General features: G+C 45.0%; 3 protein-coding genes across 5 annotated transcripts; 1 reads left to right on the top strand and 2 right to left on the bottom strand.

Moving 5' to 3' along the window:
* The first annotated feature begins 2,575 nt into the window (after positions 1-2,575).
* Positions 2,576-4,227, top strand: NKX2-5 (NK2 homeobox 5). The gene is given in 3 exon segments (XM_086621710.1): positions 2,576-2,794; positions 2,796-2,871; positions 3,620-4,227. Coding segments are annotated over 3 exon segments (903 nt in total).
* Positions 4,228-28,344: 24,117 nt separating this feature from the next.
* On the bottom strand, positions 28,345-33,332 carry BNIP1 (BCL2 interacting protein 1). The gene is made up of 6 exons (XM_086621587.1): positions 33,249-33,332; positions 33,029-33,121; positions 32,676-32,767; positions 32,119-32,220; positions 31,261-31,379; positions 28,345-29,196 (listed from the first exon to the last, which is right to left on the bottom strand). Exons 1-6 carry the CDS (start codon positions 33,330-33,332, stop codon positions 29,000-29,002), a joined length of 687 nt encoding a protein of 228 aa, XP_086477713.1. The 3' UTR covers positions 28,345-28,999.
* Positions 33,333-39,089: 5,757 nt separating this feature from the next.
* CREBRF (CREB3 regulatory factor) lies at positions 39,090-60,652 on the bottom strand. Of its 3 annotated transcripts, XM_086621773.1 has the most exons (10): positions 60,589-60,652; positions 51,192-51,369; positions 50,076-50,201; positions 48,125-49,208; positions 47,506-47,607; positions 43,653-43,847; positions 41,532-41,721; positions 41,011-41,084; positions 40,485-40,607; positions 39,090-40,244 (listed from the first exon to the last, which is right to left on the bottom strand). In XM_086621773.1, the coding sequence occupies exons 2-10, from the start codon at positions 51,198-51,200 to the stop codon at positions 40,129-40,131; spliced, it is 2,019 nt and encodes a 672-aa protein (XP_086477899.1). In that variant the 5' UTR covers positions 51,201-51,369; positions 60,589-60,652; the 3' UTR covers positions 39,090-40,128. The 3 variants fall into 3 exon arrangements, with proteins under 3 accessions (XP_086477899.1, XP_086477900.1, XP_086477901.1); XM_086621774.1 differs by lacking the exon at positions 47,506-47,607; XM_086621775.1 differs by lacking the exons at positions 39,090-40,244; positions 41,011-41,084 and having other exon boundaries at positions 40,581-40,607.
* Between the last annotated feature and the right edge of the window lie 296 nt (positions 60,653-60,948).

Here is a 60,948-nt window from a genome sequence, read left to right on the forward strand (position 1 = left end):
CGGAGATAACGCTGTCTGTCTCCAATGAATGTCTCCCCGACGCATTAATGACATTCCAAATGATAGCTCCGGCTTATCGTTCAATTAATCACTTCCACCCTCTGCAGCCGGGCCCACATCGATCGGGAGCCGCCGTGTGACTGGGGGTCTGGAGGAAACCCGTCAATCCTCAATCCGTAGCAGTTTGTCGGCCGGCAGCTCTCCTCCCGCTGCACCCAGAGCCCGCCGGCGGGGCCGCCCCGCTGGGGATGCGCTCCGGGCCCGGGGTCGGACCCCCACCGGGTCGGGGCCGCCTTCCCCTCGGGGTTCACCGGGCAGAGGGGGACCTCCGAGGCAGGCACTGCCTTGCCAGCTCCGGGCTTGACCTGAGAAGGGCGTTTTGGACCCGGGATGGAGGAAGAAACGCCGGACCTTGTTTCTCCTGTCCTGAGGGAGGTGGGTGCTCCCAAGTCAGGGGAACCTGCGGCCGCGGGTCTGGATTTGGGGAAGGAACGGGATCACTTCGTTATTTTAGTATTTATCTAACTCATCCAGATTAGTTTTTAATAAAAAGAAGGCAACGAGGTTAGAAAGACTGCTGGGCGGTGCAGAGAGCAAGGGGTACCGCAGACACCCGGCACAGTCCCACCGTAGGCCCCTCTCCTGAACCGGGCAGCCGAGGCTGTCTCTGCCTTCCCTGGGCACTTCAACCCTTCTCCTGCAACCGAGGGAAAATTCCATCCGAGCTTCCTCGGGAACCGGCTTCCCAGGGAAGTCCGCAGGAAGCGCAGCCGCCACGAGTGAGGTGGCCGCTTGGCCACCCCCCTCCTCTCATTAAACAGCAACATTTCAGGTCTACCTCGTACACGCTAATCGCTCCAACTGTCATCGCAAGATCCGGATCTGGTTCGCGGACAAACCGCTCCCAGGACACCAGCAGCCGGCTGCAGCCAGGGGCTGCGAGCGCCGGGGCTGCTGCTACAGCGTCCCGCAGAGAACGGGGCGAAAGTCACAGCATCGCCCGCAAAAGATCCCTAATTAAATTCTCCAGAAGGCAGCCCCAAGGGTGCCGAGACGCAAAACCCCGGGGGAGAGTGGGAGGGAGGACAGCAGCGGGGACGTCCAGGAAGAAGCAGCCCAGACTGCAGCCGCGGGCAGGTGCCCGCGTTTTCACCCGCCTGGGAGGTTTTCCTCCGTCTGCGGGAGAAGGAAGGATTTGGAAAACTCGCCCTGCGACCCCCCCAGCCTCCCCGGGCAGGGCCTGGCCGAGGGACTCCCCAACTCACCGCTTCCCCGCGGGGCTTCTCCGCTCGGCTCCCCGGCCCCTGCCTGATCTCCCACCGCCCTCGGCCGCGCCGGGGCTCAGCGGGGACGAGCCACCCCCGTGCCTCCCGGAGCCGGGCGGTCCGCACCGAAGAAGTCGCTAAAGCAGATTTTGGGTTTTGGGTGGCTGTTTTGTTTTTTTTTTCTCTCCTCCCCGCCCTCGAAGCCAGAAAGCGCCGTAACGCCCCTGCTCAACCTGCGACTTTGCCGCTAAAGTTTATTTTAGCGGCTCCAAGCGCGTTAAATTGATGAGCTCCCACTTCTGTCCCGTGAACCCAGGGGCCTGCGGGCCGCCGTGCGCCCGCCCGGGCTACGAGGACCCGGCCAGCACCGAGGCTCGCCCCCGGCCGCAGCCCAGCGGCCAGTTGCTTTGACTTGCTCTTCTCTTGCTCCCAGGACCCTGTAGATTTTGCAACGCCTTCAACTCGAGGTTGTTTGTGGGGTTTTTGGTTTGTTGCTGAGTTTTGGATTTTTTTTTTCCCCAGAAAGTGCTGGGGTTTTTTGTTGTTGTTCGAAAGCTTTACAATCAGGCAGGATGAAAACTCAACTGGCGTTTCCCTCTCCAAAGCCAGGCAGGGGCTGTTTCGGGGCTCCCTCCTATCAGCTGGATTTTGCGGGCGTTGTGCTGTTTCAGAATATCTGTATAAACCTGAAGCGCGGATTTCCCCTTGAGCGCGCTTCACACAACAGTGAACTCCCGTTTTCTAGTTCCTGCGATCGGATATTGCAGAATACTGAAAACGAAACCTCCGTTCCCTCGGTTAAAAAAAAAAAAAAAAAAGAAAGAAAGAAATCAGCACATATTTGGTTGATGGTTTCCTCCCGGCCTGTTTATTTAATCTGACTGTATGATAGATGGCATCAGATAGTGGCTTTGTACACATTAGGCCATTCTGGATTTTTTTTTTTTTTTTAATGGATCAACAAACTGAGCGGGGAAAAGCTGGATAAATACAGTGCCGCCCCTTTAAATGAGTGGGGATGTTTTTGAGATGTATTACTATATTAGGTGACATGGAACTTTGCATCTCTCATACCATCACTGCAATGTTGGCCAATAGAAAGCTAAAGTCACCCAAAAAACTGCCTAGTCCCTCCTTCCTTTCCCTTATGGTCTGGTCCTACCTGCCTCCAGTGCACAAGTCAAGGCTACTCGCGGGAATGCTATGTGCCCCCTCCGTGAGCCCACGCTCCACCACTATTCCAGGTTGGCTGCTCCTCACCTCCTTTTCCATGACCCTGGGCTCCGGCCGCTGCCCCACTCTCCTCTGCAATGTTTCCTAGCCCTGTGACAACGACACCCTTCTCGGTCAAGGATATTTTGAACCTGGAACAGCATCAGAGCGGCCTGGCCTCCATGGAGCTCTCCTCGCTGTCCTCCCCGTCCTGCATGTTGGCCACCTTCAAGCAGGAGGCGTACAGCGCCGAGCCCCCGGCCCTGCCCGACCTGCGGGAGGAGCTGCCCGAGCCGCTCCCGGCCAAAACCGCCACCCGCCTTCCCCGGCTCCTACTACGTTAAAAGCTACGTGGAGATGGACTCGGCCAAGGACGCCAAGGCGGACAAGAAAGGTAAAGCCAGCCAGAAACGGCGGTGCTGGCCGGTGGCCTCCGAGCTGAGGAAGAGGGAGGGCAGGGGGAAGGTGACCCCCAGCCCGGGCTGGGCGCTCTCCAGGGGCGGCGGGGGAAGAGTGCAGGAGCCATCGCGCCCGGCCTCGGATCCCGCCTGCTACCCGGCCTCGGGGCCCGGGGGAGGAAGAGCGCGGGGAGTGAAAGCGCCTTCGTCCCCTCCCAGGCCCTGCCGTGCAGGAGAGGGACAGACCCACCGCGGAGCGCGTCCCACTGACCCCGGCCCGGCAGACCCCCGCGGCTCCCCCGAGCGGGGCCGGGCCCGCGGCCTCGCCGGCTGCCCAACGGGACGAGCAGAGCTGCGGGATGGTACGCGAGGCCTCGAGCGTGCCCAGAAATCAGGCGACACATCCAATGGCTAATTCGCCCGGCTGAGCGTACGCCCAGTCGAGTGGGGCTCAGCACAGGGGCCACAGGCGATAAGTCCAGGCTGTAGCGCAGGCGGTCGCGACTCAAATCAGTGCACGGAGCATCCTTGTTTTCAAACAAACAAACAAACAAACAAACAAAATTGCTAAAGAGGAACTTCGAGAGCGGCGCTGCGCCGGTCCTGCTGCCGCAGGAGCGGGTCGCCGCGGCGGCCTGTGGGGCCGGGGCCGAGGGGCTCGCTCACGGTGCACTCGGTTTATCGAACATTGTTTTATTTTTTTTTCCCTCCCCTTTTTTCCTTTACCTGTTTATTTTGCTGCAGAACTGTGTTCTCTGCACAAGAGCCTGGAGCAGGAGAAAAGAGACCTGGAAGATCCCGAGCGCCCCAGGCAGAGGAAGAGGAGGAAACCTCGCGTCCTCTTTTCTCAAGCCCAAGTCTACGAACTGGAGAGAAGGTTCAAGCAGCAGAAATACCTCTCGGCTCCCGAGAGAGACCATCTAGCGAACGTCCTAAAGCTCACCTCCACCCAGGTGAAAATTTGGTTCCAGAATCGAAGGTATAAATGCAAAAGGCAGAGACAGGATCAGACCCTCGAAATGGTGGGCATCCCTCCTCCACGGCGGATAGCGGTGCCGGTGCTGGTACGCGATGGGAAGCCCTGCCTGGGGGAGTCTTCTCCCTACAGTTCGCCGTACAATGTGAGCATTAACCCTTATAGCTACAACGCCTACCCCGCGTACACTAACTACAACAGCCCCGCCTGTAACGCCAACTACAACTGCAACTACCCGTCCATGCAGACCATGCAGCCCTCGGCGGCCGGCAACAACTTCATGAACTTCAGCGTAGGGGACTTGAATTCGGTGCAGACACCCATCCCGCAGGGGAACGCGGGGATCTCCACGTTGCACGGGATCCGAGCCTGGTAGAGCCGCCCCCGCCCCCTCCCCTCCGCGGACCACGGCCAGCGGCGAGACCCCGGGGCCGGGCACGGAAGGGCTTCGGCCGCGCCTGCGAGTCGATCTCGGGACATTTGAGGCTGCGGGGGGATGAGGACAGTTCAGTGTAGCATCCCGGCAGAGTTCACGAGCGTGGCGGCCATTTCCACCGGGGAGGTCTTCGGTATTTCGTGCGATGGCCGCGCTCCGTGCGGGGCCTCGGCGCTGCCTGCAGCTCCCAACCCGTTCGCCCGGCGCCGGCCCCTCCCGCTCCCCATTCCACCGGGGTCTTCGCCCCGGTAATTCCCCTCCTTCCTTCCTACAAAGCAGCCGGTCATTTTTGCTTGACTTGTTCCCAACAACAGCGAGCCAAGCCCTGTAACTTTTTTTTTTTCTAATTTTAAATTTTTACTCTATACTAATAATTACTGAGATCCACATCTAATTTTTGCACTTCTCGTACGGTCCCCGCTGTCCGGCCAGTTCAGCATCTCACCAGGCCCCAGGTCTCCCCTTGCGAGGCGGCTAACGCTAGCCCCGGCTGCGCCCCGCAGGCGCCCGGGGCCGGACCGGGAGCGGGGCCGGCGGCGGCTCTCGCCAGCGCACGGATGAGGACGAACCCCCCTACCCCACCCCGGCCGAGGAATATAGACACTCGGACCTGCCAGGTCCTGTAGGGTTATGCACTAAAACGTGAGTTAGTATCGAAATGCACTGTCCGCCCCTCGCCCCGCCGCCCGTTCGTACGTGTTTCCCTGTGCTGTACAAGCTGATGGAGATCAGCGAATGGTCATTAAAGAGAGTGGCTTAACCTTGCGCGTCCCTGGCGTTCCTTATGCGGACCGGACCCCCCAGCATCGCCCGGCGACGGCAGCCCACGCCGCGGGGGCGGTGGATGCGGAGCCGTCCGCCCCGGGGGCTCTCACCAGCGTCCCGCTGCCTCCTCCTCCGCTCCTGGGAGCCTTTCCCTGCCTGTCTCCCCCCGACTCTCCGCTTTGTGTAGCCCTACTCCCATAACTTCAGAAATTCCCGTTTTACCGCCTGCAAACGGTGCTTGCATTTTAAGGTCTTTCGAAAATTGTTTAAAAGCTGCTTTTTGAGACCACAGCCCGGGCAGGGCCGTTGTGCACCGGCCGTGTCCCGTCTCCGCCCCGGGCTGGCGTCGGGGCCGGCCCCGTTGCCTCTCGTCGCCCCGAGCCCCCGGGAGCCCCTCACCGCCGGGAGCGAGCGGCTGGTTTCTTCCCTGCACAGAAAGGCAATGCCGGGGGTACAGACACCCCAAGGCACAAACCAAGGGCATCGGGCTCTGCCGGAGCGAAACTGACCCCAGCGCACCCGCGGGACATTTCTGCAGCCCCTCCGCACCCTGTCTCCACGGAACGATGGGCAAAGGACCCCTCGTCTGTCCCCAAACTGGCCAGGGGCAGCGAGCAGGGCTCCCCACCGCCCGGCTCCCTGCCTCTCCTCTGCCTCAGCCCCAGCCCCTCGGCCGCTTTTACAGTAGTCGCTATCAAATGTCAATTATTGGGAGTGAGAAACAACAAACATTGTAACTCGGCGCAGTCAAAACATCCTCTGAGTGTCTGAGATTGTCCGGCCCAGTGATAAGGCGATTAGGGGAACCTGCAACCTCTCCTGCCACGGCCATATCGGCCCCATCAGTAAACAGGGATGGAGACAGGGTGGCTGTGGCCCTGGGACATTGGATGAAAGGCTGCCGGTGAATGGAAGCCTCCTGCAGCCTCTATCCCTCCTTCCCAAGGGGACCAGCCTCACACCCCCAAGGTAGGATTGCACAGATAGGAGCTCCGGCCTCCTTCCTATCTCTGCAAATGGAAGAGGAGCCCTGGGTGCTGCTCACAAAGCCCCTAATGAAAGGTGGAGTGTAGACACCCATCCGGGGCTCAGGGCTGGGCAAAGAGTGGCCTTCTGCCACCTCCCGAGGGGAGTCTGCCCCAGGGCCACTTGTCACAAAGAGGCAGAGGGACTTCAGGTCTGTTACAACAAAGGGGACCAGAGCCCCACCAGCCTGAAGCACAGACACACAGCTGCCTGCCCCTAAGTGCACAGGAGCTGGGGCCAGTCCCACAGCTGTGCAGCCCGGGAAGAGGCAAAGGCTACTTCTCCTCATCTGAAACTTCTTTGATCCTGGGATCTTCTTCCCACACAGGCTTTGCATTGGAAAGGCTCGCAGACTTCAGCAGGTGGTAGAGAAGCAGCAGGTTAGCCAGAAAACACTCCGCTCTGAGAGACTCAAGGGTGTCTACCTTCCTGAGCACCCCAGGCAAAGAGCATGGGAAGGGGCAGGAGAAAGCTGGGATTAAACTGCCACTGCTGGATGCCATGGGGGAGCTGCAGTTCTGTGCCTTAGTTTGCCTGCTCTGTAAAATGGGCACAATGCTGCCATTCCGCACTGTGATGCTGGTGTCACTGGCAGTCAGATTGTGCCATTGCAGAGCTCGGCCAGGATCAGAGCTCACAGGGAGCCCTCAGGAGACAGGACAAGTCCTGAGTTAACATGAGAGAATGCAGTAAGATTAGCTAAAACATGAGTTACTACTTTCAGAAGCTGCCTCTGAGTAAAGTCCTTTATTAAGTGGTCTTATCAAGATGGACTACGTTGAGACTCCAAGAAAAGCCATGGGAGAACGTAAATCGACACATCAACACAGCACTCCTCTCACTTCCACATATGCGGAACATCCTTTCCCTTCCTTAGATACCTTAATTTCTGCGAAGCTGTTTATTTTCCTCCCATAATATCTCAGAGCTACAGCTATCAAGAAATCCGACTTTCCAGTGGGATTTGGCCTGCTGTTGTTCTGCAGAAGCTGTTCTGGGCACTGGCTTTGGGTATGATTTCCAGGACTACACTGTGCTCATTTTTGAGAGGGATGGATGTACTACAGCCCTTATCCGCACCTCTACTCACATGCTCCCCTCCTCCCCACGCTTCCCCATTCCTGCGGGAATTGCATCACGAGCAGATGCAGGGCAGGATAAGACAGGGGCTTGGAACAGCAGCCAGAGCCTTGGACCCAGTTCAGAAAGCGATTTAGGCAAAGGACACAACTGCAGCTGGCGGAGGCTGAGCGCAGTGCAGCAGCCTGGCTCTGGCAGAGGCACCAGCAGCCACAGAGCCAGGCACAGTTACAGACCTTTCATTAACTGGATTATGGGAAAGTGCAAGAGAGAGATACAGTAGGTGTTAACCCCCAGCACACTGATTCTGGCCAAGACGGACTCACTGTCTTCACATGCAGAAACATCCCATTGCTTCTAGTCCTGCTCTTCCAGGTCTGCCTCACCTCCGGCTGCAGCTCCACAGCAAGAACAGCCTCTGCAGCCAGTACAGCCAACAGGGTCAGGCCGCGGTAAAAGGTCTCCCCAGGACTCCTGAAGGCACTGAGGCTGTTGGCACACACCGCAGCACGGTGATGTGCTCTCCTGAGTCCAGTCCTCTCAAACACTTAGAAAAACTGAATGCATCAAACGTGACACGTTTCTCTGCCTGAGCCTGAAGTGTTTCACATCTGTAGAGCACTATGAAAAACCTGTGCTTAGAAAACATTATTCCAGAGGAAAGCACAGGATGCTGGCATTTCCCCAGGGAACCTGATATCAGAGATCATCTCAGTGTTTAGGGGAATGCTAAGGGGTGTAGGAAGGAGGTTTTAATAAGATTTGCACTTGGATTTGATCTCACTGTCCTTTCCTCAGCTTTTTTTTTGGATTGCACAGCCTGGTGCTCACATTCATTCCTCTGTTTCAGACCGGCTTTTTCACAAGAATTCAGTGCCCCAACTCCACCTGAAAGTAACAGGAACAAGTGCAGCTCAGCACCACGTGTCATCTTCAGACAAACTGCATATGGTAGGTTTATACAAACTATTTGGAATTCTTGCAATTTGTACAGGAAAAAGTTGTCAGCTGTAAGGGACTGATAGCAAATCCCTCGCCTTTAGCAGTTTTCTAGGAACTGAAGTAATTGTTTTTCCCAAGTAACACCTCTGCAGTTCTTAAAGCGCACCCGTGGCTAGAATTTTATTTCTTAATTTCAAGGAGTTTTTGCATAGAAAGTTACTCTCTGGAGTCAGAAAACAAGGAGATATGGTCCTGGCAGGAATTAGCTAAATGTTTCGATGTTCCTGAGAAGCCCAGCAGGAAAACAACTGATCAACAACCCTCTCTCCCTCACCCCCTGCTCCTAATTCATCTCACTGACAACAGTTTAGATCAATATCAGCAGTAAGTGCTTTCTTGTTAATGGAGATTATTAAGAAGAATCAACACCTTTAAAATACTACTCCATGCTGTCTCCAGAGTGAGCAAGGGGTAGGTTTTCTCCTGGAGTCTGATTTTTCGTTTCTGAGTGGTTAGTTATTTACTGCAACACAAACTTAATGCCTCATTTTGATGCAGAAAGAGAGGGAAGTGGAGATTTCTCCTAACAGAAGATCAAGCACTGGCAATGGGTTTGTGAAAGATAATCAATCAACGTTTAGCAAAACGACGTGGAAGAAGTTACTTGAAAATCACTCCCTGTCTCCTACAGTCGTTTCAAACCCTGCCACTCCAGAGCATCATTCAGTAAGAAATCTCTGTTTTTGTGATAAAATCATCCTTAAGTCCATCAGCCAAAGGCCTTTCCTAACTTCTCCCTAGTTCACTTCCACACCAAAGGGAATTCCAGCGTTTTTTTTTTCCATCAGATTTCCTCTCTGAAAACAACTTGCTTTATTATTTTAGTACAAACTCTAATCCAGCATCTACAGAGGTCTCATCCTTACTCCTTCCTCCACCTTATGGGTAGTGCACTGATCCACATAGGTGTTTCCTTCTGGGTACCAACAAGGGACCTTTAAGGATCTCAAACTTCCCTCTTCTCCCTTCCCACTACAGTCCTCCGAAAACAGAGAAAAAGCACCAGCTGATCTAGATTATTGCTGCTGCTTCTAGATACAGTGAAGGTTGTGCTGCCATGCCTTAGCTACTAGACCAGTTTTAAAGCATCTCTACCATTTCCATCATAGCACTGCACGGACTTGCCCCAGGCTGCTGCTTGAAGTGTCTACTAGAGCCAATAGGATGGCTGAGATGAGTAAAAAGAGGTGAGTTTCTCTGTCTTTGAGTAGACTTGTTACTGGAACTGCAAACCACCTACAAGCCGTGTCAATGAAGTCTGGATGAATATGTTAAGAGGCAGAATAAACAGAAAATAAACTGTTTCCTGGAAACTGAGCAAGAGGAACAGCTGACAGAAGCCCAGGAAAAAGAGTTGAAAATTCAGAAAAGCAAAGCAGGGCATTTTTAAACAGCTCTGTGCCGAGCAATTGATGCCCTGACTCCACTGAGACTATAACACATCTGTTAAGTCATCTCTCCTTAAAATAACATTTTTTGTGTGTGTCAACAAACCAGCACAGGCGAATGGCTAAACCACAGGTCTGTAAGTCAGGAGATCTGGGCACTTTTCCCAGCTTCATTGGAGATGGGCATCATGTTTGCAATCGGGTCAGTGTAGGCAGACCCTCACACCTACACAACTATAAGCAGGGGCCACTCAAGTGCAGGGTTCACCAGTGTGATTTGCAAAGATCACTCAACACTTACTTAGTTTGATGTGCTGGAAAAATAAGTTGTACAAAATAAAAACTAATTTGCAAAGGAGCAGCATCTCTTAGTGGCCAAAATAATTTTATTTCTTAGGGTTGGATAAAATTAATTGGCCTTGGGGAAACATCCTGGAGCTAAATTACTATTTGTGGAGATGTGAAGGCTGAAGGAGAAACAAGCATGAATGATATTACTGTACAGTGGGCAAGGTCAGGAGTTAACAGGCTCAAATAGGAAAAGAAAAGCAAGTTTGTCACGTGTTTAAAATACTGTGAACTGCTTTAACTATTACTCAGTAAGAAACATAAACATAACTTACAAAGGCGTTTTAGAGTTTTGGTCCTAGAACCAACAAATCTGGTTGTTTAGTAAATGATTAACTTCCACAGTTAAAAACACCTACTCTCAGAAACATTTTCTAGGTACTCTGCAGATTGGGAATAGGATTTGGTGCACTCTCTTGCTGCAAGAATATACCATAGGTTTTTTTAGCACAGCAGACATTTCCTAAATAGATTGCATTGTCCTCCAGCATAAGCTTTTAATAAGTCACAGTACTGGCTCTTAGAAAATTGCCCCAAATCTCGTCTTCCTGGCCAGGATTTTTTTTCATACTCCTTACTATCTGCGAAAAATAAAAGCTGCTTCCAGAGCAGTCACTGCAGTTGGTGGAGGTGCAGTGTACAGACATGTGCACAGTGCTTGCTGGCTGGCTGTCATCAAGAGAAGCCGTTAAAAAACAGGTCACCAAAAAAAAAAAAAAAAAAAACCAAACAAAAAAAGTCCTACTGCCTGGCTTCAGCAACTCAGTTCTGATGATATCAATGAAATGATTTATGCTGTTTCAGGGAGGGTAAATACAAATCTTGGTTGACTCGAGGTTTCATGTACTGCTTTATGCATTGTGCAGTGTCAGCTGCTGCTTCCGTCTCCGCTGCATACCCACAGAGACAGGTCCAGATCCATCCCGCAATTACACACACTTCACTTTACGGACATGGTTAATCCCACTGAAGATTCTCATACCAACACGGACAGCGTACGAGGGCTCAGAGTGGAAGTAGACGGACATGCTGACACCCAGCTACATTTCTGGCATCCTCCCATGCAGAGGCTCTAGTATCCTTATGCTATCTATTTCTGGTTATGAGGGTTAGGGCAGTTTTTACACTTGTTCTGGGTTACAGGGTATATCTTGAGTTTTTCTTTCCAATTACATGCCCAGAAAGCAATCCATGCCCTGGACATCAACAAGTATTGCAAGAGTCCCCGTCCTATAGCCACTAAATATACAGAGACACCACGCATACAACCACGCTCAGAACGCAGGTTCCTCACTGTCATCTTTATAGACAGCCCTTTCCAAGCAATGCCAAAAAAAATGTTTTACTTAACCTAGTTCTGAAGACATGAAAGTGGAATCACTGCTATAAAAAGAGACGTTCTGCCATATCTCTCATCCAACACTCAAAGGCATCCAGTGTGCCTGTCTGAGACCTTGGGCTAATTTCTCCTTTTAGACGCACAAAAAACATCAGCGAGAGCTGCTGGTCATCGGCACCGCTGAGAGCCAGGCCTGAGGTGACTACATTTGTCTCATTAAATGCCAGTTTAGAGGCCATCAGTATCTCACCTTGAGAATTTAAGCCTCCTTATGCAATGAGGCATTAGAACTAGAAACCGAATGCTCTTATTCAGTCCTTGGCACTATCTATAGCATTTCATTTTTATACACACAAAGATTATTCCTCAGGTAACAAGATGAAAGTAAGCACTTGATAATCTTTTTCCCAAACAACAACAACAACAAAAAAAGTAAAAGCACATGAGAGAACCACCCCTGGTGCAACACACTGAAATGACAGGGACAGTTGTACGTTAATTTCCAAATATCCTCCTTGCTTTTCTTTCTTTCCCAGCCCCATTTCCAATCCTATTGGTCTCAATATTCTGGTTGTGAAAACACTGTGCTCTGCCCCTTTGATCAGCTAGTGAAAAGCCCTTTCATGTCTCGCTGTCTTCATTACCTTACATTTTAATTGCTGGCCTTGCATGGGACAGACAGGTGGTACAAGGTCACAACAGGAGATGACGGATGGCTTTTGGCAGTGCATGTCCAGATTACACATGCTGAAACCACCCTGTGTGGCAGTAACTCGTCCTGCACTGGGGAATGAGCGGGGCAGGCACAACACCTGATGGCTACAGCCACTAAACACCCATTTTAGGTCCTATTAGAAAATAGTAACCATCTACAATTCTTCTTTCATTTAAGCATTTCAGAACACCACACACAAACGTTAACTTATCTGAGCATCACCATGCCTACAAGCTACTGGGACCACCATTTCACATGTTGATGAAATGATACATCCAGAAACAGGGGTTTAACTCAAATCACTCAGAAGATTTGGGAGCATTAGAAGCGAAACCCCAAAGTTTCACTTCAAAGCTCCCGCAGCAATGGCTGAGCCCTGGCAGAGTGAACATTTCTGAACAAAAGAATCCATTTCAAATGCCAGTCTTAGTTTACATACCATAAAAATCACTCACTGAGTAAGTGGAAACGTTCTTCCTTTTACATACCCAGAGCTTCCCCTATTTTGCCCTAGAAGATAACAATTTGGTGCTTAGTCCCCTGTTGTACAGGAATCCTGACTCCATCTATTTGCAGTTAACAAATACATACACCATCATTACCGTGATACAGAGGGTTTCTTCTCCAATGCAGCAAGACTTGCTGACTTCATGGTCATGGCAAGAGGGATTGGAACTAGATGATGTTTGAGGTCCCTTCCAACCCTAACCATTCTATGATTCTATGATAGCTATATTGGGTAGTAAGCACCGTACTGCTATTTTATATACTCAAACAGAGAAAGGCTAGGAGAACACAAGCAGGAAGACACTTTGGACTGTATCATAGAAGATAACAGGCTAGACTATCTTACTAGTCCTTTTTTGGCCTTAAAAACATTTAGATGGAGCAAGGGAGCTCCCAAAGCAAAGGCTGGATACAAATATGTTTCTAAGTGTCATGCAGTTGAGATCCAAACTTAAGTTCAAGGCTTTTTTTTTTTTTTTTTTTCCAGCTTTACAGCACAGAGAAGCCATGATCTCAGTTCTGGTGACACAGGATGCTCTTCTGGTGAGCGTCAATACCACTATGCTCAACTTGTCTCACACAGAAAGGTATTTTGAGGGTAGATCCATCCAAATCTCAGTGTATAACTGAAACAGAATAGAGAGGTGACGTTACCAAGTCAGACACTTATTTCCTCTCCTTACACATCCTTACTACAAGTGCAAAATTAATTGGTTTGAAGATTCTTCTCCAGGAAAGCCATGTTGGCCCTCCAAGATTTGTCTTGAAAGACAGAGACCAATTAACTGCAGATCAGAAGGAAATGTCTCCGATTATTTTCTCCTCCTCTTCCTGCCTCTCGGCTATTCCTTTCATTTTCTGGGCAGGTTCCTTCCCTTCATACCGCTGTTCCCAACTGCAGCCGAAATCAGGACATTGGGACTCATTAGCTCTACTCAGTCCTTTTATCTCCAAGTAAATGTGACACACTCAGTGACTGTAAGTGACAGAAGACAAGTTTAGACTGAGGTACAGGTGTCTGGGACTGGAGAAGCCATTCAAGAATTAGTTCCCACTTACACTACCTTGTTCTTTTTTCCCTTTAAGTGAAACAGCATCACACAAATTTTGCAGATTTTAGTGCGTGCCAGCTGAAAAGCATCATTCTGTTCAAAATGCATTAGATAGAACAGGAATTGTCTCAAAGGAGACTTTTGATTTGAGAGCATCTATCAACCAGGATACCAGCATCTCACCCACCTTCTGAGGGAAAATGAAATGTTTTTCTCAACTGATTTTGAATCTCCTCTAAATAATGTGGGCCACAGGTTTTCAGTCTACTTTTTTTTTTTTTTTTCTTAAAAACAGAACTGATGACTTTGGAATTTTTGAGTCACTGACGTTTTGTGGAAAACTTTTTTAGATAAAAATCACTCCATAAAAATACAGCCTTGCTGTAATTAGCTCTTCTGAAGAGTGCTCTTTACCTATGCTTGTTATTGCTGCAACATGCACTGCTTGTTGCTTTGCTTTTTTTCAGTAAGCTCAAAGTTGGTGAGATCTTGAAATTGGGAAGTCTATTTTAATTATAACTCTGATACTCATTTGGTGCAGAATCTTGAGACGGCCATTTAACCTCACAGGTCACATTATAGAGATAGAGAGTTCAGGTGAGGAATGAGAGCCCTCCATCGCCTGCTGAATGCAGGCAGGCTGCAAAGACACAGACAGAAATCCCTGCTTCGGAGCACTTGGATGGGAAAATGGATGGGGTGGGGGGTGAGGGTGGGAAAGCCTTTGCACAGAGAGGAACTGACCTTTCAGAAGAGAAAACGCTTTCTGATGACCTGAGCTAAAGATAGGATGAGCGCAACCAGCAGCTTTTTAAAGCAGCAGATCTCGTCTTATCAGACGCCTCATCCCCTCCCGAGGAGGGGAGCAGCGCTTGCACCCAGTACGGCGTTTTACAGAGCTCTTCCCCCAGACATTGGGATCACCCACAGGGCCAGCATCTGGGCGAGTTGCTGGCCCTGCTGGTGACCTGGCTGTACCCCAAAAGCCTGGAGGGACCTTTCCCCAGACCACTCTCCCATTATCCCAGCGCTCCACCTGGGTACCGCAGGCAGGCGCTTTCTTTATCATTTTGACTTTTGACCTTGAGATGGATGGGGCTCTGCCCTGCCACCATCACCGCTTCCGTCCAGTCCAAACTCCCTCCGCTCCCTGCGATGGGGATGCTTTGAAAAAAGGGCAACACAGTGATAGATTTGTCAAGACCAAGGGTCAAGTTTATGTTGATCTACAGGTGTCAGAAGTGTATTGATCCAATGATTAAGGTTCCTGAGAGGTCACCATAAATCCTCAGGGGGATGAAAATACCACATAACTTGCTTGCAGATGTTGCAGAAGTAACCAGATAAGGTAAAGCAACCGCCCAGCAAGCGTTAACGGACACCATTAGGGCAGCAGGTGATGCCACAAAGTTATTTTGCTGTAAGCCAGGGTGGCCAAACCTATAAAAAGGTGAAAACGTCAAGCATCACAGGCCTCTGTCAGGGCAACACAAAGACATTTTATTTCAGCTTAAACTGGGGCCTCTTTGGCTTGCACGAGGCAAGGGACAGCCTTCAGTACAAACACTTCACCCTTTCTGGTCAGCACTTTCCATACATTTCCCCAACAGCTGTGGATTATTATACCTAACTCAAAAAACACTTGTGTGAATGTAATTATTTTGCAGATAGAAAACCCATTACATTAGGTACAGCAGATAAAGAAGAAGAATCCCGTTGTCCTAATTTCCAGCTCCTCAGCTAATGCTGATGCTGAAGTTCTCCAAAGTGTTTGACAACGACCAGCGTGCACACCATGACCCCTGAAGCCAGGGACCACGCAGACTTTTCCGGCAGTGGTGGCAGCTCAGGGTTTCTGTAACTCGAGCATTAAGCTCAGCAGTTATTACAGAGCGTGATGCTCAATCCCTTTATCATGTCTCCTCTCCCCGCGGCAGCCAGAGAGAGGTCTAATTTAAAAAGCGGTGATATGGTGCTGGTGCAGTCACACACGTTACAGTAAGCTGCTGGATATTTAAATATAAACGTGCATAAGCTGTTCTACAGTTAAGCTCTTACACAGTTGACTATATGTAGTCAAGTTGAACAAAATGCAGAAAGGTAACTTACTAACTTATTGAAGCTCAAAAGTTAAAATAGATGACTTTCCAATTTTAGAGCAATTTTGAGATAAATAATCCAAAGTATTTATCTGATATTACTAAAGTAATTTTAATAAAAACAATAATAAAGCCTCTAGTTTTTACCTGACTCTATTCCTTTGGAAGAATAACCTTTAACAAAATAATCAAGACAACACATTTTCCTTTGTGGTATATTCCAATGAATATTAGAAATATAATGGATCTCCTAGGAATTATTAAACCTCATAAAGACAGCAGAAACTCGGAGTTTAACAAAAAATAGTTTTTAGTATCAAACTGAAGATTAATATATTAGACTGTTCTTAATTTCCCTATAAAATTAGAAAATTGTATTCCAATAAAGAGGCTTTTTATGAGAGCAAAATAATTACTATGAGAATAATTTGCAATAGAGCTGAATACGATGTATCTCTGCTATAACATGTGGCTGTTGTCATCAAAGCACAAAGACTAATCATTTTAGAAGTGTCTGTAGTATGTGTTGCAGAGTTTTGGTGCTAAGAGTCACTTATAAGCAGAATAAAGCATAACACGTATTTGTCCTTCCCAACTGGGGCTTTCATCTGTGTGAGCCCCTGGTCTGCTTCCTCAGAGACAGGCAGCTCACATGCAAAAGGCAGGTACGTGCTAGAGCATTTTTCTAAATAGTGCCCAAAACATTTAAGAACAAATATTGTAATATTTGTATCATGGCTGGTTTATCTCACATGTAACTGTGGACCTAACACTGGACAAAGTTTTAAACCCACCCCTACTAACTTTGCAAATTCCAAGATGTTCTATGTGAGTATTGTCTTTGTTCTGCTGAGGCCAATTGCGAAGGAAAGTGGTGAAATGGTGCAGGGCTTGGCAGAACTTTATTTCACAGTGCTACCTAGTGGTTTCTGGAATAAACGATCAGTCAAAATGCATCCTCCATACACAACCTCAACGTGAAGTAAATACAAGTGTGTATAAAATCTAAACCTCCACCACAGCCTGAGAATGGTAGGAACAATATGTTTATGCTGCAGGTAAAAAAAAAAAAAAGAAGGGAAAAAACGTGTAAGAACACCTGCGAGCTAATCCCAAGCGTTTCCGACTGGATATTCACATATACATGCACATCAACAACCCCGGCCTCCTGCAGCTGCATTGGATGCCAGGACAGGCAGCGCCTTTATTCGACAAACAGGATTTTTCCTCCCTCACCATTGCCAGGGATTAGCGCAAGAACATGGAGCTAGTGGCATTTCTGGCCCTTCAGAGACTGTCCCTCCCCTTTTCATCCTGTCTCACAGCATCAAGATGCTAATGCCAAACTCCTTGAACAGATTCTCCCAGATTTCCTGACAGCATGGGAACACTTATCAGAATAAGCCACAAAGCCTTTTCCCCTCCAAAAACCCTTCCTCGCTCCTCTCAAACTTTGCTCCGTAACAGAGACAGTGGCTGCCAAACTGTCTTCTGTGCTGCTCAGTATCACCTCTCTGCCATGCATCCGTCAGTCTATATATCCATCTATACATTTTCCAGCACCGCCACTGCCCTGCGTTTGCCCACACAGGAGACAGCACTGCCCAGGCACTGGGTGCAAGGTTTAGGTGTGACAGCAGCACAAGTAAATGAAGTCCTGTTAAAAACCAACAGGACAGACCTAGAGCCAAGCCTGGCAGGATTCAGTGGAAGATGTTAAATCCAAGTACGAGACACAGCTGCTGGATGTGACAGTTTTCCCATACTTAGAAAGGGGAGAACAGTACTTGCTTCCCTGGGCAATGCCTTATGACCACCAGATGAAAGGAGTCATGTAAGTACTAAGTAGTATTAATAGTCACAGGTGTAATTTATATTTATGAGAATAATATAGTCAATACTTAACAGTCATTTCCAATAGCAACATTTGTATAATGCCATCGACACTCAACTGCTGATAAGTTGGACACACTTAAGGAATTTTAATAAGCCTTTGAAAAGGTTTAACTGATGTGAATTAAGCCTCGAGATAATTTAGACGCAGGGCTATCATTCTTCAGTTAAAAATAATTGATCTTGAATTTAAACGTCACGTCTTACACCCTAGTGTACAAAGGCAAAGAAAATGTCATTTGTCACCAGCAGCGTCTGGGGCTGATGAACACGTTTCTAGAGAAGCTGCAGCAACTCCGAGCTGTGCCTGGTCCGTACGAGGGATACCACAGCTCTGCTCGCCCAGGGGAATTTCTTCTCCTGTCGGGTGGCAGACAAGGTACCTCCCAGGAATAAGATTCATATATGTTAATTAACAATACATGTGTGGTTAGTACTACGAGGACACTAAATGCAGTGCCCTAGGCATTGTGGGTGAGTGCAGAAAGGACTGCTGCTATCTTTTTGGCTTTAATCCACAAAAATAGCTCTGCTGCCTCTCCTCTCTTGCAGAAGCAGAAGCAAAGTCTTTATCTGGAGTTTAGTACTGAACATAAAAGTTTTTTTTCTTTTGGAGAGGAGTATTCTATATTTACTGCTTGTTGTTCCAGGCATTATGATTTCCTAATGGGCAATTTCTCTCCCAAAGCTCGCTATCTTTTCTGGAATCCTCCAACAGACACGTAACATAATGTCTTTTTGACAAGGTGATGAGACCAGAAGTTCTTGTTGAACTTTGCACACCTAAACATCCACCCATATCTTTACAGAAATTAATTAACTTGCAGTAATGAGAATGTAAATTCCACTTTCTGTCTTTCAGCATGAATATTACCCTATTGTCTACAAAGTTATTTACCATTACGTCTGTGAAAGATCAGGAACTAAGTTTGGGTCAAAGTCTGCAATTACCAAAGATACTGGTGTAAAGACAAGATTATTTTTAACAAGCTGGAGAATTGTGGTGTGTTTTTTTTATCCTCTCCTTTTTTTGGCTGGTTGGTTTTGAATAAGCAGACAGATTACTAGCACAAACCAGTCAGTGAAAGCCAGGAGTCGCTGGCATTAAGCTACTTGCATTTTTGCTTCAGCTATTTTCAAATATCATCTCTGACATTTAAACAAATGGGAATAACATTATAATCCTTAGTAGTATTTGCAATTTCATATCCAAATGAAAAGAAGCAAAAGCAGCATGCTTTTAAAAACATGTCTGAGAAAGGAATTCTTCATTGTTTAATCCAAAATATACAGCACTGATATACATGTAATCTGTCATTTTTATATATATACACACAATACGTAACAATATACAGGATGGGGGAAGGCTCGCTTCTCTTGGAAACATCAAGTATTTGCTATTATCAGACACAGGACAGGAGGCCAACTGGATCAATAGACTTAATATAGAAAAATCTTATCTTCAATTCGGACTAGCTAGCCAAAATGTCAGCACCTAGATGCCACTGACAGAGTTATCTCCCATCAGCAGCAGCGACGACTGTTTGGTAGTTGGGTGACACCTATGAAAAGCCAATAACCCAAACATAAAAATTTGGTCCCACTGTCTGTTTTGAAGATAAAGGGAAACCGATCCACCCCTCCCTGGTCTTTGTGCATTTACCAGGACTACGAAATAATGCTTTGCGGCCCGTGTGGGTTTTGGTTTCAAATCTCTGCTCCCATTGGGACAACTCAAACCAAAGAACTGGTGGGTACAACGAGACCAGACCCCTGGAAGGGTCAGGTCTGAAAGCGTCCCTGGATGTAATATTTAGCCATCATGCTGTTGAAAAGAAGAAAGCAAAAAGCTTTCATGTTGTTCTATATATATGTGGTTCTATCTATAGGGCCTGGTGTGCGCTGATCCCCGAGGAGACGTTCTCCCTGCCTGCCCTTTGGGCGCTTATCGCAGGACCAGAGGGACACACGCAGCATTATCACCAGGCCAGGCTCGGAGCAGCCGAGTGGCATTTTCCTTTCATGCAGCCACCGACACCAAGCGCAGGGCAAAGCGCTCCGCGGTGCCGCGGCACAGCCTGCGACCCTGCCCGGCAGCCTCTAAAAGCGGGAGATAAGTGGGATACGCGAGTCAGCTCTGATGTTGCAGCAGGAGACAAAGGTCAGGAGTGATAACATCTGATCAGTCTCACGTTGAGGTTAAAAATAAAAGGAAGCCCAAGTGGAAAGGAGAGACTGTGGTGGTCTAAGGTATGGTGAGATGTCATAGCATCCCGGGAGAGACCTTCACCAGATTTTCTTCTCACAACTCCTACCAAATTATTTTTAATGACTTTGCATGGCTGCATAAGCCTCATGATTCATCCAGTGTTTTAGCACCCAAGACATTGCTTTGAGGCACATGCACAGCCACAATTACTGCAGCTCTTGCTTTATAGTAGTACCCCAGGTTCACGCTGCAACCGGTGCCATCCTCCTTGACACCATGCAAGCCTAGGGAGGCCAGGATGGGCCGCTCCTGCTCACATGGAGTAAGTGGGAAGAGCCAGTGGGTGAGGACAGAGCTAGGCAAAGAGAAATTGGCAATCACAGATGCTCCGAGGTTATAATTTAAGCATTCAAAGCTTACACGACAGGCTTAAAATCATGTTATTAAAAGCACACCCCAAACCAGAGGCAAATAAAAGCTGTTTTTTAGGAAGTGTTCCATAGGTTTCATATTTAATGTGTGTTTGCTACTGTGAAGACCGTATATCTGCTTGTATAGAGTTTGATATTTTTCATGATCATATGGTGGCAGAAGCTGGGAGTTTATTCTACATATTGTTCATGCTGGTGGGACCAGCAGCCCCAGCCCAAAGCAGAGGAGGGACGTCAGCCTGGGAGGTAAGCACCAGCTTCGCTGTCCTTGAACAAGTGCATTTACCTAGAGACACACAGACACAACTAGGTGGCATTTCCCAGTGAATTGGCAGAAGAGTAAATAATTATAGACAGTAAAGGACTTCAATATTAACCTTAACCTTTCCTGTGGTTACCTGCTACTCGTCGGAGTTTTGCCACAGCCCAGGCAGAACGAGGATCTGTTCGCTGGTTGCGGGAAACCCATTTAAATGCAGTATCAGAAGTAACATAGAAAGGAAGGAGTCTATCGAGATACTGCACCATTGAACTTAGATGTAAGAATATGCATCCTCTAAAACACCTCAGTAAATTACTTAAGAAGAAATAGAAATAACAGAAGGCAAAAACTAGGTCCTTATGGATGTGCCCCTATTAACCAGTCTATCTGTAGATCTAGTGTTATTCAGAACATAATATATGAATAAAGCCTGATCTTTGTTACTTAGACCTTTGCTGTCCTCTTAGTCAAACTACTGCACTTTTACAGGTCTATTTTGACATCACTGGGGATCTTATATGATCAAACTGATTCATATTTTGGTACAATGTCAGCATGGAAAGGGAGCTGCTTGAGCGTTCACTTTCTGCTCCTGGTTCCTATTTTAAGCTTTGCTTTTTAAGAACAAGAAAGTTTTACATAATATTTCAGAAGCCGGATGACCAAAGAAGCTGCAGATGTTCTGTGTGCTCCCGTAACTGCAATACTGCAAATCCCTGCAAGCCCTGGAGGTTCCTCCAGCACTGCTGCAGCAGGAGGTGACTCTGCAAGCTCTAACAGCAATTTCGGAGCCTCCAGTTGCAGTCAAAAGATCAAGTCCATCTTTTTAAAGAAGCTGAGAAGATACTGCCATGAACTTCATTGCTGTATTTGTAATTTCCTCCTTAGTGACCACATAGGAATAGATGAGCTGTTTCTGCTGAAGTGTCACATCAAACCGAGCTTTTAAAGCTCAGCTTTGGATTCCTGAAATAGGAAGCGCATGGCAAAAGGGGACAAAAACGTCAAGAACTGATGGATTGCCTAGGAGAAAACAATCTTGCTGGAAACCAAGAGGCTGAAAGCAGACACAGGCAGAAAGTCAGAGCAGCTTTTCATCAAGGGAGGTGCAGCAACTCCTCTGCTCATGGGATGTTAACCCAAACGGAGCATTGGCGCAGGCAGACTCATGCAGCTGGTTGGCTCCAGAAGCACATGATTTTGCTCATTATCAAGAAGTTATCAGTAATAGAAGACGATACTGAACCAGAAGTGTCCCTTATTGTCTTCTCCCTTAATACATCTTCATAAGAAAGAACGAACCCAAACAGGTAAACAGTGCATAAATAAGTCTCTGGATCTTTTTCTCATCTTCCTTTCTCTGTAACTTGAGTGGAGATCTCAGAGTACACCACATGAATGCCCAGGCCCTAAACCCAATTAAGCGAACAAAGATTCCTAGTCCCTTCCTCAGACTGTAGCTCTCTCTGTGAGGAAGAGGATCATATCTTCAAGGCACAGTTACAGTGCACCAGAACACCCACAGCATCCCACTTGATGCATCCATCACCCAAAGAAATTGGCACAAACTCTTCCATCGCTTGTTCTGTGAGAAAACGAAAATCTCAGCTCAGGGACTGACGTTTGCCTTGTCGCACAGGGTCTGGGCTGCTCTGTTCGTACTGTTTTATACAAGCAAGTAGATAATAATCAAGTGTAGTTTATTCACGGTAACAGTCTCAGCCTGACCAAGTTCACAACCAGCTGCAGGGACACACATCTGCATTAAGCAAGTCCACAAACACCTTTAGATAGCAGTAGGCTCATGTAAGAGCTCTGGGATGTGCTTTATACAGCTGAAAACCCAACGGCACAATGGGACAAGTGCAGAGATAACCAGTTATTATTTCATCTGCTATGTGACTCCCAGTTGCAATTAGTCCATGAGTCAAAGATTCCAGCACAGCCCACAACCAGGAGAACATCAGTTTTCAGGAATGGGCCATCCCTGCTTGACCAGCAGCTTGGGAAGTGTTTATTCAATGAGTGTTTGATGTGAACATGGACATTCACAGTGCACCACAGTAGCTAGTTATACTACTTACACAACACAAATTTAAATGATGTGATTTGAAATTCATTTTCAGGAAGCACTGGCATTTTATTTTTTTTCTCCTACCAAGCTTTGAGCAATGCAGTACAGAGCACGGGGAGAGATGAGAAGTCTGACTTCTCCACTTGTGAATGTTTTCAGTTCAGTTAACATTCTTATTTCTTTATAGATAAGTGACAAATTCTGCAGCCATCAACTCTTGGAAAGATTACATCATCATGAAACGATTCCTTTACTCCCTGACAAGCATATCTTGAGATGTATGTGATTGAGGAATATTCAATGATATCCTGAACCGCTGCATTAGAAGAGAGAACCAAATGTACTAAAATTTAAAGCATCTTTCCATCTCTTAAGTTGAAATTACTTCTCAACTCATGTAAAAGTACCGTACTTAAAAGTACAAATAAGGACTGACTGGGGGCTGGGAGAGCTGGGGCTGTTCAGCCCAGAGAAGAGAAAGCTTCTTATCAAACGGGGAGGGGGATCTTATCCAGCTATACAAATACCTGAAGTGAGGGTGCATAGAGGAGGGAACCAGGCTCCTTCCAGTGGTGCCCAGTGGCAAGATCAGAGGCAATGGGCACAAACTGAACCAGAGGAGGTTCCCTCTGAACATCAGGAAACATGTTTTTGCGGTGAGGGTGACTGATCACTGGAGCAGGTTGCCTAGGGAGGTTGTGGAGTCTCTATCCATGGAGATATTCAAAAGCCATCCGGACACAGCTGGCACAGGGCAATAGCTCTAGGTGGCCCTGCTTGAGCAGGGGCTTAGACCAGATGACCTCCAGATGTCCCTGCCAACCTCAACTGGCCTGCGACTCCGAGAAACAGATAACCAGGGAAACTGAACAACAGCAGAGAAAACTTTCAGCCCTATCAAAAGGACTATGTATGACAAAAGTTATGAAGTAAGGTTCCTGCTCTCAACAACTACCCTCAGAGAAAGAACAGCATCAATCTTTCAGCAATCAGAAAGATTTAACTGGGGGATAGCTGGCATTTATACCACAGAGCATCACGAGCAGCCCATGCTGTGGCTGCCACTCTGCTCTGTGGCAGCACTGCGTGCCTTTGGTTGTGGTACACAGCACCTGCTGCCTATTTGGAGAACTCTTCTCCCACCTGTAAGGGACAGGAACACAGCAAGCACTTGGGCACCAGTTACATGAAGGGCTTGGGGCGCTCTGCAGCAACGTACAATCACAAAGGCACCATATCTCTCTAAAATATTTGCTTCTCTTCTGGTGGAATCACACCATTACCGATAGGGAGGCGAAGCAATGGTAAGCTGATTCTCCCCCCACTTCCAAAGTAGAGCCCCACATATTTGCAGACAAGTATGCACATGCCCCCTGGATATTCTCAGCCCCCAAAGATTCCAGCCTGACTTGCTCTGGACCACTTGGCATGTGATAGCAGCCGTGCACATTTGGCAGAGACATTTTTAGAAACTTCCAAGCTATGAATTCATCCTTCCATTTTGGTAAAGCCAGTTATGTGGAAAGCATTTCAAAAGCGGAACTTCAAATACATGCTTAATTTCTTCTCAATTCTTAGAAAGAGGATAAAAAAAATAATCATATTACACTTTTATTTTCCCACAGAGAATTATTCTGTAATATTTCTGTATTTGCTGATGCTATCATTAATAACCAAATAATTATAAGTCAAATAAAATCAGTCTTTTCAGTACGCTTATGCTGTATGTTAGAACTATTTCCAATTCTTTCCCTCAGGTCCAGGTTTTATTGCAATCACCAAAAGGTGACTTTCCTTGAAAACACACATCTAACTAAACACTTAGGAAGCTACCTTCATGTTGCATGTTTCAGGGATGTACTGGGGAGGTGCCCATAACCCCAGCTACAGCAACATGGGTACTCAGCAGGAACCTGCTCCTGCCCATGGATTTTCCATTGTGACCACATAGAAGTGGAGACCAGGATCACATTTGCATCTACAGCCTGCTAACCACATGCTGGCAACACGGCTAAATATGACAGCACTGTTTGGCTCCTGACACACCAAGGATCAACTTTGAAGCATATTCCCCTTTACCACAGGTGTTCAGAAAAAAACAAACAGATCTCAGCAGGTTGGGCTCCATAGGCAGAACCTGACATGGACTCTCACAAACCAGCAAGTTCTAAAACTCTAAATCTGCTGAGGCATCAGAATTGCTCCATCTTCATCCCTAAGTGGCTCCAGCTGCACAGCAAAACACCCATAGTCCTTTAAATGGCTTCAGCCCCCTTTGCTGGGAGGACACAGGTAGTTAACTGCCACTCAGCTGATGAGCAAGAGTTCATTAACTCACAGCTGCTTGATTGTTACCAGCTGCCTGTCTCAGCTCCTGAACTCCAGGGCAAGGAGATTTCAGGCCCTTTTTAAGCTCACAGTAGTTCCTTGCTCCTTGTTTTAAAGGAGTGTTATGTTATTCTTCAAAAGAAAAAGATTTCCACTGCAACTGTTTTGTGACAGTGAATCCCACTATCAGCTTGCATGACCATATCTGATACTTGCTGTCTGTGGAGGGGAAGAATGATCCAAACAGCAACAGGAGCACTCCTGTTTGCTTTCACTTGTGTATGAACTCTCCAGTGCAGCCCTGAACATTTCTCCAGAGCCTTCTCTCTTCCTGCCTTTAAAGCTCCCCAAACATCTGCTTCTGCAGCCCTGGAGCTCCTGGTCTCAGGAGGCCTCCAAGTTCTTGGCCCCCAAGTCACACCCAAGCCCAAAAGTGCAGAGGAAGCAGAGGCCATCCTCTTCTCACCATCTCTGAGAGGTCTGCTGCACTTGTCAGGGCAAACCTGAAAGGCGATGCACCTAAGAAAACACTACTCCCTTTCAAACAAATTGGTGTGATGCCAGTTTTGAGTCTTCACAACCCAACCTCAGGCATGCAGCAAAAGCGAGACACACCATCCTGCGTGATTCAAATCCCACTTTCATGTGCAGACCCAGACACGGAGACCACTGGGCTGCCCAAAACTCAAAAGATGCAAACATAAACCCTGCTGGAGACACAGAAGAACCGCACAGGCACAACTTTTCACATTCTCTGGATAAACATTGTGCATATCAGACAACAAAAAGCCAGGCACAACCACCTTATCTTCCCACAGTACTGCTCCCACTCACATATGCAAAAGATCAGATATAGAAACCTACCTTCAAGCCAGGAACAAGGTCTGTAGGCGAAGAACATGCCACATACCATGCTGCAGCCTGGAGGGACAGTGTTTGAGCACACCCAGTCAGCCACCTCCAGCTGTGGGCCATATGGGCTGATTGAGACATCCCACCGCACCTGGAGGGGGAACCGAGGCACCTACCATCAGCTCTAGCACCCAACCACTAAGCCAGGGTGTCTACTGAAGCACTACTTCGGGTGGTTGGCCCCACGTTAGAGACGGTGCTTCATCAAATCACCCTTCTCACCCCAAAGAGGAAATAACATTTATCTCGCTGTCTCCACTGATTATTTTTCAGGTCTGTGGCCCATCAGGAGCCTGGATGCTTTCTGGCTGCCTACAGAAGGAAATGGTTCAAGTACCAAGTGCTGCAGATCGACCCATTGTGTCCCAGGGAGGATTTCTACCCTTCCTCTCTCCCAGAAGGTCCAGTTGTCCTTGATCTTTTTTCACTTGTTTCCCTTGTCTCTAAGGGCTGCAAATTGACAGTCAGTTTATACTGAGCAGATAGGTATGTTTACAGAAGGACTAGATTATGGTTTTTTTTAATTAAATTCGGATACAACAGAAAGTAAATGTCCTGAGGAAGGTCCTTAAAGTTATTTTTTGCCCTCAGAGTCTTCCAGCAGGTCAAGGTCTGAAAGCTAAGATTTCAGTAACAAGAGAACAGAGCAAAACCCAAGACATTCAGCAACAGACCTTGTAGTGTCCCCCAAACTGCTACGTTACAATCCCCATCGAAAAAGATCACCCCTTTAAAACAAACTTTACTGAAATTCTCAGCACTGTGAGAAAACTGCTGCTTTTTTTAAGGCTGATCTATGTTCCGACGGGAGCACATCACGAAGATAAACCAGTGAAACTTCCTGCAGTTGTACTGCACTGGTGCCCACAGCAGAGCTCTCTCCTCTGCGTAGCGTCCCAGTATCTCAGCGATTAGCAACAACCTATTTTTGTATCGCATCCACGTGAGGGAGGAAATACTGAGGCAGCTACTGCCTGACCACCTGCAAGTACTGCGCTTCAGAAAGACGAGACTGTTGTCGAGCCAGCTGAGCAGAACAAAGCTGCACTGCTACACCTGGCCCAGGAGCAGCACGTAGTCCATAAAAAGTTTTACTGACTGATCGGAAGTTGCACAGAACAGCACTGCACTGCCGAGTTGGGTAACAGGAACTGCTGCATAGCAATTCATTTGAAATGTATTTACAATCTCAATAATCTTCATGTCTTATTTGTATTTAAAGCCGTATTTTCCAAGACTGCAGCACAACTGGACATGCTTTTATCACCCTTTGCACGTTTATACACACCTGTGCAGAGGGGCACAGGGACAAGCGGGCTCCAGAGGAGGCAGGAGCCTGACGCTAGAGATACCATGTGTGAAATGCAACAGCCAGTATCACTGAGCTGGATGAAACTGGCTCCGTTTTGGCCCAACTTGCAGACTACGCAACGCTCTCCTTGGCTGGCAGTCTGCTCATCAGAAGACTTCTTCCAAAGCAAGGCTTTTTTTACTATTAAAAAGCACACATGCATTGACTTTGTGCAACGTATCTTGTTTGATTTCTCTCTTACTCAAATCCGGAACATGCACACTGTCAGTTTACTTCAATCTTTGTGTGATTCTTTACCTCAGGAAGGGCTATTAGGAGGGCTGCACCGAAATACGATGAATTAACGATACAGAAAAAGCCACAACCATTCTGTCTAGTCTGTGTATTACAGGACTTGCAGGGAAAGAAAAGGCTCTTGACTCCCATGCGGTGGTGCCCTCTGTGGGAGGTACCAACCCTAATGCTGAAGTTTCCAAATCCCTTGTTACTACCCTAGGAAGAAAGGCTCAGGTATGAACTCTTCAGGCAGAGTCTTTGATGTTGAACTCGATTACCAATTCCAACGTTTCTTTGCTACACATACAGCCACGCAACTGTCCTGTACTCTGGTTCGGATTACTAATACCTGCTGCCACTGCTGTATTTAACCAGCTTGCAGTAGCTGCCAGCAAAAGGGTAAATTGTGACTACTGGTAAGATCTAGTGAATGAGTATTAAAATGACAAGATAATTGACTGGTCGCCTTTTCTCTCTAATGTACTTTGAGAACCAACTACAAAGGTAACCCAGCCTCAGATTTGACAGAAAGTCATATACTGCAATTTGGTTGATGCCATATTTCTCAGGATAGATGAAGCACCACCTTTTAAAAAAGTTTACTTCCAACTACTAAATTAAGGCAGTATTTAACCATTTCACGAGAATTTTCTAAATAGAATGCCAACTTTACCAGTCAGCTCTGAAAAAGCAATGAAACAATTTTCAGAGGGGAAGGCAACATCAGTTTTAAGAATATTGCAGTGCAATTTTTTGTACTTCAAGGTCCTACATGAAGTGTGACAGGTTGGTATTTATGTTATTGAAGCAAATCAACTCCCTTTAGGAAAGCACAAGAGATGGGGAAGGTAATAATTGTAAAAGATTTTACTAACTGAGAAAAGATCAACCCTATGAGCAAGAAAAACTTTGAAACTTAAAATTGGCAGTTTTTTGCAAATATAAAGTATTAACTGGAATTTTATAAAGAAAAGGAGCAAAAGGGCTTTTGTTTTCAACTGATAGCAATGTAATTCTCAAATACATTGTGTGAATTAATAGTAACAAAATGGGACTCCCATTTTTGGTCAGGGCCCTCCCAAGGCCAGAGGAAGAGCCAGACTGCATGTGCACTAGGCTCCCAGAAAACACAATTCATAGGCAACCACTGCTGTTAAGCATTAAGCAGAATTTTTAAACTGGAAGTTATCCAGGCTCTTTCAATCCATTAGATTTTTGTTTTTAAAACAAAATTCAGTTTACATGGATACAATAAATAGTTTATTAACGGAATGTACACGAGTTTCTCTCTTCCATCCTTCTCTTACCCTCAGCATCTTACACAGAGATGTCAAAGCAGCTTCCAGTCCAAGCGAAGGACAAAAGTTAATTTCAAGGCAAAACGAAGAGGTTGAAAGTTGAGACTGGCACCTTTGAGTGCCTAGTTCCTCAAGTGTTTGTCTGGTTCCCCAAACCTACAGGTAAACCGATGTTTCTTCTTTCCACACCTTGACCTACCTGCTTCTTCCCGACTCGTGCTCGTTTAAGCTCTTCTTGGGCAGGTCTCATGCTCCATGGGGACAGTATGAAGTCATGCCTGCTCTAACGCTCTTTCAGCTATTGCGATATCCCTTTAGTGTTTTATTTAAAAGCCCTACTGTTATTATGCCATCTCTTTCTGATCCTTTGTAACAGTTCAGTTTAGCTCTCGAATTTTACAAAAATGGAAAGAGTCTTTTTTTCAAAATATAGAGCACCGTGGCCAGGAATAAGGCAAGGGCGAGAAAGATCAGCAGCTTGTCCGTCAGTTCCCTGCGGTTGTACTTTGTTATCAGCTTTCGCCCCAACTGAATCGTCCCAGACATGGACTTAAATTCTTCGTTTGCTTCCAGGATGGTTCGAGAAGAATTGGCTGAAATTAAGGAGGGGAAAAAAAAAAAAAATCAACTGGTTGCACTTCAAAAATACATGACAAAGGATATAAGCATGCAATATTTGGCAATACAGATAGTGCCTGTGAGATCCCTCTGGGTCAGACTGACTTATGGGTAAGACAAATGTGGACTGTGTTCTTGCAGAAGCTTTCACAACTCAGCAGTCCTGATGTTCTAAAGAAAAATGCAAAGTAAAATAAGAATACTGAATAGCTAAAAGGCCCTATGTCCTGTTCCTGAATTTTTAAGTTACCAGATCAAATCTAGTTCACATTTTTTATGTACAAAGTCAGTGCTACCTGAGAGCTCGCTGGAAGCAGAGTGAAATAAGAATGGTGCCAGAACCACCAATTTAAGAGAGAGAAATCACCATCACTATCAGCATCAGTTCTAGCAGCACCAGGACACGTCAATATTTGAATATATTAATTGCACAAATGAAAATGTTCCCCCAAACGAGAGAAGTAAATCAGTGTGATTCAGATGGGGTTGCAGAAAGTGAAACAGCAGCATGCAACAGTAAGAGATCCTTAATAATTCAGCTCAAAGAGTTTAAACAGTTTTGTTATTTTTGACAAACTTTTTTTTTTCTCTAATAGAAGAGAGAAAATCAGCTAAAGGAAAAGTGTGTTAGTTGGTCTCAACTAAAGACAGAATTTGAGAATATGCCGAAACACTAAAATGGAACATCGGTCCCTTTCAACATCTCTCCCTGTAAGAAAACAAATGAGCAAAGAAACACCTCAAACTTCTCATCCTTCCTCCTTTCAAGCAAAAGCCTGAGTCCCCTTTTTTCTTATATTACAGAATGCAGACCCTGTTCAACAGTGAACGTTGGTGTACCACTCTATACTGAACTGATTGATTAAAGAAAGGTCAAACTCTGAGCATGCTGTCTGGTTCACAAAACAAGCATAGTAGAAACACTTTGCAAACCATTATGTCCCATCTCAAAGAGGCGTTTTGATCCAAGTGAAAATAGAAAACTTGTTTCCTATTGTTCATGACAAAGCAGAACTTCCCTGCTTCACAGCCACGTATGTTCACTGCCAACTAGGAAACGACTTGCTCAGAAAAAAGGAACTTCTAACTACTGATTCAGAATTTGCAGCTGGATTTTGTAAATGACCTCTGATAAGTTTTTCCCGTGATGAACTCCAAGTGCTGTTCAGTCAGAAACAGGGTGAAAAAGCTTCTGCCAAACTGTCTTTTTAATGGGAGAAGAAACATGCTACTTTTGCATGAACGAACCGTGCCCAGCTGCCATCCTCATACAGAGGCAGAAAACAAGAAGGGCCAAAGTTGTGTTATTTATCCTTGTCTTTAAACTGTGCTCTCTTCTGCCCAAAACTACAGCTAGTAAGAGGCCCAGGCAACACAGATCCAACTTCTAAATGCTTCATGAATCACCAGCTCTGACAGGTCACTTGATTTATTGTCTTGGGAGTCTAAGCCAAAGAACTGGGTGAAATTTTGGTTTCACAGTCCCTGATGCACTGCTGACAGAGCAACTGACCTCTGGTTCAAGTCACTTGATCTCCTCGTCTCTTAGTCATCCCAGCTGGAGACTGGGTGAAAACAGTCTTCCAGCCATACTAAGTTTCCTCTGTGTATGGACTCGTACCCACGCTTTCATGTTCTCTGCTGTTACCAAATGCATGCCAGGACAGTAGCACAGAGTAACACCAAACACGCCCTTAGCACCATGCGAACTCTTGTTGCTTTTACAATCATTTTTACGTGAAACTAAAACAAAAGCTCCTTATCCTGACCCCTTTTCCTGCCCCCTTTTTGTTTTCATAATCATGAAACAGAAACTCCAACAAACAGCTCCACACAATGTACGTTCCTATTTTCTGCTTATGTCCAACTGTTAGGAGTTCTGCTGGACGGCCCTTTAATTATCATCATAGCATGTTCTTCTACAGCAAAGCAGATTTCCACTATGCTCCACACCATATCAGCTTGCCTCTCTCCATCCTAATAGAACTGGCAAAAGGTGCTTCAATATCCATACCCAAACACCCATATAACACCCGTACCTAGGGTTTGCACAGTCTCCTCACTCTGCTGGACTTGCTGTGACATCATCCTGCTAATGCCCATCAGACTCTCCGTGATGTTACTTGCACTCTCTGCCAGGCTTTCTTTTGTAGTTTTCCTGAAAAAGAAAGGAAAAAAGTAAAACGGGAATGGACAAAGTTATGTCTTTGGGTACTGTAGTGAAAATGCTGCCAGGGAGCTTAGAATTGAGCTTGGCACCAAACATCTTTGCCAATGCACAAGAGACACAACTATTTTTTACTGCACAAGAAATTCAGATTATCTTCACTAAACAATCAAACACAAAAAAATCACAAAATATTAAAGTCCTGATCCAAAACAATTGCTAGTGGCTCAGAATCTGGCAGGGGCTGATATTTCGCCACTTATTCATCCATGACTGTACAATTTCATGAGCTGGTATGGAAGCACTGATACAAACTACCACTTTATTATTCTGGGCATCCCATTTATTGCTTCATAATACTAAACACATCAACTTTTCAATACAGAAATTATATAAGCTTACACCTAGTTTTGCATGTGAAAACAGCTTGCATAATGATCCATTACTTGTTTATAAGCCTGACTGAAGTTAACGTGAAAGACAGTCAGAAAACGATGAAGGTTAATTTATCCCCTTTTCCACTTAGACACGCCAACCACCAAGACAACTTGAAATTATCACAATCCTTAACAGTTTAAGTCTGCACAAAAGGTAAATGCACTCATAAGAGAAGACCGATGCTCCAGATACAATTAAGTAACTTAAAAACATTACAGTACTTCCATTTAAAACTCATGAATATAGCATACGCTGTTTAAATTTCAGGTTGTACAGTGGGACCGTCTAATACCTTTGTCTTAAGGAGTCTCTTCCCTGCAGCAGTTGATCTTTCTCAGAGTTGTCAATAGCAATTTTGCAAGCCAGGTTTGCCTTTCTCCAAGCTGCCTGATTGCTGAAATCACAAGAGTACAATGTCATAACACGATGGTCACACCTTGCAAGCAAAAACGATTTTCACAAAGCAATCACCACTGTAACTGAGCACCTCGGATATGCGCATGGGCTTTATATTACACCACAGAATAACAACATACTGTCCTGTCATTTCTTCTCCTAAACGTATTGCTTATGGAGCAAGGGAAGAAGAAAACTATGCCAGCTAGCAAATGCCACACTCTCAAGACACTTACTAACATGCTCAATGAAGCAGACCACGGTTAGGGAGTCAGAGCAGGAGGGAGGAAAGGAGAAGGGAGTCCTATCCTTTCCATCCCTGATCCTCTCTTGGTCTTGGGCAAAACAGCATCATGTCAGTGACTGTATTTGCAAAGCAGGATGCAAAAGTCGCTACACAGAAGCCCCATTATCTCCGGTTACAGGGTAAACAGCACCAGCTGCCTGACCCACCTGAGCATTTGCTTCTTATGGTTTTCCACCTCCCGCAGTAGCGCTTGTTTCTCCGACTCCTTATCTTGCTCCTTCGCCATCTGTTCGAGCTCCTTCGGCGGAAAGCAGAAGCACGAAAATCTGATCAACAGCCGCTGCCGCCTGCAACTCGCACACCGCACCCCGGGCCCGGTAAATCACCAGCACAGCGACCCGGTACACTGACCGCCCGCCGCCGGGCCTCCGCACCTCCCGCCGGGCCTCCGCACCTCCCGCCGGGCCTCCGCGCCGCCCCCGGCAGCCCGAGGACGGGCCCGCGGCGCGGGCCTGGCGCACAGGCCGGTCAGCGGAGCGGCCCCGGCCCGAGGCCTCACCTGGATGCGGCCGCGGAGGTGGCGGAACTTCTCCTTCACGGCGGCATTGAGCTCCGTGAGGGCGCTGAGCGGCCCCGGGCAGTCCCGGATGTCCTGGAACACAACGGCGCGGTCAGCGCGGCCCGCGGCGGGCACGGCCCGGGCAGGGCTCCCCGCGCAACACGGCCGCCGCCCCGCAGCCCGGGCACGGGGCGCCTGCCGCGGGGCTGCGCGGCGGTACCTGCACGGCCGCCTTGATCTCCAGGTCGAACCGGACGATCTCCTGGTGGCAGACCCGCACCGGCGCGCAGCCGGCCGCCGCCATCTCGGGCAGGGAAGAGAGGCCACGGCCCCGCCGCCGGCCCGCGGGCGCCTCCTGCGGGCGCCGAGAGGCGAACAGCGGCCGCCGCCGCCTCGGGCCTTCTGCCGCCCGCTGCGGGGGATCCCGCGGGGCTCAGTGGGGGGAGCCGATCCGGGGCGCTGATCGTCGGCGGTATGTTCTGTGCAGCGGGGGCGGTGCTGTGCCGAACGAGGCGGATCGTGCTCCCTGAGTGCCACCAGGGTTATCGCGGATCTCGTATGCCTCGGGGTGGAACGTTCCTCCGCGCTGCGGGAGAGCGCGAGCAGGGGGGGTGTGAGCTGGTGGGGCCCAGGGGGTCCCGCAGCCCTCATGAGCTAAAAAAGGGCCCAAGGCAACAGCTGCCGTGAGACCGGGGAGAAGCGATGGGGACAGCGGAGCTGCCGTTCATCCCCAGCGGACCTCCCAAGGCTTCGGGGCGGACAGGTCTGGACCGGTAAGGTCTTCGACCCTCAGCAGCAGGGAGGATGGCCGGTGTCATCCGGGGAAACCACGCGAGGTACGTTCTGCACCCCTGAAAGGAGGAAAGGGGAGGCAACGCAACGGCCCTCTCACCTTTTCCACAGACTCCTCGCCTGGTGCCATGTCTTCCCGCTCCTGCCCTCGACTGTGCTGTGTGACAAGCCAGGCTGGGACAAAGCTGGCAGGTAGGGAAGGGGGAGCCATTTTCATGGCCATCGCAGAACACCGGTCAAAGGACGCGGTGGGTTGCAGCCCAGGTTCTCCTGGTGGTCCCACCATGCTGACCCAGCAGCCTTGCGAGGCAGCTGTCAGCACGAGCACCAACCAGGGATAAAACAAGTTATTTCCGTATCTAACTATGATCCCTTCCAAAGGAAAGTTGCTGACAACACCAGGAGACGAAGGGAATTTACTTCAAGGGAGCACACGCCATTCACTACCACTCCACACATACAATGATTCGAGACATATTTCCTCCACAATTTTTATTTTAAATTACAAAGGATGTTGCATACATTGATGAATTTGTATCTGAACAGAAGTGCTAGGGATCAAGGGTGACAGAGTAAACAAAGTCAATAGTTTAATTGTGCCTCTTTTCAAAAAAATAAAAACTGCACAACTATTAACCAACATTAAACATTGCAACTTGTAACAGATCATGCTTTTAACAAGGTAAATTTATTTTCTAACAGAGACAAGACTTTAAGTAAGTTTTTCTGAGCTCCAGTTGGAAGTTGATTATAGAATATCAAGGACAGCATTACAATCATGACCCCAAGCACAGGCAGAACAGGATGCCATGTTTTGTATAAAATGCCTTTTTTTTTTTTTGCCTGTCAACCACCTACATCCACATGTGCCATCAGCCTCAAGAGTTCACCCAACCACAAATACTGAGCAATAAGTTTTACTTGGACATAATATTCTGGGAGGACAGACAATTCAAATCAGAATGTATGAATATCCATCATTGTAAGAAAGATAAAAAAATTAAGAGCTACTACTAGGTTCTGTGTCTTAATCAGAAGATTTCAATAGGGCGGAGTGTGCTTTTGCCAATACCAAGTCCAATCCAGAAGTTTTCCTTACAGAAGCTACTTAACTCACCCAAATTTGACTTACACAGATACCTGACTACAAAATATTCTTAACTCAAGAAAAACTCTGAACACTGATGTTACCTAAAAAGTTTGGAATTTTGCTTATGGAAAAAAAAAAGAAAAAAAAGTGTGGCTTAAAAGAGCTCTGGTTCCACTTTTAGCTCCACAGCTCATTAGAAAGACAATAAATGCATAGTCAGTATTTGCTCTTGTGGAAGTTCATGAATGTCTAAGAGGCTGAGGATTATAATTCAGTGCGCACACACACCTCCTTATCATGCTAGAAGCATTGGGGGAAAAAACATGGCATATTGTGTAATGTAAATTGTAGGAAGATAGAGACATTTTTGTATGCTGCAAAGAAGATACAACCTAAAAGTGCCATGTTTCATTAATGACGTTTAAGAATCCCAGTTTATATTGGGAGATATTCAAGAGTGGTGTTTTCTCAACATACTAATGCCCTTAATACAGTTACAAGAAGAATCAGTCACTGAAGCAGTAACTGTTTGAAATGTACTTCGCACGATCCCTGGGGTAAACAAAATAAACCTCAGCTATGTGCAAGGCTGTGTCAATAAGCCAAGACCACATCTAGCAGTACACTTAACTAGATGATTCCAACTGAAGCCTTCAACTTGGAAAGCAAATAAAATCATGATTAGAAGCATTCTTGAAATTCAGGTCTCAAGGCCAAATACAGATCCTAACATTCACGGTACATAATTGGGTTATGCCTCAACAGAATTTCAGGAAGACTAGCAAGCACGTTTGAGGAACAGAATTGCATTTGCTATTTCTGCTGAAGGCAACTCGAAATTCTCCTGATAAAGCCTTTTAGAGCTTTAAAAAAAGAGCTATGATTCAATGATTTATGGAAAAGAAAAGCATGTCCAGTCTTTATATTTTGTGAATAAACTAACTTTTTTGTTAATGAAGGCAAACGTCAGATAAATATTAGGGGGGGATCTTTGTAAAATAAAATCAAAGCTGACACCACTGTATTTCAGAAGTGTCTGGTTGCTTTTAGGTTAGTTAAAAGACCCTTCATCAATTTCAGGGTGTTGGGTTGGTTGGTTTTTCTTTAAAAAAACCCTTTTCCTGGCCCTCTTAGTATGGAAAAGTCTATCTGTAAAGTATTAGGAACTGAACACAGCTGAGCCTGACTCTCACATCAGCTACACAGCAATGCAACTTCATTAAATCACAATGATTTCAACTGGTATGATAAGAAAATCCAGCCCATCCACACGTAAACATAGCTTTAGTAGTAAGTCTCTCTCATCCAAAAAAAAATAGTACTCACCAAGTATCAGTAAATGTGTTCAATAAACCATAAACGGAAGCGTTAGCAAAAGGGGTTTAGGGCTAAAAAACACCCTTCATGAGCACCCCCACATTTTGCAAGGCCATTCAAAAACTGGTCTTCCATATAAATACAAAAGGACTACTACTGAGAGAAACTGAAATCAGACCTATCCAGACTTTCTGCAGGATGCTTTTATCGTTCTGATTCAATTTCAGAAGGGTTAGGTGTGAAGAGTTCAGAGGGAATGAAAAACATTTAGTTCTAGATGTACAAGTAAGGCACAATATAAAGCCACATCATCATCTGTCGTGAAGGAAGTAGGAAAGGACGAGAATCATACATGGTACAGTAGAACAAGCAGTCCATCAATTCCAAGTGTGGCACCTAAGTTCAGGCTGACAAGATCTCAACAAGAGCAGTTATGACAGCATGCTTTTAACATGGAAACAAATTCTAGAGAATCCAGTGTATCAGAAAAAGGAAGAGCTTTTGTTTGTATTAAATCAAAAAATATATAATTGTTTTTGGATATAGGATTAAAAGTGAATATTCACAATGCCTACACTCAAAAACAAACCAAAAAATCCAGGACTTCATTAAGATCCACATACCATGTATGAACACTGAAAATCTTTAGAAAATGGTCTTCTCTAAAGATCATCCAAAAATGCATGCCACAATTGCCAAAAAACAGAACATATACATTTGTTGGATTTTATACCTTTAAAAGATTTTTGTTTGTGATAAGTATACACTAAATGTATATATTTTAATGACACTAGAGGAAGCAGATTGTTACTGGCATTAAAGTACAACCATTTCTAGACGGTTTAAATGCCACAGAGTCCCCTGGTTAAAATGTAAAGCTGCACAGCTCGCCTATGTCACCTTTAGGATAAAGTTAAACCAGCAAAAGGTCTTATCTTTACTCTACATTTTACTGCCAGGTTTTATTTATATCAAGTATCGCTGCAGCATTCTGACCAGCCCAGAGTTAGCAGCAAGTGGCAGGAATCATATAAAACGCAGTTTCTTTTTTTTTTTTCCTTTTTTTTTTTTAAACAAAGTGCTTTTCTAAGATATACATACATATAAATAGGTACAAAATAAAGTGTCAACATTACAAAGCTCAACTATTTAAAAGCTTTAACTTAAAATAATACATAGAAAACACTGAAATGCAAGGGTATGGAATTCACTACAGATTCAAAGTCTACTTTGAAATGCTAGACCAAAATCATATTCTGGTTTTCAGACAAAAATAAAAAGCTATAAAGTTATATTTGCCCAGTATTTCTGAGCAGTAAAAAAGGGGCTTTTTAATACCTTGTCAGTTTAATTTGTCACAAAAGTTTTTACCTGATTGCAGAACTGCTCTCCTAACGTTTAGAAATGCTGCCTTGTCTACACGGTTTGGACATAACACAAGGACCTCTCGTATCCGAGCGGTGCGTTAACACCATGCATCAGAAAGGAACAACAGTATTCAAATCCTGGTACAGACGTGGCCTGAACTTCACAAGAGACATTCTTTGTCGGGGTTCCATGGGCCATATGCATCTCCGGAATAACTGCAACACCAGCAATAGTTGCAATAGGAATACACCTGACCCGTTGGGTAAAGCAGCAGCCAACTTCTCACCTTAGCCTAACAGCAACAACAAAAACACCCACATTCCACCTCGATTTTGCAAGTCTTAAGTGGATTTACAAAGTCTTGCCTAAATTAGCCTGGGTATTTATTCAGTCTCCTGTAGGAAAGACTTTCTGTACAGCTCAGTAGTGGTATTTTGGCCTCCTCCTCCCTTTTGAGTCTTCCAAAACATTTAGATACAAAGAAAGCTGTGTGCATACTCACAAGTATGTGGCAGTTCTGCCACCTTCATCAGCCACTCTTACTGCACTATTGCTGATTCAGACTTTTTTTTTTTTTTTTATAGTACAAGCTTGGATATAAAAATAATCTACTTATAAACAAAAAGGAATCACAGTGCAAACAAACTCAGACAAACCAGAAACGGAGAAATTCCCCAAAGGGAGCGGGGAGAAAGCCTTCATGGACTTTTGCATTTTTTTTTTTTCAGCAGCTACATTTGAAAATATTTGGTATTTCTATTTTCAGTAAACAGTGTTTTGTCATCTTTAAATAGGGAGAGAAAGAACAGGGAGGAAAAGGGGGGGTCCATGAAACCAGAGAATGATCTTGCCTTGAGATAAAGGACTTTCTCATCAAAGGCTAAAGCTTTTAATCTGGACGTTAACACTGACTACAAAGCCAACTCTTATTAGCAGAAGAGCAAATAAGAACTGTGTGTTAATATTCCTCAACCATAGAAACTACTGAATTAACAAGAATAAGTCACATATAAGTTTGAAGAAGCTAGTTTCGAAATACCTGTACAAAAATATAAAAGTCTATAAATTTTTTTTTTGTTTGTTTTGTTTGAAGCCTGTGTTGATCCTTGGAAACATCACATGCATAATAATACATCAACTGGAAAAGTGGCAACTAAGGAATTAGATATTTGTAGCTCTTTTTTCTCTTTACATATATACACATTACAATAAAAATAATTTTATTTTGGTTGTTTGGTGGAAGTATACTACAACAAGCTAAATATTTTTTTTTAAATTCTCAAAGTTGAAAACTATTTTACCAATAGCTTACTAAAATCCAAATATATTAAAATCTCCTACAGTAAGTGCAGAGAAAAAAGATTTAAAGACTCCGAGACGGCCACCAACTTATCTACCATGGAAGCGAACTACAAGAACAGCAAAATAATATTGTTATGTATGAATGCTCCTTCTGTAGATAATTGGACCCAAACAAAAAAATTCACAGTTCAGTAAGATCCCTAACCCTGACCTTTAATTTTTTTTCTTTTTTCATTTGTTTTTACATTCAGTACAGTATCATATAAGCTGTGCAAAACTTTACTTAGACTGGCAGTTCGCCATATCAGTTGCATTTGTCTTTGGTACAAAAATAAACAATCGCATTAATGTGCAAGTATTTGTTTTCTTCCGGCCAAAGTACCGAAATTGAGTTTTCTAGAGCCATCTTTTATACAATACATAGACTCTGTGGCATATATCTACATTTTCAACATATTCCTATATACATTCAAAAATTTTAAGAGCTGGAACAAATACATTAAAACCCCTCATCTTACCATCTATACATCTTGGTTTTTCCCCTCAGGGTTTTCTTCATACAAAACTTTACCAGCTTATACTGATAGCTCTCCCCCCAAAAATACAAGGCACAAAGAATATACTTTTTTTTCTCTTGCTTGCACAGACATTTAAATACTATATTAAGCTCAGAAAATTAAAGTCTTATATGGCACACTAGCTCTAATGCCATGTGTGCTATGTACAAGTTAATGGTTGCAAAGAAAGCTTACTGTTTTTTAAGAATAAAGAAAATCCAATTATTCAAAAAAAAAAAAAGAACAACAAAAAAAACCCAAACCCTAAATTGACAGCTTTACAAAAAAAATGCTTCCTCTGATTTTACTTGGAGCATAAACCTGTCACAACGTCTGGCGTATGCTAAAAATTTTTACTAGCAAAAACATGTTTTTGCTTCTAAAACAAAAGCGATATAGTCTGGTCCTAGGTAACTTAATTTTAAAAAAAATCCTCATCTCTGTATTTAATCATAAAGCAGCTTTTAAACTATCTGGTTTATGCTCCAAAAATGCTATTAAGCATTTTATATCATGCTTTGATTTGTTTTACTACATTGTTATTTAAAAACAATGGAACCTAATTGTAAGTGTTTACATAATGCTAAACTGACATGCAGACCAGAATGCAATTTACAATGAAGTACTTGACAACACAGGTAGAATCTGACCGAGGAGAACAGCTAAGTCATGTCTTAAACTTTTGACATTGGTATTCGCAGCCCTACAAGGCCACCAGTGGGGTCTCCTTCTGCAGTCTTCTCTAAAACTTGATTCACAAATTCTGATGTCTGCCCAGCTACAGGTAATCCTAAAAAGGGAGGGTAAGAAAACATGCTGTAAGGTCACTATTCATTGCACGTGTTTATACATTCCTGTAAGTAATACAAAGCCAATGAATGCTTTGGTGAGTAACCAACAGAAAAGCACAGACAACTGAAATTACGAAGTGCTTCTTCCTTTTCTCATTCCAGAAATTGTTTGCAATCTAACGTATCATACATTACATGTCTCTTCGCATACACGTGAATACATTAAGTTTACTGCTTACCAAGAGTGTCTTTAATAAGTATGTTCAACTTTTGTTCCATGTTGACTCCTCTATCATCTTTAGGTACCTGCACTCGATTAACAATTTCTTGTTTAATGGAGTTGATCACAAACAGTAAGTTATCTGCAAAGAAAACCAACTGGATTAGATTTACAGCACGTTCCTCCTGGAGCAAGAGAGATCCACAGTTGTCCACACACTGTTTTCTGTAAGCGTCAAAGGTGTCACATCACACTTACTGTAAAATTAAGATGTAATGGTTTACATCTGTAAACATATTTTCAAAAATATTTACATTACATGCATACGTTTACGTAATTTACATCTGTAAATTAGCTCAACACTGCAGGTAACCAAGTCACGTACACTTTATGGAGCAGACTGTTTTTGTACCAAAAAAACTGTTGGGTTTTTACCAACCCTGTTTTCTCTAAGAACCTCCAGGTATGACCCAGGTTACATGATGGTGCAAAACACAGACTTGCCTGAACAAGAGAAAAATTAAGATGCGAAGAGTTGTATTTACCATATTCCGTGTTGAGACCCCAGAGTTTTACTTTATTGGCTTCATACTGGGCTTTCTTTTTTAGTCTACAAGCCCTATAGTAAGAAGAGGGGAAGAATTAGAACACTAACAAAAACTCCAGAATACTAAGAGCATCTGTTTGTTTGCCACACAAACTTATCCACCAATACTCCCAGAGCTGTGACGTACAAAATCACCTGTCTACTCACTCACCTTCGCTGAAAGCGCTGTGCTACCTCTATTTGCTTGCACTTCCATTTGTGGATTTTATCACTGTATCAATCGTTTGCCCTGCAGCTAAGTAAGCCAGCTTTCAGTGGAAATACATCGTTATCTAGGGAATGGGCAAACTACATCTCCAAAGCTCCAGCTGCCCTGCTTTTTGATAAACTGGTAATTAGCCCACTGCAGGAACTGTCATGATGAAGCAGGATCTCTTGAGGCAAAAATTAGTTCGATCTTAATCGTACAGTTGCAGTAATTCACATTTACTCATCCATGTAGCATTATCTAATACATACCTGGAAGCCAGCTTGTTCTTTTCTTTTCTTGACCTCGGTCTGGCAGTTAAGGGAAGTTCACTGACTGGTGTCAGGTCACTGATCACCTTATTCAGCTTCCTCAGTTCATTACCGATCTGTAGAAGTTTTCTGGGGTTGGGAGTCAGGTCTTCTACATCAGTCCTCCGTGACTTCTTTGCTGCATATTTTCCTGTTTTAAATATGCAGAAAATTGGGTTGGGAAGTGACACAACGTGTACACAAACCTGCGAAAAAACATCCTTAAATATGTATTTTTTGGGGTTCGGTTTAAGTTCCTTTGTTCATTACAAGAGAATGGACTGGAATCATGTGATCCCTATGGCTTTTCAGAACAGAAAGAGCATTTCCAGACAAACTGCTTTGTACAAGTCATATTATATCCAGATCAGATAAGAGCAAATACTGCCAGACAGGCTACTGGATGTGACAGACAGTATACACACAACTGTGCTAAAAAATGTATGTCCCAAGTTCAAATCTAGTTGTTTTGCCCCAACTGTAACTTGCTAACTCATGTATTCAGCCAATGTATCCTCTGGCACACTGAAGTTGATTAAATTACGAAATAATCTTATTGCTAAAGTTCCGTATTAAGAAAGAGTGTCGAGGCCTGGTACTGAAATGATCTTCAGTGATATTAAGCTTAAAGGATCCACATACATGCTAGTCAACCCCTTTTATATGTATTTGAAGCTATTTAAGGTCTGTTTTTTCTGAGGAAATACACATATTCAAGACAAAATCTTTATTCCTTAAGATTCTCTGCCATTGCTATGTGTCTTTTTCAAGATTTCTATTAAAAATGTCAGTTGTTACAGATACTCACATTAAAATGTTAATAGAACTAATGAAATCTGCTCCAGAAATTATTATTAGAGAGCTGATAATTTAGCATGATTTATCTGAGGTAGTAGATGACCTTGGTACATGTCTGTATATGAAAACAGAAAAATCCTCATGTGTTATATTCTGTAGCTTCTAGATGTTAAGTAGTGTTTGATCCTACAAATCCCTTGCATATGCACCTGACTTAAAGGCCACTTACTCCTCCTATCTGGTGGGATTGAGTCCTCAAGGCATGTTTGGTTATTTGTTGTTTAATAAGAAGTATAAGTATGTAAGTCTTCATAAGAAGCAGCAGCGATAGGGACTTTACGTACTGATATTTCACTACAAGATAAATAAGCATATAAAAACTAAGGAAATAATTTTTAAAAAAAGAAGTTTTCTTCCCTGAATAAATCTACAAGTAGCAACAACAAAAAATATTTTGGTTTAACAGAAGGTAAACTGTCACATTAGAGAGAGTAATTTTCAATTGTAAGGGAATGTAACATTACAACCAGGGAAGCTGGTTTCATTTTCTCCTTCAAAGCCAAACTCAAATGGAGCAGCCTACCAAAAAGGCCCTGTGAGAAGACAACAAACGTTACTCCTAAGAGTGGTTTGTTCTGGGTGATGTTATGTGTGTGGTACAGCAAATTGCTAATCAGAAAGTTACGGGAATAAAATGCAGTTATTAGACCGATTGATTTAAGTTTCTAAGAGGGTATTTTAAAGAAACAGTTTATTCACAGAAGAGTAATTGCTTCGCTGCGCTGCGTTCGCATAGCTGGGAGGAAGAAGCAGGGAGGAGCCAAAAAGAGACAGCTACACCTTTTTGCTTGTCCTATAGTTCATACTGCAGTTAACGTGAACTTTGCATCTCAGATCACTTCCAGCTTGTAACACAAGCAAGACTGAAACTAAAGGCTATGAGGAGTAAATATCAGTCAAGCGACCCATCCATGATGTTTACAGTATCGCACTGAGAAAATTCCAAACTCTTGGGGTTTCCACTGAAAACCCTTGGAAGTTACAATTCTCAATTCATCCACCTTCCTCTGGAAGAAACCACACTGAAAGTTACTACTGTATGTTCACTGTGCCTTCCTTGGACACTGTGCAGAACTCTCCTAACTGAGCAACAGACATGCAGTGTTTTAATGATTTATTTTCATGGCCAAAACACAACTTCTTAGCACTTGCAAGTATGGGAGTCTGGCTACTGAAGGTGTCAGAAGGAAAGACATTCACTTGTAACTAGGACTCTATTCTTACCATGATGGAGACCGTTCTTCTGATACATGTTACTTGGTAACGTATCTCGATTCCACTCGGACGGCCTCAGCATTCTTTCTTGTTGCGATGGCGTTAGCTGCTCACTGTACTCCCAGAAGTATCTTCGCTTGCCTCTTTTCCGAGAGGATATTGCAGTCATTTCTTTTAAATCCTCCACAGAATCGTTTTCATACCCTAAAAGGACGCATTGCATTGTTTACATCATGTTTACAAAACTGTTTCTAGCCCTTTAACAGTGGACTGAGTGTTCAAGTTCAGAGCAAAACCACAGACAAGGCCTGTTTTACATTATCTAATAGACTTGGTTTTCAGCGTCAACTACTGCTGGGTACTCGCCTTAAACCCAGGCCTAGACATTGAGCTAGTGGTGGTGCTTCATCAGCTGAATAGAGACAAATTATTTATGCATGGAAGGCTCCTTTCTGTCCTCTGACCCCTTAAGCTCTACTGCTCTTCTCCCCCTCAACCCCGCCACTGCAGAGTACAGACAACAGCTGTTGGAGAGCATTCTTCCACCCTTACAATTTTCTCCATGAATTTGCAGGAACATAATCCTAACTTGCCTCCACATTTTTATTTATCTCGAATCAAAAAGCATGAAAAGAGAAGCAGATAATAAAGATGGATTGGCAAAGGAGTAATAAAGAAAGCAAAATTATCCACTCGTAGAATATTCTGAGTTGGGAGGGACCCATTAGGATCATCGAGTCCAACTCCTGCTCTTCCTTGAGTTTGAATGCCTTTGGGAAATAAATCAAACGACCCATCTCTCTTAGACTAAAAGAAGTTATCAGGACGATGACCTAAAGTCCATAAGAACAGACTGTCTAAACTGAAAGGATCTGAACACAACCTCTTTAGTGGGATGGAGAGAAATCATCCACAATAAAGCTACACAGTATTTTAGAGGTATATTATGATGCCCTGATATGATGAACTGTTTGTGAAGTACATGGAAACTGTAATGCCACTATCCACATTGCATAAATATTTATACCATAATTATGTAAACACAAACCACAGGTTTTGAAATCCTACGTATGCTTTAGAAAATAAAGACAACTTATACTCAGGTCAAAAAACCCCAAACCGCTGCCTCGCCTTTTGTACTAAAATACTATATAATAGTTTACATTTACTTTATTTATTAAAAGAATGCATTTCAAAACATTACATACACTGATAAGGCTTAAAGAAAAGCCAGCCACCAAACAGACTGTAAGCTTAACAAGCTTTGACCCAGTATGCTTGAGCTCTGCTTCATCTTTTAACAGCAGTACAAAGAACACTTTCTTCTTTTTAAAACAGTTCATTCAATTAGTCTGTTTGCACTTGAAAAACCAGTTGAAAGAGGAAAAACAAACCTTCTCCCTTTGGTCTGACTCTCACCTTATAACCCGAAGTACGAATAAAAGTGAAGTGTGCAGAAGGATGAAATCAGTTCTAAAGTTCTGTTTCTAATAATTTCATCAGCTCATTTACTTTGATTCTCTAGTTTATTAAAAATACAGTATTTTAAATGCAAATCAAACAATGAAACATGCTTTATAAAACACTTGTTCTTGTATAGCCAAAATGATGACAATTTATATTAAATATATCTTCAAATACCATAAGGATTTTTAACTGTACTTCCATTTTACCCAAATGCTGTTTGACATAAATATCAAAATACTCTCAAAAACCCCACTTACTTTCCACTTGAAAAAACACATCAAGCTACGTAACTCATTATATGGATACGGATAACTTTAGCCAGTCTTCCTGACAACACAAAATTAAGCCGAGCGATGAAAACAAACCTCTTTAAGAGCTGATATGTACAAATGTAAAACAAGGTTAGAATCAAGACTTCCTGTTTGCTTGTTTAAACCATAATTAAGTTAGCAACTTAAATTAGGTTGACTTATAATGCATCCTGCCTTGCAACACTGACCTGCTATCGTTTTCAAGTTACATGGAATAATCTAGTGCACAATGTCCTAGCCTAGTCCGCAGCAGACAGGAGTGCAACAAATCTGTTCAGCTTTTCTGCACCGTATTCACCTTCCTTGAATTCTCCTCTGCGCAAGGATCATACAGCAGTCTCACCTTCTTTGGCAGGCTTCTAAGAAAACTGAAAGGGTTCTCCTATTTACCTTTCAAGCCCTTTTCAAGTTTCTCCTTAAAATCTTTGTTCACATCCCTTACTATCGCTTTAGGTTTAAATTCACCAGGGTTAAATTAAGTAAACCAGAGAAAAGGACGGACATGAGTTCTGCATTTTACCAGATTAAAAGCAAAAATAGCCCCAACAAAACAAAACCAGAAAAACCCTTCTCTTCATCATTTAATTATACTGACTTCTGCCAAACAACTTATGAGTCTCTTTATCACAGCCGATGGTCCAGGTGCTCAGAACAGATGCAATGCAACTTCTTTAAATAATCTCCATGACTCTACAAGCACTTTTTCCTTTCAGCTACTTCTCCAGTGCTACTGAAAACTGAATCGGTTGTTGCATCTCCTGTTTCTGGAATCTCTTGATTACTTGATGGGAGAAGCAGTCATTTACAAATATTCTATTAAATAAGTAAAATTTACCAGTAATGGCAAAAACAGTTTAAGTGCCAGAAAAGCCTGAGCTGATAGTTCCCATAATAAATTACTTTTGCAGGTGACCAAAATTGCTAAATCTGTATGGTGGTGATAATAAAAACATTGTTGCCCAAACTTGCTCAACAGCCAGTCATATTTTTAGTTATTTCTCCAACTTCATGAAGGTCACTATGTCTAAGTATTTCCTCAAACAACACTAACACTTTAAGAAAGCATTTAATGCACCCCAAAATCATACGTGAAGAACAAACAAAAGCAAACTGTGTATAAAATACATCAGAGGGTCAGCAATAACTAGTAAGTTTTTGTCCTTTCAGTAAATTGCACCTTCGCTCTAAATTCATCAACTGATTTTGGAAGATAAAATCTTCCTGTGCCATGCCTATTTTTAGAAACTTTATCCATAGTATCTACCTTTACTCTAAAGGTAAACAAGCAACGCCAAGTACAAGAGCGACAAAATCAAAACACCTGGAGATGTTACCTTCCAATATAATCAAACCACACGGTGACGTTTTTAATATCACCATGCTCAGACTGAATGGCCTCATTCCCTTCAAGTTCTAGCAAGCTTGCATGAGCCCAACTCCTCAGCTACTGTACTGCAGGGTGGAGCTGTATTTGGAAGGCAAGAGCCACTGCTACTCAGTAAAATCTGAACAAACGGCAAATCGTTAATGTAATTCCACCACCCGAAATCCCAGCGTTTTAACACAACATCTCTTCTTCAAGGTTTCCAGGCCTTCTGTGCGACACGCCTCTGTGGGCTGCAAAGCGCTGTGCAGTACAGCAAGCATTACAGAGCTGCAACAGCGACCCAAAGCCCCGGAAAGTAGAGCGAGTTCAATGCAGAAGAAGGGAGGAAGAGGTTTTAAAACGCTAATAAAAATGCGTTATGCACATGTAGAAGTAACATAAAGGGCATAATGCTTAACAAGTTTAAAGGCTACGCAGGAAATCTACTTAGAAAATAATTTAACCCGAGAGTTCATTTCGACAAACACTGACAAGCTTTAGGGAAGCTGCTATTTTTAAAAAGGCAAAATTTCATTGGCTTTCCCCCCTGAAGTTATGTTTTACCAAATATCTGAATACCTTAATTCTTATACTCTACCACAAAGCATTTATGAAATGTGAATATTACAATAGCTTCTACAATGAAACTAATACTTGGTTACAGTCCTGTCCCTTTCCCTTCAGATTTTATTTTTACACAACGTTACCGCTTTGTTACCTTCTAGGTGAAGGTTAGTTCTTATTTCTGTTGTTAAGGCTCCGTTTCTACATGCAGAAGAGAGGAATTCAGTATCCTTTGAAGACCCACTAAGTGTTACTGCTGAAAACCACCAAGAAACGGTTATATTAGTTTCAGTGGTAGGTATTCTTTGGATTCTGTGGAGAACCGTACCTACAGTAGGACTTAAGTAATTATGAAATTATTTCTCTCAGGCTATGATTTCATACCAGCTATCACGAGATACAACTCTGGAAAAATTAAAAGCAGCAACCTACTGAAGCACTAGAAAGCTCCGCACATCCTACCATCAAGCCACGAGAAAAGAAGAAAACAATTGCAGGTAGTTGCACTGTGACCTTATGCTACAAGCGAGGTTTCCTGTATTCTCTCTTATTGTTTTTGTTTTGTGACAGTTTATGCAGTTCCTATCGGAACAGGGCAACAGAGACCTTGTATAGTTTTCATTAATTACATTTTGCAAAGCACTTAGAAACCATGGACTGAAAGTTCGTAATTTAAGATCAGTGTTGCTCATCTGTAACTATAAAGCATTCTTTCCCACTTGGCAAGCAAATCCATTAACCTCCATGTTAACAAAGCCCAACATTCCTGGTACCTGGTTCTGAGAACGTATCACTGATGTCGTCATCTTTATCATCCTCATAATCTTCTTCCTCATCATCGTTTTCAGACAGCTCGTGCTCACTGCCGAATCCTTCATCGTGGTCCTCATCTTCAATATCATCCTCATCATCCTCATCTTCCTCAGGGTCTCCTTTGGCTGACTGTTCACCCAAACTGTCTGCCACGAAAAGAGAATAGTTGTGCTCTTCTTTCTTCTGTGAAGAATCCGACACCGATGTGCTGGCAGAAAGACTGCTCTCCCCCACAACAAGCCCTGGGGTTTCCTGGGGTGGACTGAGGAGCAGTTCTTGAGTCTCTTTAAAAGGCAAAACAGGAGGTGTGCTCTGACTATGTGGGGACTCCATTCCTTTTCTTTCTTGTCTCTTTGCTACAGCACCACAATAGCAGGTGTTTTCCTTTGCTGCATCAGCATGTGTCTGGCTCAGCACTGGTCTGCTCTGTGGTAAAGGATTGATCTTTACTTTTGCCTTTTTAACATAGTCTTTACATTCAACATGAATGTTCACCTTTTCATTATTGTACACATTGGTCTTCACCATGATTTGTGTACTGGAAGCAGGCTGAGTTGCAGGTTTACTTGCCTTCTGAACATAGTCCGACAAAGGTGCCTCAGCCTGAACGTTCTTGGAGGAACAGACTGGGGCTGCTGCTCTGGTTGCAATTTTTTTGCCAGGTAACAAAGAATTTAAAGGGTTTTGTTTTACACTAAAAAGCAAATCAGGGTAATAGAGTGAATCCGAAACAGGTTGGGAGTCTTCACTGTTAAGCTGAGCCAGTGTCGGTGTTTTGCTTATCACCTCTTCGTCTTGGTATGGGCTTGAAAAGTCATCAAGACCCAGGTAATCCACCTCTTTTGTTCCCCAGATGTCACAGCTGGTTAATTTAGTGTACTTAGTTAAGTCTTCACAGTAGGTGTCCCACTGCTCCCACTTTGACGTGAGAGCAGCTTCTTTGTCCAGGATGTCCGTAAAAGACTCCAGGTTCTCAAGGTCTTTGCAGTCCTCCATTGAAAGTAAGTTGTCTCTGGAGCTTTGCTGATAGTCCATTTCTCTGTCCTGTGCATAATAAGACAAGTCAAGAATTAAAACCAAAAAGCATCAAACATCTCTGTCCTCTACCTAATCTAGTATGGTGAGCTTAGTTCCAGTGAAGTGTAGGAGAGTGATAACACATGAAGATACCTCAACTTCCAACTAAAAGCTTCTTTTGAGGGTCAGAATGAAGTCCAGCTTCTGTACTTCAGCAGCAGATCCTTCATAAGAGTTTGCTAAAAATACAAGTCAAATGCCACTGGATTCTTCTTCTGCTACTGCAAATTCATCTGGTCATCAGGAACTAGACTAGCACCAATATCTATGTATTTAAAATATGAAAAGACATCACAGGCAAGCTGTTCTAGTCTCTATTAACCTCGGTCAATCTTTGCTGCGTGCTTAACAGAATATGCTCAAGTTTACCAGTCCCTGGAAAACCTCATTCTAACATGACCAATTAATGACTATGAGCTACCTTTCTCCTTTCATGCAGGGCAAAAAAATCCAAACACATAAAAAATACTAGTATACATAGCTCTTGAGTCAACTTTTTTTTTGCTTCCCTGCATTCACAGCTTGGGTGAAGTTGCATATAGCTGCTCTTGCAGAAAAGATCGTAAGGAAGAGTCTCAAGCACCATTACATAACGTCAGCACAGCTCTATTTGAGACTTGTGTATCAAGCCACTCGTGATGGCCAGCTTTAACAAGCACCTATTGAGGAAGCATCACATTTGCTGGACAAGCAGGTAGGCTCTTCCCTAATCAGTAGGTAGCAGTAATGAATAATCTTCTAGCATTCTTGTTCAAGAACCCTTTTCTTACTACACGAACTCAGGGTATTAGTCAAGGAGAGGAAGTTATGTACACACACAGAAAGACGACCTACCAGTTCATACATGAAGTCTGGATCTGAACTGCTTGCCAAGAGATCCGTGCTCATAAGAGTCTGCTCTGAGAACACATGGCTCCGAAAGGCGTCCCCAAAAGGAGGGTCCATTCCACTCACACTAGGCTACAACAAAATTGATACTGACATTTGAAGCATGCTATAAAAAGGTGTATTCTTTTCTTCAACGAAACATAAAGAGTATTGCCATTTCATCCAAGTCTCTGAACTTGTGCTATACTTGCATCTGGAAGGTTTTCACCTACAGATAAGCATGTACATTTCTGAGAGCAAGAGAATGCTTTAAGAGCAGCTAACAACATGCAGCTCTTTAATCAAAGGACACATTTGTATTCATCATATAGCTGCAAGAGCATTGCTCATTCATTCTTTTTTGTTGGTTTGAAATTCTCACGCGTTTGCCAAGTTTAGGGATATGTCAGCATTTGTAGAAGAGGAGAGCGAGCACTGGCAAGATCTGCGAGTATCAACAGGCACCACACGCTTGCAGGGCCTTCACCCTAATACAAACCATTTTGTACTAAAGCAGTGTTGACTGGTTTTATAACCATTAGGACTCTTAAAACTTCCACCTGAGATTGTAGCAATTGCAAAATTCATTACAACTAAATCGAGAGTGTTATATCTCTCGAGAATGAAGTGAAACTTTACAAAAAAAAATTATGCAGGATGACTGGGCATGCAGGGAATGGGCAGTAAGGCTTTCTGCTACATTTAATTCCAGACCTCTATTTCTCTTCTAGACACACTTGCCCTGAGGGTTGGGAAGGGAGAAACACTGTACTGCTGAAAGTCATTCAGTGTGCTGATGTGTGAATCACTGCAGTAACAAAAGGCTGCTCTCCAGGCATCCACCCTCATCCAGAGGACAGCTTTGCTGAATCTTGCTGTGTGAATAAAAACAGTGCCAAGTGCAGCAACATAGCTTCCACTGTGGACACTACTGGGACCCTAGAAAATATACACCATTTAATCTCTTCTAAATTCTCCCTGCTGATGTCAGTCAAATTTGCTCTTAAACTTGCCTTTTTTTTTTTTTTTTAAAAAACGAAGCAATATTATTTACAGAAGCAAATAAACTCGTAACAGACTTACCTGAGGCATTTCCAAGCCCAGATTCCCCAAATCCAATTCCAAACTTCTTGTTTTATTCACGGGTAGATTCCTTTCCAGCTTTACTTCAGTCTCAGTGAGTTTACACAATCCATGCAATGAAATTTTTCCTTAGGATAGCTTCAGTTCACTCTGATGGAGCTCTTCTATTTGTAGACTTCTGTGTAGAATAAACACAGCAACCCCCCAAGGAGGTAAGTGATCCTTCACCAAAAAGGTAGTGCTTAAAAAAACAGGCAAAGTGAAGCAAGGACAAAAGTTTCCCTTGAGAAACGATTATTCCTCATGCTGGAATGTATAGTAATTTTCTTCCCCCGTCATCTTTCATCAACTGAAAAGCCACAGATGCTACAGAACAGAGTTCCTGTGAAAACCTTTTTGGCGAGTTACATTTTGTTGCCTTCTTCCTCACTACCGAGACCATGAGCTCTACAGCTGTATGAAAAGAAAAGCCTGCCTAATTGGAAATAATGACTAGCATACTGCTGGGTATACAAGCGAGAAACAATCTTTATGACTAATATAATAGAGCCAATAAATTCTAAAAATGTCTCAGGCAAACGTCTCAAAATACTAATTTCAGAATAGGCAGAAATACTGTTTCTGCGATATCTCCTCCTTTTCTTCAGAGACTACTCCATCCAGCATCAGGTGAGATTGTACCAATCACTCATACAGCAACATCTAGTGGCAGTGGGATTACAGCGTGCTCACCGTCCGGCAGCAGAGGAAGGGAAGAGAGAGACTTCTCCCAAAAAACAAACTAAAAATTGTGCCAGGGTTGCCTAATAATAAATATCTTCTCTGTTAATTTCAAGTAAGGCACATGCTGAAATTGGTCCAAGTTATCTATTAGTAATTTTACCCGTTTAGTAGTTTCTGTAGACCTGCTGTTACTTTAGATGTATATCTGAAGACTTTTCCAAGCCTCATATCCTGCTTAATCCTGCATTTTTTAACAATGTAAGGGAAAACTGAACTGTAGAAAAGCAAGCACCTTTGCACAAACATCAGTAACTATATTTAAACTAAAAGTACGACAAAAGACTCATGGAATAAGTAACAGGAAGTAAAAAAGAACAAGGTTGTATCAAAAACAATAACCAAAAAAATCATCCATGGTATCAAACCTTAGTATCCAATATAACTACACTGTCTTCAAGGATGCTGCTTTCTTACTGTCCTGCTCGCCTGCAAGTTCCCTACTCTTATATAAAAAGTCTCTTTAACGAAACAGCAGCAGTAGAGGAGCGTAATTTAAAAAATGAACCATCCTACTTGTACAGTTTTTCAGCATTACCAGATAAAACGTATCTGTTTCTTTGAGCAGAATGCTTCTCTCAGCATTGCTCCTAAGTCCGACTTGGGCGCGATCTGCTCAGGCTATGTTTATTCCCTCGTTTCAAAAAACAAATACTAAAGTAAAAGTGTTCTCCTACAGCGGAGCTACGCTCAGAACCCTCCTCCCACCAGCACATGACAGCATCCCCGTGATTATTCCTACTTTCAGATCGCATCTCAACTATTTTGTTACATTCAGCATATATACACCATCAGACTGCGGTAAAAATAGGCACTATGCAAAAAAGTCTTTACTTATCAAAACGTACTGCTTTTCAAACAGCTGCTAGAACATAAGAGAACAACAATCATGAGTCCAGTTATACCCAAGTTCTCAGTAAAACCACGCTACCACCATCAAAGTAAGCCATTCCTTGTAGGGCCCTGTGTCAAAGAAGAGACGGTTCCTTTTAAGAAAATTTTTTTTCTGCCCTAAAACTTCTGGGGAACTCTTTTTACATATTTTAAAGCGACATGTGAAGCTAAGTTTGCGTCCCAGGGCAATGTGCCTTGACAACCACCGTCCTCCTTCACCCAGCAGAGGTCACACCGCAGCAGAACTAGTCCTGTCTATGCTGTTAACGTGGCACGAACAACTGATTCATTTTCCAACCTGGCCTGATCTAGGAGAAAGGACCTGTTCTTTAAAACAAATAAATGATGTTCTCATATGCAAAGAAAGAGGCAAGAAGTATATAATCTTTAATACCAATCTACACCTGAGCAGTATCTTACTTTCTTTCCATACGGAGTGGCAGAGATTCGTGTCTTTTTCAACAGAACATCAGATTAATACTTCGACATAAACACCAGAACACGACTACCACCATCTGCATTCACGTGGGAGACTGTGAAAAGTTCCGCCACTGCATGATATAAAGAGGAAAGAGACATTTGCTGCTTCTTTACCAGTTATTGTTATGTTTTGGTTAGAAGACATACCTCAAGCCATTCCACTGTCTTCCACACACAACTAGGAAAGAGGGGTGAAATTTAATCTGTACTGACACTGACTTCAGTAACAACTGACCAACGCTTCCCAGTGTCAGGACCAGGGAGCTTCTGGATCATTGACAAATCCTCAAAACAGACGTTAAACGTTCAAAATGCTTTTACCATCTCAAAGACTGGAGAAATCTTTTAGTTGTAAACTTATAGCACCATTTAAGAATGACAACGTAGGTACTCCCAGGTTAAAGCAGCTAATCTAATTGTTCCCCTAATTATCTTTGTATCTCATTCTTGACATTGTACAATATTAATATTTAAATGTGATTTGAGTTCCATTAGGATCTATTCAAGTATTCTACAACATAAGATTTTTCTTGGTAGCTCTATGGAGGAAGGAAACCTGGTGAGGCCATAGAAAGACACTGCCACTGGTAACTGCGCAATCTAAGCATGCTTCATGCTCCCAACAAAGCAGTCCTACTTCCAACTGCTTTCTAAATTTCTCAGGATCATCAAGATCTTCATTAAAAGACTCCCAGTGTTCACACTTAACTATCAGTATTTTTTCATGACCTGGTAAATTAAGATGTATAGTAGAAGTCGACAACACATATGGAAGCAGAGATGTAAAATCTGAGCTTTCTGTGAAGAAACGTAAGTTTGTAGACCACAGCTAAGAATTTATCATTATTGGCACTCTCAGCTCAAGGCTGAGTTAAAACAGAACAGAATCATAGCATGGTTTGGGTTGAAAGGGATCCTAAACCTTCCAACTTGCCTGCCATGGGCAGGGACACCTTCACTGGATCAGGTTGCTCAAAGCCTTTACTCGTAACGTACAGTTGTTACGTTATCCATCAGAAATACGGATTTGAATGAACGGAAAGATCTGTGACAGAGCTCAAGAATAGCAGCGTAAGAATTACTGAAGCTATATATATAGTGAGAATTTCTATTTTAGGACAATTTTCATTGATGCCTTACATCAGCCCTTCCCAAATGCAGAGATACGGAGGTGAAATCCTGTAGTTGCTTCACAGCAACTGAACCGCAGGTGGAATACACCGCCCGAGGCTCCGGGCAGGGTGCCACCGCTTCTTTTGGCAGCAGCCTGTAGTTAAATCAGATTGAGGTGATTACGGAACCAGTCCCCGAGTTGGTTCTGTGTCTGCAGATTCCTGAGTCACATCAGCGCAAAGCTGGCCTGCTGCTCCTGGGAGAAGGCTTGCTCATTCGCTTGGGCGCGAGGAAGGGCGAGACATCTCAAGAACTGCTATGTTGTTCTAACATTTATTTAACAATCCGGGGTACTCATGGAAGTATGCATATTTACATTGGTTAAAATATTCATTAGTCACAAATAAATAACCAAAACCTCTTCTATAGTGTTAATAATTCATCAATCTAATGGCAAATCCTAATGAGAGTCCTCTGCGTTTATATTTACTTTTTGAAAACGCTCATTTAAAATAGTTTAATAGTGGTCCCAAGACACCCAGTAAGACTGAACTTCATAACAGCAGGCTTACTGCGTGGCATTACTGATGCAGCAGCACACTTAAACCATCAGACAGCAAGACCTACACTCAACACAGGCAGCATTAGGGATGGCAGTTACCACGCACATGCCGCTTCCCCAGACTAGTAAAACACCCTTCTGCAACAATACATTCTCCCTAAAAAAGTCCCTCTAAGAGAAAAACCTAAACCGCCAGCTTTCAGCTTGACAACTCTGGAAGTCTTCCTCAGTCCCCTGCATGAATCATTTGTACTCTCGCTATAACTCAAGTTGCTATTTCTGTCTCAATTTAGATGTGAAAAGCACACAGAGCCTCACCACACCGTTTTGTTGATGGCACAGTACTTATTAGCACAGCAGATAAATGCCCATTACAAATCCATCACACGAACAATTACACTTCTCATGATGGCGACTGTGCCTCATACCGCACACTTCGTGAAAGCGACATTTTTGATGCAGATACGAAAAACAGCGCGTTGCAAGAGCCTGTCAGTACTAAACCTACAAACCCAGGCAAAAACATTCAAAATGCTGAATTTCAGAGAATTTCAGTGCAAAAACTATGCCACGTATTTTGAAAGAACCATTATGTGCTATGCAGCGTTTGCTGTATCTGGACGTTTTATGAAGTACTACAGTCAGAGATACAAGAAGGCCTCCTATGCTTCTCTTAAAACTTTTTTCCTTCCATAGTTTGTGCCAATTTGTTTCCTATTACAGAACATACTCTGCGCAGTGTGGTCTTCAAACACAGAATGTACTTTTCTTAGTTTTGCTTCCGAGTGTAATGTTCTCGGTTTGTTTGGTTTGTTTTTTTTGTTTTTGTGGGGTTTTTTTAACTTCTTTCTATGTGATTCTTCAGTTATTAGCCAGACTTAAAAATTATTTTACTGTTCTTCCCCATGACAAAGTTTTCTTTTGTGGGCCTTTTTTTTTTTTAGGTAGCAGGTGAGCAAAGACACTCTTGTAAGAGGTCTTCCTCTGCTTCCACCCACTGCAGCCTCATTCACTTGCTCATCCACAGAAGCCAAGTCTCTCTACCTTCTCAGTGATATATTTGTATTAAAACGCCACCATAAGCATCTAAGACATTATGCCCTTTGCTTTCCCTATCCTAGAGAGCAAACAGCTGCTGAAGACACTCAGATCCTAAGTTTGATGGAGCATTGGTGTTTGAAAGAACTGAAGCTATCTAGATCCTAAGTTTGATGGAGCACTGGCATTTGAAAGAACTAAAGATACAAAGACGGTTTCACTTCTTTGAAGCCTCTTCCCTTCAGGAAAGGGAAACTGCTACTTCACTGTCTTGGTTCCTTTTCCTCTGATGACCTTCCCTTCCCCCCCAATATTATTCTTCTAATCCTACTTGCCCACAGCAGTCAGGCTTCAAGATCTGGAAGTGATACCACTAAACAGAAGCTCCAGTCCCCAATCACACACACAACACCTCAGGTAAAAGAGCTGATCAATTGCCAAAAAGAATACAGCGCTACAGTTTTTGTTTGAATTAAAACCCCTGCACATCAATGCCTGTTACCCAGGTTTGGAGGGGTATTCCGCTTCGGCGTGACTGCACAAGCAAACAGGCAGATGCCAATAACTGATCATCATGCAAAAGGGAGAAGTAAAAAAGCATTATTTTTTAAACAAACAAATAATGTATTGCATCTACATATTTTATAATGATTATGCCCAGATGATATATTCCTACTAGAAGTGCTAGCTTTCCTGTACGTTCTGGAACAGAGACTGAGATTTTATTATTATTTCAGTGCCAAGAGTGGGACACACAGCATGTTAAACTTATTAAATTATATTAACACACTTCAATTAATTAAAAAAATTCTTAATAGTTAAAATACAAATTGCATAAACCTTTATTAAAATACCACTGTACAGTTAGGAGAGTTGTTTGTACAAGAGAATTAGCAGTAAGACTAAGATTCAAACTTTTTTTTTTTGAGCCAGAATTTCCCCTGAAGTGGGGCGTGGCCAAAGCAACGACAGAAAACAAAAGCAAAACTAGACAACAATTCAGCTTACAATCTCCAGCAGTATTTTACATCCCGACATGATGGTTCTTTCTATCTTTTTTTTCCTGACAGTGCAAAGTCTTTCAGGGTAAGAAAAAAATCAATTCTACAGTTCCCAGAAAAAAAATCTCTTATGATGAAGGGAATGGTACAATCTTAGTCTATTCTTCATGCTGTAAAATTATGGTTTGTTATACTTTCGTTAGAAATGGGTTATCAGCACAGCATACTTCAAAGCGAGCAACAAATCAGAAAAACGCATCAGTCAAAATAGTCAAAGAAGTAAAAAAAGAGCATAAGAGTTCAAAACCAGAATGAGGGTTTGTTTTTTTTTAACAATAATATAATTATAATAATATAATCAAGGAAATCGCTATGCAAGGTCTAAACCTTAAAATCTATGATTTTCAGAAAACTTTTGGCTTAATTTTCAAGCCAATGCCAACTTTCAAGCACTTCATAAGAAGTGCCAAATATCCTTATCAAACTTTTATTTTAATTTGTAATTTAATTAGGCTTCATAAACCACACAGCATGGACATGCAAGTCATGGGAATCTAAACCAGTGTGTTCCCTTATTTATACCACACTACTAGTCAGACAGAAGCTTCCATTTATTCCTGATTAATTCCCGCTAACACTGAAGGGACTTCAAACCTTTGTCCTTCAAAAAGCTCTTTTGCCACTCTTTACTATTTAAAAAAAAAAAAAACACGGCAAGGATGTTCAATGGCTTGATGCCTCTGCTGCAGATTTCTCTTATTAATTAGTTAACGCTCCCATCAAACACAGACAATTCTTCCTTTGCTCAGGTAAACTACTGGCTACAAAGCACTGTACGAGGTCTCCGAGTTAGTATTCACGCCTCCAAAAATACTATCACTGAACATTGATATTTCTACAAGAAACCTTTCCTGCTAAAACAATCACTCAGTACATTTCCTATAGAAATTCTGACTTCTCATTTAAGTTGCCATCAATAAAAATCGACCAAGTTTCTAAAACACCTGTGTCTGCCCCTCTATAATTCTTACTATAAAATCACAGGTGTAATAAAAACAATTAACCCTCCCCCCAAGGATGCTTAGAAGCCACTTGGTTAGGTGACCTTAGGCCAAAGGGTAACCATTTTCAAGTGTCTGAAAGAAAATATCAGAATCTGATTCTGTTCTGCAGGTCATGTATCGCATGATTTCAACAAGTTACCCTCAAGTGGCAACAACATGAAGATGACGTTTGCTTTAAACAAGAAGTTGATGCTTCAGCTGGCACAGCTCAGTGATTGAAACTGTTCAGCCTGTTGCGTAGAGAAGCCTGAAGAAGCCTATGTTTTACACGGGAGCATGACACAGTGAATTCTGCTCATTCAATTAGCTTTGAGAGCTGACCAGTTGCATTAGACGATGCCCTGGGAGACACGGCGGGCTGGCCTCGCCTCGCCACGCCGCACGGCTGCGTTAAAGCGCTGCCAACTCCCAGGGGTGAGATCCGGGCACACCAGTAGCACCGCGGGCACCGTTACATAAAGCGGTGCCCGAGCTGTGGACCTCCGGGATGGAGGGAAACGCAGCTCCGGCTTCGCGCCTCGGCTGTCCCCGGCTCAAGGTCTGCGCGAACTTAATTCCGACCCGGAGAGGTGCCCGCGGGGACACGGGGGCAGCCAGAGACAGCCCGGGGGCAGCTCCGCAGGCAGCGCGGGGAAGTCACCGAGATTTCCCAAGTCAACCTGTGGGAACCGGCTCGCAGCAGGAGGCGGGAACGAGCCCCGTCCTCCTCCGGGAGCGGGGAAACTGGACCACCTGCGCGCGGGCACCGCCCGCTCCGCCCTCGGGCTGCGCACCGGCTGCCGGCCGGATTGGGCCGCGCCTGCGGACCCCGCTGGCCCGGACCCCAGAAGCGAGAGTCCCCCTGTGGCAAAGAGCTCCGGAGGGACGGGGCGCAGCCAGCGGCCCCGCTCCGGCCGCGGTCCCTCCCGCGGGCAGCACCGGGGCAGCTCTCGCCCGGCCCGGGCGGCCCCGCTCCGCACCGCGCCCCCGCCCCTGACCCACTAACACACCTCCCAGCCAACATGGCCGCCCCGCCAGCCAGCGCGGAGCGCAACCTAGCCCGGCCACCACCGCCCCCGCCCCACCCCGCCCTCCCCGCCCGCTAAATGGCTCACTCCACAGCCACGCGCGCTCCCATTCGCCGCCGCCCACGCCGCTCACCCGCCCAGCGGTCCTTTCAAGCTAGGGTGAGGCGACATGTAAACAAACCCCTTCCGCCGCTCCGGAGGGGACCGGCCGCAGCCCCGGGCACCCCCGGCCGTCCGGGGCGCAGCCGAGCCGCGTCCGCCCGCCTGTGAGGCACCGGGACCCCGCGCCGGCCTCCCCCTCAGCCCCCTGCGCGGCGGAAGGCGCGCGGAGGGCGCCCTGGCCCGCGGGAGGCAGCCCCCGCCCTGCGCCCCCCGCGAGGGTGGGAGGCGGCCGGCGCGGCCTCCCCCGCAGCGCCGCCCCGCTGCCCAGCGGGAGCCCCTTCCCAGGCGGCCGGGGCTGCCTGTCACCGTTCGCCGGTAAACCTCCATGCCCGCCCGCCCCAGTCAGTTACATAAAACGCCGTGCCGGAGCGGGGAGAGTCCCTCCCGCCGCACTGCCCCGCCACTCGCAGCCGGCCCGGGACCCTCTCCACCTCCTCCGGCCCCGCAGCCTTCCCTACGGACTGGAGCCGCCCCGCTGGACACCAGCGCGCCCCAGGCGGAGAAACCCCACACACCCACGGGTCACCCCCCGGCTGTCCCGAGCATTCCAACAGGTCGAAAGCGGAGCAGGCGACTACGAGCCTGAAAAGCAACTGAGCACAGGAACTGCCGAGCCCTTCTGCACTCGATCCCCGGCGCGGCGGCGCCGACCGCACCGGTGCCGCGTACCCGGGCAGCCCCTGCACCCACAAAACCAGCACGACCGGTCTCCCCCGGCAGGACGGCGCTTTCGTTTCCCCAGCGCTTGCTGCCAGACTCACTTTCCTTGTAAAGGCACGGGCCGCTCCTGACGGAGGGGGACTGGAAGCGACGCTGACAGTCGCTGCTAAGCCCGCACTCCGTCCCCTCAAACCACATCCGTGCTCTTCCGCGGTCATCGGGCCCGAAACCTCAGCTCCGGGAGCCGGACACCCCCCGCGCACAGCTGCTCTCCCGCAGCACCGGCAGCCACACCCCCCGGCAGAGCGAGGGGACCGGAGGCGGCGGGCTCCCGCCGCTCCGCTCCCGTCCGCCGGGCACCATCCCCGTCCTCTTCTCCACGGCGCCTGGGAGCCGAGGAGACACACCCCTTCCCGCGCCCCGCAGCCCCCTGCCCGGCGCGCACACACACACACACACGAACACCGCCTCCTCCCCGCCGGGACACTCTCCTCCTCCTCCTGCCGCCGCCGCCCCTCCGGCAGGGCAGCGGGCCGCGGCCCCGGGGCGCCCCGCAGCCCCCCGCGCTGCCCTCCCGCCTCCCCGGGGGGCAGCCGCCAGGCTCGGCCGCCGCCGCCCCTCGCGGCCCGCACTCACCGGGCGGCCAGGACTCAGCAGGGGGCGCCGCCCCGCGCGGCCCGGCCCGGACCCTCCATGCGGCTTCGGGGTTTGTTTTGTTTATGTCCCTTCCTGACGGGTTCCCGGAAATCGCGTGACTCGCCCCCCTCACGTGGGGAGGGCGGGGGGGGGAAAGGCCGCCCCAGCCAATCGCCGCCCGCCGCCCCGCCGGCCAATGGGGCGCCGCCCCGGTGGGGGCCTCCCCCGTCACGTGACGGCGGAGCGGCGCGCGGCCAGTATTTAAGGCGGGCGGTGGGTTCCCGCTGGCGGCGGAGCTCCGGGACGGGCGGGCCGGGAACCGCCGGGGCCAGCGGCTGCTCCGCTGCGCTCCTCGTCCTG

This window comes from Tauraco erythrolophus, chromosome 16 (assembly GCF_009769465.1).
Source record: "Tauraco erythrolophus isolate bTauEry1 chromosome 16, bTauEry1.pri, whole genome shotgun sequence".
NCBI lineage: Eukaryota > Metazoa > Chordata > Aves > Musophagiformes > Musophagidae > Tauraco > Tauraco erythrolophus.

Excerpts from the sequence above, each read along its gene's own strand:
- CREBRF (XM_086621773.1), bottom strand. Across the intron at positions 49,209-50,075 it reads CAGACTTCATGTATGAACTG|GACAGAGAAATGGACTATCA; the intron begins GTAGGTCGTCTT and ends TATTATGCACAG. Across the intron at positions 40,245-40,484 it reads ACTTATTAAAGACACTCTTG|GATTACCTGTAGCTGGGCAG; the intron begins GTAAGCAGTAAA and ends CTCCCTTTTTAG.
- BNIP1 (XM_086621587.1), bottom strand. The coding sequence starts at position 33,332 with ATGGCGGCGGCCGGCTGCGCGCCGGTGCGGGTCTGCCACCAGGAGATC. Across the intron at positions 32,221-32,675 it reads CATAAGAAGCAAATGCTCAG|CAATCAGGCAGCTTGGAGAA; the intron begins GTGGGTCAGGCA and ends TTGTGATTTCAG. Across the intron at positions 29,197-31,260 it reads GGAGACTGTGCAAACCCTAG|CCAATTCTTCTCGAACCATC; the intron begins GTACGGGTGTTA and ends CCTTAATTTCAG.